General features: G+C 40.3%; 3 protein-coding genes across 3 annotated transcripts; 2 read left to right on the top strand and 1 right to left on the bottom strand.

Moving 5' to 3' along the window:
- The first annotated feature begins 6,574 nt into the window (after nt 1–6,574).
- crip1 (cysteine-rich protein 1) lies at nt 6,575–12,166 on the top strand. The gene is made up of 5 exons (XM_034144482.1): nt 6,575–6,766; nt 10,635–10,729; nt 11,405–11,462; nt 11,738–11,782; nt 11,918–12,166. The coding sequence occupies exons 1-4, from the start codon at nt 6,727–6,729 to the stop codon at nt 11,776–11,778; spliced, it is 234 nt and encodes a 77-aa protein (XP_034000373.1). The 5' UTR covers nt 6,575–6,726; the 3' UTR covers nt 11,779–11,782; nt 11,918–12,166.
- An 8,569-nt stretch (nt 12,167–20,735) lies between these two features.
- mideasb (mitotic deacetylase associated SANT domain protein b) lies at nt 20,736–55,681 on the bottom strand. Its single transcript, XM_034144486.1, is given in 20 exon segments — nt 20,736–24,009; nt 25,272–25,480; nt 28,030–28,149; nt 29,159–29,302; nt 29,956–30,044; nt 31,423–31,498; nt 34,845–34,948; nt 36,200–36,342; nt 42,982–43,019; nt 43,021–43,049; nt 43,608–43,647; nt 43,650–43,700; nt 43,702–43,767; nt 43,769–43,897; nt 43,899–43,952; nt 46,288–46,319; nt 46,322–46,562; nt 48,554–49,361; nt 49,363–50,321; nt 55,297–55,681. Coding segments are annotated over 19 exon segments (3,303 nt in total). The 5' UTR covers nt 50,073–50,321; nt 55,297–55,681; the 3' UTR covers nt 20,736–23,789.
- Nucleotides 55,682–56,127: 446 nt separating this feature from the next.
- On the top strand, nt 56,128–59,108 carry ptgr2 (prostaglandin reductase 2). The gene is made up of 8 exons (XM_034144461.1): nt 56,128–56,393; nt 56,500–56,618; nt 56,870–57,061; nt 57,240–57,410; nt 57,753–57,962; nt 58,212–58,421; nt 58,534–58,573; nt 58,666–59,108. The coding sequence occupies exons 1-8, from the start codon at nt 56,357–56,359 to the stop codon at nt 58,728–58,730; spliced, it is 1,044 nt and encodes a 347-aa protein (XP_034000352.1). The 5' UTR covers nt 56,128–56,356; the 3' UTR covers nt 58,731–59,108.
- Nucleotides 59,109–62,376: the final 3,268 nt, after the last annotated feature.

Below are 62,376 nucleotides of genomic sequence, written 5' to 3'. Positions count from 1 at the left end.
CTTTAAAAAGAGCTGAGACCAGGATTCACTCACTGTTACAACACACATGCACTCATCTTGTCCAATAAGTATCATGCAAGAGGGCAAAAGAGATCAGTCTGCACACCGTACAGAAGCAGTCAGCTGGTAAACATGTTCAAACGAGCTTCGTAAAACTCAGCAGAGGACGAGGCACACGATGAAAGAGAAAGAACCCCTCCAAAATAAGGTGAGGCATGACAAATGTCACCACAAACTCTCAGTGAGTGATGATGATGCTGCTCAGGGCATTTCAGGAACATATACACTGTTGTTGTACGGACATGATTGATATTACGCATGAAATACTACATGCTTTCCAAAAATTATACTGGGGACAAAAACTCCCTAAGACGATTTTTAAAGGATAATTTCAGGGTTGAAAACAACACATAAAGTCATTATTCTGGTAAGGATCATCAAGTCTTTCGGGAAGAGAGTTGTCCTGCTCTTATTATAAACGTATCATTACAACTCTCACAGACAACGGTTGCCTTCAGCACAGGACCAATCAAGTCTTCTACCTCTGATGTGGGGATAACGGCACCAGAAACCACAACAAAGTGCAGATGCTCCCGAGTTTCCCAGTCTGATTTAAATCACAGGAAACAAACAAGGAGCGTGAGGTAATGGGAGCATCAAAGTGGAGCGGAGATAAGAGGGCAGACAGTGACCTCGGAAAAACCTGGAGTGTGTCTGAGAGAGAGACGCTGTGAGAATCTGTGAGAGCATTCAAGTTTCCATTAATCACATACTCTGTAGTCTGTGAACAGGTTTGATATGTTATAGGACCTTCTAGTGACATGTATTGGAATTGAGCAGTAACTATAACTTCTTGCATTGCATTTTTGTGCAATTCTTTAGGTATTTTATATGAGTTCATATTAAATCAATACAAATTATTGTAAATAAAAGTAGAATTTAGATTCAATGTCTGGTAGTGAAATTGTTTCGTCTCCAGTTTATTTGTCATGCTTCTAATCAGTTAAAAACATGCAGCGCCAGAAAGGACAATATAAGAAATACAATACTTAAAGGGGACCTATCATGCAAAATGCACTTTTGTACGTCTTTTATACATGAATATGTGTCCCCGGTGTTCCAGGGAACTCACCAAGTGTCAGAAAACACAACCCTCTCTATTTTCCTCCATACCCAAATCTCTAAAAAAGGGGCTGCAACGGATCTGATAAAAACTGATCCAGATTTGAACACTGTCCTGACGTCAGGACAGTGGCGCTACGGCTATTGGGCCAACTCCACCAATCAGGAGGAGACAGCCACGGCCATTGCCGTTCGAAAGCGCTGGAGACGCTGTAGTACATATGCCAGGCCTGTAGATGGTGCTGTTCTCACAGAATCTGCCCTTGCAAAAACAGAGCTAGAAATTGTCAAATTGAGCAAAATGAGGCATGGCTAAAATGCATGATCTGTTTGGTATTTAAAAAAAAAAAAGTATAAATATGCCTTATATAGGTATGGTCCTACACTATATTATTCAAATATAGCATGATAAGTCCACTTTAAGGAAGGGAGAAAATAAGGTGGGGTTTTAAGAAGCAAAAACAAAATGCTAAAATGCTCCTTATGGCTTCACTGCAGAGTTAGGTGATAACTTTTTTCTACGGGTTTGTCACTACGAGCAACACCTTCTTGCATAAAAAATCCTCATGTGAGCCATTTGCTGTTTTGGCAGTATGAGCATTTGCTGCAGATGTTGTGGCAGGTAATTCATATTCCTCTTTGTGTGTACATGCTAACGGATCTGAATGTGCAGTATTTGCATGCATGTGCAGCACACTGAAATGTGAAACTAAACACATCTACAAAAAATGTCTGTTTGTGAAATAATCGTTTGCTTATAAGGTGTGTGAAACTGAACCACTTCCCTCTATGAGTAGGCACTCTGACAGGATGTGCTTCACTGAATGGACACGGTGTCCTCCTGCATCCGGCCTCATCTCTCTCCACTTAATCTGCTGGCCGACAACCCGTCATTGAATGTTTATCTTCACTGTATAATCATGTTTTCTTATTTATTTATATAACAGGAACAATGCACATTATTAACATTGCTGTAATTGTGCGTGATTAACCTAAGAGGCTATTTGTCAGCTGTTATCCCTGGACATGTGTTTCAAAGTCATCCTAAGAACAGATTACAATGTTTAAAAATACAAAAGTGTTCTTGTGTGGTGTCATTGCAGAGACCCTGATCCATCACGGGGTATTATCACAGCACTGCTCACATAGTCAAATACAAATCCCAGAAAATATTGGTGCAACTAAAACAAGCAGAGCAGCTGCTATTTAAGGATCCATGACAAGAAATGTAGTTTATTTGCTGCTCTGCAATTAATATCAGTCTTTACTTTTCCGTTAACTTTGAAAATTAGAGGACTCTCTAATTTCCTGATTGATGCTCATGCAATTTAAACGTCAAGTGAAATGTTTTTCTCTCTATTCTCGCATGATGAAGTACTTTCACGGTATGTGGTTGCAGCAGGATATGATGTCATGCTACAGAATTTATGGCTCCTTAAAATAAAACATACTCTATCTGGCAGTAGCTCACAGTAGCTGCTCTTACAGTAGCTCTTCTGTGTTTGAGGAATTTGAGCCACAGAGCAATTCTCTTGGTCAAGCGTTTTTGGATCATATGAACTCACAGGTCAAAGGTCACCGCACAGTCTGCACATGTGTTTGAATGATGTAAATGGAGCATTAAAAATGGTGTGACTATATCCTCATAGAGGAAAAATATGACATCATATTTCAGGCCCAATATATGGTGCCAGATCTATCGAGCAGTTAAATATAAGTCGTAAAATATTTAAAGCTTTTTAACTTCTTTACAAGATTTCAGTTTGCTGTTCTGTGGATTGATCCTGATGGCTGATCAGCCGAAATGCATTGAAAAGCACTGCAGGACAAAAGAAAGCTAAAAGCATTTCACTCAAAAAGAAGCAGCTCGGACTAGGGCAAGATGTTTGACATACTGATGTAAGGCGTAAAGTAAAAAGAAAAAGAAAAAAAATTGTTTGAAAGCCAACCTCCACCCACTCTGCCTGGAATAAATCCAGTCAGACTGAATTCTTTGTGTTTTTATCTGCCAAATATATGTCAAATGTAATCATCCCGAGTCTCAAAAACTCGGAATCAGCCCACAAAATGAACTACTATTATGTAAGATTTTAAGTCCAAATCGAATTCTAAAAAAATAATATTTATAAATGTAAATATAAATAAAATACTGTAGAAATAACCAAGTTGTTCTCTCTGTTTCGGGTGCCAAACCATCATAATCAGCTCTACATGTGCACTGATTTAAACTGGTGCTCTAAGTGGCCTGCACGGCTCAACAAGTGTTCAGCAGCCTGCTAGACTACATGTCGCTCCTGTAGGACAGTTGATGTCTTCATGTGGTAGCAGTGTGTGTGTTCACTGTACTTGATTAGTGATGTAGAACATGAAACCTCTGTCTTAATCTTGTCTAATGTATGGGAGGCGGCTGATCGCTGAGAGACATAATTACAAGGCAGTAACAGAAACATCAGGGGCCGACCTCACTGCCTGGACCAGAGCCCAGGACCCAGGAGCTGTGTGCAGCGCTGAGGCAGACCCTCAGCTACCTGGGTGGCTGGGAGGGATTATCTCTCTGATTAATCTGCAGAGGGCAGAGCTTCCCCAATTTAATGGAAACCATCCCATGGAGAAAATGACAAGGCGGCCCTGGTGTCTTATCCATAATAAAGACTCTCCGCAAAACATGCAGGTGTGAACCACATTTGAGAAAGATTTGAAGATATAACTATGCTGAATCTTTATTTAATTATTTATAAGTTTCCCATGATGTTTCAGCCCAAAACCAAGCAGCTGATTTACCATCCAGAAAGTCGCTTCTACTACCAGTGTGGCCAAAACAAGTTAGTGTGATTTTGCCTCTATGGACATTTTATCTTGATTAATTTGATCAGTTAACCAAAGAATACCCAACTAAGCCCAAAACTTGAATAGCCTACCAAAGGTTTTTGTTACAGTCTGAAAAGAGCAGGTTTTTGTTTTGCTGCCATCGTGATTCAATTTAAGAGGGAGGATTTGTTATCTTTGAGGAGTCACTCAACTGAGAAAACAGACAGAAACATGCCCCACTCTACAGGTGCGTCTGGATCTGCAGCAGGCGTAGCCACTACACTATAAGGGAGCATAGCAACATAACACACACACACACACGACACGGCCAGATTCATGTAATAAAGTAAGGAGAACTCTTCCCTCTTGATCAGGCCAAAGGTCGCCCTGAAGTTGGGTGTGTGATCTGCTTGTGTTGTAATGATTACACCCAGGACTCAATGTTTCAGCTCAAAGTCAAAACAGATTCCAAGCATGAGAGACGGCTAACATCATCATAATCATCCTCATCATCACGGTGCAATCACAAGCCAACCTGCTATAGCCTACTGTGTTACCAAAACACAACAGGCCAGCAGCAATGTGGCTGCTTATCTGTGGAGAATATGATGAAATATGAAACTAAACTACTGTACAACTAAATAAATTGATCAGGCTACAAAATAGATTGTGTTAAATGTCCATGTGCACTCTAGTTAACAGCAGCATGCACTAATGTCCAAACCAACAATAGCCTTAATTCAATTTCTATAGAGAGATGTTTACAGCCTGTGCATAATCAATTATAAATAGCTGACTTCCTCTTACTCAGACAGATACTCGAAGTTTCCATTCATAAATACAAACCCGGTGTAGCTTGAGGAAGACCTAAATTAAATAAATCAGCCACTGTAATGCTAGCATAAAACATCCCCAGGCAGATAACAGAGAGAGTAACTCAATATAAACGCCACAGCAGCTGCTTAAACACACATATTGGCAAAAAAAAGAGCTGTTGTTTGTATACACAATGCACTGTTGCTAGGTAACGCAGTTGTTTTTGTGTTGATGCACCCACCTCTTCAAACGTCATCCTGTGAGTCTCTGCATAACGTTAAGCCTCCTCCTCCTTTAGCTCCAGATTGAACTTTTTCTGCTCGGTTAAAGCCTTTAGAAAAGTCCCCTCGGCCTCACTATTCCAAGTGTCTGTTCTTTCTCAGAAAGTATTTTACTGAATGAATCCAAGCAGTCTCAGATTATTGTCACTAACAGTGGGAAGGCCTCACTGAAGGTAGAAGGTCCACCATGAGCATGTTAGCATTTAGCATGTTAGCTAGATCCAGAAGGGTTAGGGTTAGGTGCGTTTGATTTGGGTCACTTATCTGCTAGCTGGGTGGTGCAGTGACACTTCCCTTCTGATTTTAACACATTGTTTGAATAATTTGTCATGTGATAGTTGTATAATTATTGTTCATTAATTAGCCTACTTTATGCCATATAAACATTTAGCTAACAATTTTAAATGCTAATTTATTAGGCCTACTTGTGTATTATTTAATTTATTTAACTAGTTAGCATGCACTACCTTATTGCAACATGTGTTAAGCTTGGACAGCTGGATGCTAGTGGAGCCTCGCAGCGGCGAAACCGTGCCGCGCCACACTAATTGCGCCGCATAAGCGCATAGGTGCACCGCATTTTCGGCTCAGTTGAGGCACCCTCCGCAAAATGAGGCCCCCTCCGCAAGGTGAGGCCCCATGCAATCTGCATGATCGGCCTGTAGGGAGGGACGGGCCCTGTTTACACATTAACCTTACTATAAATACATTCTACAGACTTACAGCCACAGAAAAAGAGGGCTTGCTCAGCTGACAAAAGGTGTGTTTTTGCTTGAGTCACTGCCAGCAAGGGTGATTCACCTTGACTTGCATTATTTATCAGGTGGGTTATCTTGCCATTCAGTATAGTGAATAGATTGGTGGAGTGGAGTCACATATCAAGTAGATTATAAGACAGAGCAGCGTGGAGGTCCATTTACTCACACAGGGTAAATAATTAAGGATCAGAAAGTGTCAGCTACCCAACTTTGATAGGATTTGGTGTGGGGCATGTTGTTCTGTAATATATGTTGTTCTTATGTTCTGTAATCAGTGTTTGGGCATTCAGATGGGAGCACTCATATTTATATTATTCAAGAGATTAATAAAATGAACATTTCAATTTATGAGATGAGAGCTACAAACTCTTAATGTATTGGGATCCCATGATCTGGTACTTTGCTTATTCATACATTTTATTATGTAATTTATTACTTTTCACGATTGTTTACCTCCTTGGATTTTACTGTAATGGTCATTTCATCCAACTCTATTCATTTTGTGACTCTCAAAAACACCACAAAAAGCAAGTTTATAATATTGGAATAAAATAATATAAAAATGCACTCTAATAGAAAGAAAAAAACTCAAATAGTGTTTATTTATCGTACATTGCTTACTTTTAATAAAAGGTAGATAATATGACAAACTGCTATAAAAGAGGATATGTTTAATTAGTTTAAATCTTTAATTTCAGTGCTTCATTGTGATGTTTTCTGCACGTACACTCACTCACACTCAACTCAAGCCTCTCCCACTGTTAGAAAAAAGAGAAAAGTGTCAGTTGAACTATTTCCTCGGTGCTATAAAAAGAGGACGCTGCGCACATCTGCACTTCAGCGAGGCGTGGTCAGAGCGACAGACAGGTGCGACAGACAATACAGCTGCAGGATATCACCAGCACTTTCTACACCTACCCCGTACACACAGCTGCAACAAGATGCCTAAGTGTCCAAAGTGCGAGAAGGAAGTTTACTTCGGTAAGATTTGCTCTCTTTGTTTTTATTTTTTTTCTCCAATTAGTTTTTCTTTCACATGCAGAGAATATCGTGTTTCCTGATTTTTGAAATGTTAGCGTCTTTTTGTGCTCAAATGAGGAAACAGGAAACTGAATTGAACTAACACGCTGACTGCAAGCAGAAACATGTGTTTTACGAGTCAAATATTAAATAACCTTTGAAAACTTTGGGAAATAAAAGAGTACTGGTTGTACTCGATGCAATTAACATTAAGGCAGTATTTGAAATTGTAGTAGGTTCAAGTGTAGCTAATCCTAAATGCTTTATGTATTTTGGATGCAAAATCATACTTTGTATGTAACTATCATTGTGAAATAAATGTATTTAAATTAGTGTCCTTTTGAAATTGTGTGTATTTATATAGAACAATGCAGAAATGTGAATGATTTTAGTAAAATACCTCAACATTTTGCATCTACCCAAGTAGCCTATAGCTTAGATGTACTTTCTACCACTTAAAACACAAGGGCCCTTATACACAATTTTTTTTTAAATCTAAGCACTTTTTCCTCATAATACTTTCCTGATATTACTTTTGTACTTTTACCAAAGTACATTTTTGAATGCAGGACATGGTGGTAGGTGGAGCATATTATAACTGCTTTATGCACTTTAAAGGAATTATCAATAATGCATTATATTTTATAAACTGTTTGTTGTGGATTGTTTCGGATGTAAAACTTAAACCTATAGTTTAAAATCTACAATATTTTATTCGGAAAACGAAAATACTCAAGTACAACTGTACTTAGTTACTCTTACTACTGCAGTTTTATCACTATTTCTAACTCTTTAGCAGTCAGTCTACCCTCTTAGCTGTTTATTTATATATTTACATGTTTTCAGTTTTGCAGATTAATTCCACATTACCTGAAAAGGTCACTGCACTCTGTAAGCTTTCTTGTTATCAAGTTTCTTTGGAGTTGAGATGAATAATGACTGAATGCAGCAGAGGAAGCAGGTTCTTTCTGTCCTGCAATGCGTCTCCATCCTTGTAGGTAATTCTCCTGAGGATACCATCAAAGCCCGGAGCAATTACTGCATCCGGGGAGGAAAGGAACAGCTCCATTTTATTTGTGTCCTAATCCATTTAGCACATTGTCTGCAGCTCAGTAGTGCAGCAACAAAGTAAATCTTCTCTTGGGAGACGCAGAGCCAATACAGAATACAAGGCCAAGTCTTTGGACTGTCAGTCAGATGAATTGACCGTGCGACCAGGGAGCTTTGCGTCCCATTTTTCCTTTTCATGGATAAACTTTCTCCATCTGGCCAAAACAAGCAAACCAATTTGTCTCGCTCCAGCACAAGCCCACCAAAGAAATATGCTCTTTTCTAAAATATACCTCAGAGGAATAGTAGCCTGAAACAGAGCATTGTATTCTTTGTGGAAACATCATTATCCTGAACTGCCAGCATCAATTTCCCCTCCAAACCTCCTCAATAAAAGTTCTCCATGCCTCACTCCTTCACCGTGATCACCCCCATCACACCTCACCGCTGCACTCCCCCGTCCACTCCGTCTCGTTTGCAGCTCATCTATCTTAATGTTTCTAAGCTCTCAGATGGAAACAATCAGGCTACCACTGCCTCCCTGAATGATGAGGGGGGAACTTGGTGCAGTTCCAGATACAAAGAGAGCACAAGACAAAAATACTTAAAATCTATTTTGTACACCTCTTTTCGTTTTCGAGTGCTAGACTTTAAATAAGTGCTGTAGAGAAACTAACATGTAGGCTAGGTTGTGTTTGGTGCATAGAGGAAGGCATCAATGAATGAAATGTCTTTAAAACAGGCCATGCTCTCTAAAACTATAGTTTGTGACAATATTGGAAACATGCTTCACTCCCTTTTAACATCATGCTGTCCGCTAAACTAAACCATACAAAAATGTAATACAATAAGTTAATTTGTGAGCTGTAAACCTGCTTGGCGGCCGAGCTTTTTCACGTCCATATGCAAAACGAAGCTATCTGAGCTACCTCTACGTTTTGAAACAAGCTTTGCCTGCTTGTGTTTAGTTTCCATTTGCTTGTTTTCCGAAGCTCTGTCATCCGTTTTGTGGCTTCCTATTGGATGTATGCTTATAATTTGGCACCTACGTTTTTATCAACGTTAATGTACTAACTGGCAGAAAAGTGAGAAAGAAAATTATCCTTTTTCCCAAAATGTCAAATTTGTCAAAGGCTACAGCCAGCAGAGTACAAGTTGATTCAAATCCAGTCAATTTTCCCACAGAAAACGTCTGATTTAAAAAAAAAAAAGAAGCACAGCTAGCCTGGTTAGTCCTTGCTAGTCTGTCCTACCGTAACGATATCCATACCAGCACATATAAAGCTCACGATTAAACACAAAACTCCTGGATATCACAGCGTAAATGTGTTCGGAAAGAGCTACGTTTCAAATCGTTAGGCTTAGCTAAGCTAACCAGCTCTTTATAGTCATTGCACAAAAATACAAAACATTGCAAAACTGATCAAGCACATCAAGAAATTGGCCACAATAGGCTCAAACGTATTCCCATAAATGGCAAACTATTTTGTAAATGGACTTCATGCTGTAGAGAGTGTATTTAAGGTCATTCATTCAACCCTAAATGCTTCATACTGCATTCTCAGCATCCTTGACAAACTGTTATACAACCTCTCCATTAATCTTTTGTTGGGATTGAATAGGGTTAATAGTTTAAACAGTCTCCCTCACAGTGTGTTTTTCCATTCAGATGTGAGTGTTTGTGTATACTGGACTGACTCCATAATGCCCCAGTCAGTTTGAGTTGATGCAGAGAGCAGATCAGATTATCTACATGTCTCTCACGGCCCATTTATTCCCATATCGCTTGGTAAAATAAATGGCACAAAAAATAATGCTTTATCAGATCCATATACAATCAGGAGTAACACAACATTGCATGGGCCATGTGATCACAACTGAGGATGGACTCTGAGCCCAGCGTTAACTGGGAGACTTCCTCTCCATTACTCATTCGACAGACATGTTTACTCAGTCCACTAATTTGTTATTTGAGATTGTACACAGTAATTATTTCAGGTCAAACAAGCTCCACCATATTGTGCTGAAATGTTGTTATGCCACTGGCCTGAGAGGCTGACCTCACCCTGCAGCACTTTCCCTGCTTCCGTTGCCTTGTTTTGGATAATCTCAGGCCATATTTAGAAAGGAAGTGTGTCATATCCAAATTATGTGGGAAGGTCAGTTATTTGCATTCATCACCTGACCTTCCTGAACTCTTATACTTATGAAGTCTTATCATAAAATCTGCAAATGTCAATCTTGTTTTGTGCTCCTCAGTTACGACATGTTTGGTAGAAACGACTTCACATCATGATAACACTTCTGTAATTTGCAGCATATCCTGTGCCTGCCCTCCCTGGCCTCTTGCATTCACAGCGTGTAGCTTTTTTTGGTTTTTGCATAAGATTCTTTGGCCAGATATTCACGTGTGACAGTCTTAAAAGTCGTCTCTTGCCAATGTTTCTCCAATAAAGTCCTGAAACTCAATACCAATGGATCGGATTTCCCTCCCACTTTTACAGTCCTCCTCATGGGTGTTTGTGCAGATCAGCCCTGCAGATAAAGAGAGTCTTTATCAGAGTTTATGAGGAAGGAGTTGCACAGATTCCTTTAGGGACACTCAGTTCTCTTTGACCCTCAAGCACCACACCCACATAATGTATCTACAAACACATAATCTTGTTGGTCTCAAACTGATATTGTGACCCTGTGACTCATCTCTTTACCACAAGGTCTCTTTGTGGACAAAGTTCAAGGCCATGATGATTAATTCTGTCTTTTTATGTGTGTTTTGCAGCCGAGAAGGTAACATCCCTGGGCAAGGACTGGCACAGGCCCTGTCTGAAATGTGAGAAGTGCAGCAAGACGCTGACGCCAGGCTCACACGCATCGGTGAGACACCTGGAAAACAAACAATGCATTCAAGCTTATCCTGTAATCTTTGTTAATGTACACAGGTTTTGGGGTTTGATAGCGCTTCATGAAATCACTATTGAATCTCCATTCTGAAGTCGATATGACAGAATTTAAGTTAATAAATAAAATCCTAGTTTTTCTAGTAGTAGCTAATGATGACCTTAATGATTTGGTCTTATTGTATTCAAACTACTGTCACAATAGATGTGTTAGACTATGTTATGCAGGTTAATATTTTACTTTTTACACTTAAACGTACTATATCGCTCTGCTAGCTATAGGACTAACAAGCTAAGTGCAGTTAAACTTGATGGACCTGCTGGCGCCAAACATATTTGATTGGATAAATGTATATATACATACCTACAGACTACAAGATGATTCATTACAAATCTTTACAGGAAGAGAGAAAAGGGGGATTTTGATATGAAACACTATTTCGAAATATATTTGGCACATAACAAAAGATAAATGAACAATTACCATAAAATATAGACCATAGAAATAGAAATAATCACATGTTTGTTTGTTTTTTTCTTTGAGGTTTTATCAAATAATAGACACTTTTTGATCATATTTGATATCATACAGATACTTCAATTTGTGAATGTTTCCAATACACTAGTGCTAATACATGTATTCCTCTTACAGCATGAAGGCAAGCCATACTGTCATAACCCCTGCTACAGTGCGTTGTTTGGACCTAAAGGTAAGCATCAGTCACCTTTGCTCAGGTGTAACGCCCTGTGTGAGGATTATTTTCTGTATCTCACAGTATCATGGCTGTAAACCATCCTATCAAAGCACACTATGTCACCTGATGGGGTCCCACCCTCAATAAACCAGTCCTTACGTAATTAGTGCAAATCGTTAAACTCTTATCTGTTGTTAAAGAATATGTTCTCTTCAGATTTTCAAAATAAAAGTCTGAAATGCCTGTTTCTGTTAGTTCACTGACTCCTTCCCTCCTCTTATTTTTTGCAGGATTTGGACGTGGTGGGGCTGAGAGCCACACATTTAAATAAACAGGTAATGTGCATTTGATTATATTTGTTCACCTTGTACATCCTATTTGCTAAGTCAAACACAGCCCTTTTGAATTTAAGCAAATCCATTGTAGTACTTTGCCCAGCCTCATGTGTGTTTGCATTGCTTCATCATCAGGTTCAACGTTGCCTGGAAGCTTGATTGAAGAGGCCAGCAGTGCTCACTCGTCCAATAAAAACCAGCAAACAAACTGTGTTCTCATTCAGAAGAAAGATTTAGTTTGCCTGTTTTTATTTTATGTTTTTAAACTCTGGTTTCTAAAAATGATTGTGTATTCCCATGATGTAGTAATGAAGTGGTTATCCTCAAACCCTTTCCTGTTCTTAAAGTGGACATTTTGATTAAACTCTTGTGTTTCTTTCTTGATTTAATTGTATTTATTCTTTGTCGAACACCCATAAATTAGACAATTTTTCTTGTCAATGACAACGTTCATGTCAGTTGCATTTAGTGTCATATTGTTCATTATGTGTAATTTAATCTGCATTCCCTTTTTATTTCAACCCATGACTTTTGCAGTCTTTCTGCTGCTCCTCACATAAATGTCAACCGGTGACATTTGCTGCATGATTTTGGGCTTCAATAAAGCACAACATTCCCAAAATATAACTAGATGTATTAGAAGTACAACAGTTTAAAGATAAAGTCAAACACAAGACAAGTCGGGGTTGATGAAACAACCAGGACAATTTAATTTATTCAAGAATGTACAAAAACCTATGACAAAAACACAGCAATCCATATGTGCCGAACCTCAAAAACAAAAACCTTATCAATAAACCTGAATACAACACATTCAGGTGTAGCTCATGTCAAATTATATTAAATAACATTTTAATGCACACATATTAAAATGTTATATTATGTATGAAATAACTTCTTTAGCAAATGCTTACTTTTAAAATAAAATCATGCTCATGCTGGTGCATTGTGGGTAGCCGGAGCAGCGGAGTCTTTGCAGATCCACCAGATGCTTCCTTCTTGGTTTCTTGCCAAACTTTTTCTCTGCACGCCCGCCCTCGATGTCCATGGATCACGTAGCAGCCTCCACCCTCCACCATGCCTCTCTGCCATCCCAGCCTGTTGCTATGACAACAGACACAAACAGGACCCAACAGACGGCCCGTGTGTCTGTCCGTCCGTCTGGCGGTCATCATGTTTTCCCTTCTCTGCAACAAAGACGCTCAGTGTCGCAGGAAAATCACAACTAAGTCCATACACACTGAGGAAACTGATGGAAATGTGCAGAAGGATGTTTGGCAATGAAGCAATTGTCTGCATTTCATCTAAATTGACTGTGAAATTAAACACAAATGCAGCTTGTTTAGCCTTTGCATTGTGTATATATTTGAGTTGGCATGCATTTAATATAATATGGCCTCTGTTTTTGACATTTACTTGTTATAATTGGTCTATTTAATTTAAACTTTATTGACTTAAAAACAGAGGCAATAAATTCAATCAAAGTGAAGGAACAGAAATGCTAATAAGACTCATACAAGCCAACACTTTTGCAATTTAAAAGTTAATGAAAATTAGAATAAATAAACACATTTATGTAGAAATCTGGAAACAATAGGGGCTTTTATTGTATATAAAAGTAGGTCATATAGCATTTTTTTGCTGAGCATCATGGAGTTTGCATGCATATTTTCTTCAACTGTAGCTAGCTGCAGTAGTAGCTACTGTAATTTGGCCAACGTTTAGCTTGATTAGCTAAACTCTGAGTTGGTTGAAACCAAAATGTGTCTGTAGCTGCTTTATTAATGTCTTAAGGTGTTACATTTCAATGTAAGAACCTTCATAAACACATCCAGACTATGTATTCTACTTAATGGTGGTGACACATGATTGTGCTAAAAGACGGAAGCTAACGCTAAAAGGTCACAGGCCAAACGTTAATATCCTCTCTGTCCTGCTCAATAAAGCTGTCTCTGTAGCTAACATTATGAAGACTTGCTTTCCTTGGAAGAACTGCCCAGTTACTGCCAAGCTACAGTAGATAAACACACTGTTTAATTCACTAATTTCACTCTTTGTGTTGGTTTTGTAAAGGCTTAATCATCTTAATTTTAATGTCTAGCAGAAGACATAAAACAATTGGCCTTATTTCTACACGCAAGTCCTTATGTCCTTACAAAGCTTACAAAATCAGGTTTAGGAAAGGCTAATTGTGTGGTGGATTGTGCTTAGATTCCTCTTCTGATAATAGTTTTTGCTTGTGCAAATACCTCCTATTTGCACAGGAAATACCAACATATCGTTTATCATGATGACGCATCCAGATGATGGCGAGAAACCTGCAGCATTAATTAAGTTCACAGTTGGATGTTCAAGACGTTAATAGGTCACAGCACATACTTTGTTCATGATGTTGGGACATAATGAGGATCATTTCCTGACATGATTGTAAAGAAAGCTGTGTGCAGGCAGGGAGAACATTTAAAAAACACTTATGGTGACTTACATTGCACTTAAAATGAAGTGTTACAGGTTTTATTTTTACTGTCTTGCAGGAGGACTGAGAGAGCGAAAAAACCTGCTGTGTCAGCGTGAATCAGAGGCCCCTCAGTCATGAAACTGTAAAATTAGACTCATAAACCTATTAAGGACTGGAAAATAAGTGTTGAAGTGTCTCAAGGCTATTCCAACTCATGCAGACCTGGGTGGCCTGGCCTTCATTCCCAAAATCAGGCTTGAGAAAAAGATGGATTGAAAGAGTCTTCTGGACAGTTAGGTTTTGGGTTTGTAATAATTGTTTTGAAAGTAAAACTACAAGAAAGTACAAATAAGAAGATACAGTTCATAAAATTACTTATTTTTGTTGTGGTTAACAAATAAATAAAGATAACATGAGCCTACAAACCAATAAAATAATTATCTATTTGTACAGTCCTGCGACAGCCACAGTAGGCTACTTGAATTTGGTCATAGCATTTGATTTATTTAAGTCTGTAAGGACAAAAATGCTTAAAAAAAGGAAATGGCTACCCTTGCTTGAATCTTGTTTCTATTATTGGTTATAAATGAATTTCTGACATAAAATAGTGCGATAGTGCAAGTTATACAACGGTTCAAGTAAAATGCTGCAATAAATACACTTTAAACATGTAAAAAAAACTCAAAACTGTACCCTGGAACAAAATGCTGCTTATTGTAATATAGTATATTAACATGTTGACTGTAAACAGATGAATGTGCTCCAAACAGAAGCAAACTGTGGATCGTCTGAGAGATTTAACAACATTTCTGGCCTTCCTGCTTTTCTAAGAGACAATAAGTGAGACTGAAGAAAACTTCGTATCCTTGAGGCTAACAGTCAGGACTTTAAACTGTATCACATGTGTGAAATCGTGAAAGTCTTAAAATCACGCCCGCCAGTTTTAATGTGGACACACACATGTCTGTGCCAAAAGGCTATTATTATTTAACATCTGTCTTTCTAGATTCAACCTTCTGAAGTAGACCACTTAAAGTAATAATGTTCATTTGTGAAAATTGTCTTTACATTAGCAGTCTGTGCATGGTCCGCTCTAAGAGTTTCCACTCAGAAAAAACCTGTTAATGTGATTTCGTAGCGGTAAAAATAAAGGTGTGAACAGGAAATCCACCATGTACTTTTCCCTCACTTAACCGTCCTATTGTCTTCGTTTTCCCCCCCTTACTTTGGTGTTCGCGGTCAAATTTGACCGGTCCTGTTTTAACTGCTATAATTACATTAACACAAAAACCATTAATCATCACCAAATTTCATTTAACACCCTTTCAAACTGCACATGTTGTATCAGACTACTGGTATACATGAAAAACTGCAGTAAATATACAAAGAATAGACACTGAACATGTATTGCGTGTGCCAGGTGTGATCTATGTGGGAGGATGGGCACATAAGAGCGGGAAATGTGTCAAATTGTTCTGTGTGTGTGTGTGTGTGTGTGAGTGTGTGTGTGTGATTCACATGGGGGGATTGGGCACATAAGGGGGGGAACACATCTAGAGTGTGTGTGTGTGTGTGTGTGTGTGTGTGTGTGTGTGTGTGTGTGTGTGTGTGTGTGTATGTGTGTTTTATCTGATCCGGACGGTTACTAATTCCTTTTCTTTATGGCGGTCAGTTTTGACCGGGAACACCATGGGTGTTACAAAGTTGACTAAATCATCTAAAATTCAATGAAAGTGGTGATCAGCAATTGTATATGTTCAAATGTCTACTGTGAAGGATATCATAAAGCCTTAATGCAATCTAATGTAAAACAAAAAAGTTATGATTGATGAAAGTAGTAAATCGGTCAGATTTGACCCGAAGACAACAGGAGGGGAAGACTATAATTAAAAATCTCTAAAATGTATTATAACTGTTACTGAACATTTTCAGATTTTTCATAGGCAGTTTGAATGATTTTTTTTGCTTTGATAGCAGTAATAAGGCTGAGGTTTATAATTTTCTACAAGGTTGTTAATATGCTAAATCAAAATGCATGATTGCCTACATGAATTGAAAACGGCAATGACGACTAAAATCAAATGTAGATTAAAAAGGTCACAAGATTCATGAAATTGGAGAAAAAAAAGTTACAATCCTAAATATTCCTATACAAAGTTGTAGCCTTTGGTTCCTTTACATTTTTTCAATGGGAAATTCACTTTAGTTAAACGTCTTAAGATATATTAAACCTGGATTAAGACAATGTTTGGTTTAAAGTGGACAAGGCCAAGGAACTGCACTGTTACAAAGAGAAATACGTTCATTTGTTTTCTTTCTAAGAGTTTAATGTGAAGATTGCTGACAATTTCGTTAGAGTGATATTAGGACGCACTTTTCAAATTAATCACAGATAGCATATTTCATTTTCAAAACATGTTCAGTTGAAATTGGAAAGACCCGACTGCTACAACACACACCACCACCCTCCTCTCCTCATCATCAGTAACACCACTTTGAATAAATTACAGTGTGTGAAATTTAGAAAAGTGTCTTTGGACAACCTCCCGTCTTCATCCCTGTGAAGGATCCCAAGTGTGCCGTTGGAGTCTGGCTGAACGTATCAATCCAGAGGCTCCAGCAGAGTCTCGTTTGTGGCAGATTACCAGCGAGGCATTGAGGAGGTTACTGAGCTGAATCTGGTCCTCATTTATGTAATTGAATATGCATGGCTTTCTCAGATACTCCCTCTGCTCCTCAAACGCTGGTCCATCCACCCCTGATCTCACCATCGAATGAAATAAGGAAGAGGAGTCTTTCAGATCTCTTGGCATTACCCTGGACAATAACTTCAGCTTCAATCATGGACATTTGTAAGCGTTGTCAACAGACACTGACAGCCAACCATAAACTAAATCACCTGTCTGTCAACCCCCATCTTCTTCTTCTCCTGTAGCATAGCAATTTCACTGTTCCTTTTATATCGTGCCATCTGCTTTTATGCCGTCCATATGCTTGCAGTCACCAGTAAGAATATTAACTTGAATATAACTCATCGAGCCAGAAAACCCTCTGGTATAAAATAGCTAGGATCACGTGAGATCAAGGACGCTTCCTCTTAATACATTGTTTTCTTTTCATGTGTGTTTGTTTGCGAGGTTTGGTGTGTTTGGGGGGCCAGACAGGGACCACAGCACTTGGTTAAAAGTCGACCAAATGTCATTATGTTCATGAACATCGTCCCCCTTACCCACCTCATCCCTGGCAGAGATTCTGTCTTTTGTTTTTCCTAGATACTTGTTTGATACAGATTAGGTATGGGATACCTACGATATGTGCAGAAAGGCCCGTTTAGCAAAATATCTGTACCTACTGCCATACCTAAAGCTCACTCATACTATCAGTGACCTCTGCTATCTATGGTAAATTGACATAAAAATGCTTTGAGCAACACAGATCAGTGTAAAACGTGCATTCATATCTTGATGGATAGAACTGAACCACTGACTATCCAATTGGTGTACAAGCACTCAACTAAATCTTAAAATCCTTCCTTCGATCCCTTTCCAACACATCTTTGCGCAACCTCTTTTGTTTTCGTCTTCCCACCTCTCCTCCTCAATTACTCACTATCCTCCCTCCATCCTCCCTCCATCCTCCCTCCATCCTCCCTCCCATCTTGTTTCCTATTACCAGGCTGCAGTTGATTAGTGCTGCTGGATGTTTCTGTTTCCACTGCAGCCCCCCGTCTCAGCACATGTGTATAAATAAGCCCTCTGGCGTTGTAATTGCTAAATAGGATCCAGTGTGTTTGTGTGCAGAAGAAAAAATTGAGCTGCTGCCATGAGCATCTCTATGGCAGCCAGCTCTCCTTAAACACACACAGAGAGGGGAGCCATCAGCGGCTGCAAGCCCAGGAGAAAGCCTCAACGCTGGGGAAGATAATGAGGTGGCCAGGCTTCTGAGTCTGGATCTGGATCGCTGAAAATCCTCTTGGTGCATCAATCATGGTTTAGCCAATGGGGTCAAAGTCCAGTAAACTCTGTACTCGTGCAATTAGACTTTCAGCAGCTTCAAAAACAAGGGTCTTCCGATTTGAGTGCAATTTAACAACATTAGTTCAGCTTTTGTGAACGTTTCGCACTCTCATCTACCTGTGTCCAGAAAATTGTTAAAATGGTAAACCTGTTGTTATCCCATATTTATGGAGGTAGGATTCTTAATGTTATTCGTGAGAGCAGATTGACAATCCATGTGTAAATGTATAATCTCTAAATTAAAATATCACTAATATAAGCACACACTGTGAGCAATAAAATGCAATGCGTTCTTTGTAGGGTCCATGTTGCTTTTACGTGATGACTCAAGGCTCATGAACACAACATGTCGGAAAAAAGACTTCTATATTTGGGGGGGAAAAAACGTTTTTGCGTCAGGGAAATTGTGTTTTATAGACTGAGCCCCTCTGTGGTAGATAACACCTCCTGGATTTAGCAGGATTTTGTCCTCATTATCACACCTCCTGATGGACTCTGATGTCCAGGCTTTTAAAGTATGATAACGATGTGGAGCATCATTACGAGCTGATGAGTGTTTTGTGTAAAACAGTCATTAAAAAAACTCCACATTAACTTCGTCTCTCTACCTCCTACTCTCTCTTGTTCTCAAAGCACCTGGCTACCATTTTCAGGGTTTTCTCTCACATGCTGTCTGAGCCTCCAGGGACTTGCAGACAGTTTAATTGTACGATGGCAGTGAAAAATAACCTGTGGTCTTCTTCGTGTGTCCGTGTGATAGATGGTCTGCAATACCAGTCCATATATAAGTGATCATTAAGCAGGAGGAATTTCTCAGAAGTGTTTTTCCAAATGCAAAAGATGCAATTCTTCAAAACTCAAACGACATTGAGAGATGGATGCCAACGAGTTCTCGTGAACATTTTGTGATTCAGTGTTTTCACCTGAAATCCTCTAGGACTTCGCTCTGATCTCTAACTTTCTCCAGCTGTCCCATTGTCAGATGAAGTTGTGTTTTTGTACTCAGGATCCCTCTTCTCTCTTCCTTAACTCCCATCCCACCTATTTGTCTTCCTCCTCCACCTCCTCCACCATTTGGAACAAACAAAAGATTCTGTCAGGATACATCTGAGCTGCAATGCTGTTCGTCTTTGCTTTTCCCAGAATGCCCCGCTGCTGGTGGGAGTTGGCAGTCCCCCTCATAATTGTATCTCCATTGTCAGATCTACACTACATTATAACCCGACCGATATATGATATGATTTACTCATTAATCTTGTGATAACGCCGACAATATAATATGGCAAAACAACCTAATGTTCAGTGCTGTGATCTGTATGTAATACAATCACTTTTCCAAGTATGAATTCATATTTACAGAACTGTGTTCAATGATGCAGGATAATAATGAACAGTTTCAAATGTCAGATCTCATTTTTGTCAATAATAGCAAATGTTTAAAGGTGGGGTAGGTCATTTTGGAGAAACCAGCTCGAGTGCGCTAGAATTTGAAAATACACAACCGGAAAAAATCTGCCACCTCCCCCAACACACACGAACATGACCAATGAGGGCACGAGATAAGCTTGTGCACAGATGGAAGGCTGACAGGCAGGTAGGCCATCCAGTTATTTTAGCCGGGCCGGCTCAGATGATTGGTCGTGCTTTTTACAGTACTACGGCTTCCACAGATGACATTTAATTTATTTATTGTCAAAGCATTTAATATATTCATTGCTATCGGGATGTTAAGAGCATTCCATGCAATATAACAAAAAGTGTTTCTGAAATAAATTACATACCCCACCTTTAATATATCTAGGCTTTTCTCCACCTCACTTCCATATTTTGAGTAAAGCCAACATGACAGGGGGATTTAAACTTAAAATATTATGTAGAACAGTGTTAATGATCTTTATACTGGGCCCGATATGCTGTAGATACAACAGACATAAAAGGATGACAAAGAAATCTAGCTGGCTAACACTGCAACACTAACAGAAATGTTCCTTAATGTGTTTAAATCTAATAAATAAAGGAAATGAAATGTAACAAAACAGATGCATAACCTTTGAAAGAGTAGACCGTGTATAGTACACAACTGCCACCAGCCTAGCTTTAGCTGTAACATTACATTAGGCATCAGAAGCACGGTGACAAAGAGTCTCTGTATGTTTTCAGATTTTATAGACCTCTGAGACAGTTGTGTGATTTTGTGCTACATAAATACATTTGACTTGCCACCTTTAACCAATGAAACCACTAAATGTCCACCAAAAGGTGAAGTTTGCACTAAACAAACACAGCTTTTGCTTTGAAAGTCACAACAGCGTCCCCCTCTGCTCTTTGCTGGTACTTCAGTCCTTTAACTGCTGAGACTCTGCTGCCCTCTTGTGCCGTTTATCTGAATTGCACCATTAACACCAACATCCTTTTTTAGTAAAGGCCCTCATCACTGTTAGATAATGGAAAGAAATAAAAAAAGACACATTCAAAAGTCTTAGTGAATATTTTAAAACTTTAATATACAGTGCTTTGTAAATCATTACTAAAAACACAGGTGGTAAAAATCAAATCGAAACAAATAAGTTACACTGTAGTAAAAAGCACTTGAGATTCCTTTCCGTTTTTCATCATTAGTGTGAACCCCATATATGAAAATAGCATAGAAAGTATGCAAACATAGAATTTCATTCATATATATTTTTCTAATCTTTAGCTAAATAAACCTTTTTTTCCTCTTAAAATTCCCTTAACTAAGTGGATGAAATTAGGACATTTTTACAGCTGTGTGTTTTGTGTCGACGGCCTCGAATTTCATCCATAATTCTGCAGCTTAAAAACGTTTTCACAACAACTTCCCCCTCACGAGGAACCTCAAGAAAAGCCCGAAAGAAAAAGGAAATATAAATTAACATACCAAACATGTGAACAGTCTTGCAAACCTTTTTTTTCATAGAGCGGCGTACAGTTTAACATTTGAACCTCTCACACACACACACACACACACACACACACACACACACACACACACACACACACACACACACTTAACAGTACATCCAAACACACACACACAGTCTGTGCATAGACCCAGGTCTGAGTTGTGGAGTTAATGATAACCAGAGCTTTTTCTCGCCACAACTTCCCCACTGTGGTTTGTCCTTTAAAGGAAAATAACCCTTTAACCCATTTGTTGCGACGGCAACAGAAGCTGGCTCCGGGCCGAAGAGCTTAACGTTGAGATATGTAGAGATAGACGGATCAAAACACGCCGTTTCCACAGACCAATTTAGTGCCTGCCATCAGCGACAAGGTAAACAGAAAGTCAACCATAGATACACACGTTAGGGATAGACATGGAAATATTGTGTCGATAAACAGCCAGGATTTCGTTTTTTTTTTGTGAATTTGTCAGCCACTATCTTCATTTAAACGTCATATTTGCAATATATATATATATATATATATATATATATATATATATATATAATAACTCAACATTTCCAAATGCTTGTGTAAGCTGTGTCATGCTGCCCTTAGGTCAACTGCTGACCCACATAGTCATGGTTTCATCAGAGCGTGTTAGTGTCACAACCATCTTAACACAGTGTGAGACACAGGAGAGAACACAGTCTCCAAAATCCAGCAAAACAGGTTTCAATTTAAAAGGCACCAAATATCAGCAAATAAGTATTTTTAGTCTGAAAATATAACTTTCATAACAACATGCTAAATCCCTTCTTAAAACCTGCAACATTCTAGTTACGTTTGGTTAGCAGAAAATAATGCTTCTGCCTTGCCTAATGCAGGTTTGTTGATGACAGTTTACTGACATATTCACAGTTTGTGGGAAGTAGAGAACCGACTGCTGCTGATATCTGGTTTTAAAAAGATAGTAAAAATGTCTTAAGCATTCAAAACCTCCTGTAAAGTGAAGTTATGTTAACAGTAAACAATGAGTCTGTTCTTTTTTATTATTTATAAAAAATACTTAAAAATATGCGTAATAGCTATAATTTAGCTGAAATGTGTAAGAAGGGAGCAGATACTGATATCTGGTTCTAGAAAGCAAAGCAAATGTCTTTTGTTGACATTAAAAATATGAGTTAAGTTGTTTTACAGTAAACAATACTTCCTCTCTGTATACCTGTTCGTTGATGACAATATGTTCTCTGCTTTTAAGAGGCAGATATCGACTCCCACTAAATTATCTGCTATCAAAACCTCTTGTTTAAACCGTCAAAATATGACTTAAGTTTGGTTAAAGTGAAGACTGCCTTTGTACGAGGAAGTCATTTCCTCTAGCTAAGTAGTAAGAAACTCATAAATACTGATTTTGTTTCCAACATGTCTTGAATTTGTCCGTGTTGTTTGTTGTCTTCCCCACTCGTCGTGTGTACCTATAGAGACCTGCGGTTTACAGAGAGAGTCAGTCCTCCTATCAGTTACAGTGCTGACAGCCAGGCGTCCACAGAAAGCATGAGGTGGGGAGGGGGAGGGTTTTGACGCTCAGGGGGTCAACTTGTTCTATTGCACATACGTTTCTGCCTTTTCTTCATTTCTGGCTTCCAAAAAAAAAAAAATCTCACAGTTATAAACAGGCAGCGAATAGCATTATTTTTGTTTGTTTTTTGTTTAAATAAAAAAAGAAAGGAAAAATAAGGTATAGACAAGTACGGAAAAGCGTTCACTTAAATTGCAGCCAAAAACCAGGATGATATAATAATATTAATAATCAACAAGAATATTCACAAAAACAACAACAATAAGCATATATAGCAACACAGGCAGAAAAAGTAACGTTTACCTGTGTAGATATTTATATATAAAAAAAAAAAAAAGTGTAAAATTGATTGTCATTTCAGGGTAAAAAGCATCAAAACATCCAAGGCATTAACAGTGAGGAACACACTGGGAACTATAAAAAGAGACGTGGGCTGAGGGTACAAAGAACTGAAGCCCAAATGAAGGACGCTCACAGACACATTTGGTGCACATCATGCGTCTGAGAAAGCTTTGGCAGCCTTTAGTGCAGAGGAGCAGCCAAACAAAGGCAACAGTTTGCAGTTTGCACATGCCATCCGTCCGTCTGTCCAACAGCAGGACCCTCCGTTCACCCCCCCAGCTGTCAGACTTAAAAAAAAACTTCATCCAGATGGGATGCAGCCTAAGCAAGCGCGTACTGCGGCTCATCGAGAAAGAAAATAAAAAAAGTTCCTTGTCCGTCGAACGAGACTCGAAGTGCTGAGGAAAGGCCTGGCGAGGCGGCATGGCTTTGATTTGAACGAGCCCTGTGACCAAGAGAGGTAACTCTTGAAAAGCTTTTCAAGCAGAGTAAAGGGGGGGGGGGGGGGCGTTTTGGAAAGTTCATACACACTCATTGTCACACAAACACACACTCACATGGGAGTAAATCTGTCCCTGAATGTGCCAAGCAACGGAAGTCTTCTTGTCCCACGACATTTACACAGGAGGTGTTTCTCCTTTTTAAATCCTGCTCCCGTCCCAGAGAGTAAAGCCACGCTTCAGTCAGTGTGTGTGTCCTTTTCTCTTACTTCCAGTCCTTATCGTCCTTGTCCTCCCCGCCCGACGACTCGTCGTTGGTGCTGTCCCCCCCCTGCCGCGCCCCGTTCTGCCGGGCGGCGAACGCAGCGGCCGCCTCGCTCGCCGCCCGCTCCTCGGCCTCTTTCTGTCGCAGCGCCGCCGCCTTCTTCTCCTGCTCGGCGTGGCTCTTCATGTGGGCGCTGCGGCTCTTCACCTTGAAGAAAACCCTACAGGAAGACAGGGAAGAGATTATTGCCGAAGCCCTTCTTACGTATTGTGCAACATTGCTGGTCATCGAGCTGGAAAAGTCGTGGCTCTTTGTCTTCTCCCCCCCCAAAAGGAGCTTCACTCTTGAGTTATAAAGTGACAACATCTCTGCTCTGTTCTTCCACAGGCATGAGAGATTTTAAAGCTTGGACATTTATAATTAATCAATGATCACTGTGAGCGAGCAAGACGTGTTTCCCCACATTTATAACTGCCAAATCCCCTTTTCAAAACACTTTTCATCAGTTTAATGATTTCTTAGATGGAGAATAATAGTGCCTATTTGAACATTTCTAACGATGCACCAGCATAACATGACAAGGTATTAAGTTGGAACGCTCAAATCCTTTTTTAATTAGCTTAATGAATTGTATTCATGCAGTTAACTTGGCATGGATGACTTTGATTCTCATTATTATATTAAAGTCAGTTTGCTCTGCACCAAAAGAGGATTCTTTAAAAGTCCGTTTATTTAGCTTTGTTTATTTTCTCTTGACGCGTGTCTCTCTTTCAGCTTCATCTTGGACAATCATTTTGTATATAATTATTTTTGGTATCGTCGACAGTGGGATTTTGATATCACCCAACCCTAAGAGTTATTTCCCCTCGTGGTCTTTCTACATAACGAAAGGGTTCACAAAGTTCAGTGTGAGGAATGGAAATGAAGACTGAGTAATCAGTACCGCAGCATGTGACACAGCAGTGGGTCTGCAGGGGCATGACATGTGCAGCGATGGATTACAATGGCTGTAAAATGGCTAATAAGCTTTATTGGATTTCCAGTAAACAAACATTATCAGACCCTGAATGGATGGCTTATCCATAATGAGCGCACATAGGGCAGTGTGAGTATTTAAAGGGTGAGAGGAGCTCTTGGCCAGTCAGTGGGCAGAGTTTCATGGAAGAAAGGCGCGATGTGCCAGATCTGCTCTGTGTTTCTGTTGCTAGGACACAGGTTGCAATAACAGGAGCAATGTTGCCAGAGGACAGGCTGGTATTTAATCAAAGCAAGACAGGAGGTCTTGATTCTTTCACTGTGAGACTTCAACCTCTGTTTACCAATACATATTCCAAGTGGGCGAAAGCAGCAGAAATGTAGTATTTAAAATATATAGCGAGTTCAGTCTAAAGGACACTTATGTAACTGCTGCTGTTGGCTTTGCATAAGTAAACAAGAGCCATGCAAACAGCAGTGACTGATGGGATATTTCTGATCACTCACCTGCCACATTTCTTGCAGGGGAACTCTCCCTCCGGGCCAGCTGAGGCTTTGTTGGCTGCGGGGGGGCTGGTTTTACGTGCGTTGGTGTCGTAGCGGGTTTTGGAGGCTGGGGGGGGCGGCGGCTGAGGGGGGGGGACGATCCCGACCCGGGACAGCGGTTGCTCCCTCCCCACGTCCTCCGAGGCCTTCATGATGAGGACGGTGCCAGGCTGCACACAGAAAAGGAGTGAGAGGTCAGAGGAGGGGTAGCGATCATGAGAAAAACACTACAGGCAAACACTTTGATTTACATGGAAAGGTACATTGTTGAGGGCCAATTTTGCTTCCGTAACATGTCTTCTTTCAAAGTAGTGAATGAAAACATCCAGAATAAACATTTAGGTGTTTGTTTTACAGACTCTTTCTATTTGTGTCTGTAGATGTTTACTAAATTCACCTGAAGTTAGCAAAAGATAATGCATTTTTACATAACATTTTAGTAAACGTAGATGTAAAACACGTTCATATTCAATGAATTCGACGATTATCCATTTGTTATTTATTTGTATATTTTTAGTGTTTACATCTTGAGTAGCTTTCAAAATGCAAAACTCCAGGAGCGATGACATTACGGAACTTTCCAGTTAGATTCCTCAATATATTCTGAATGTTTTTAATGAGGGGTCTGTTTTTTATTTATGGTTCAAAGCCTCATTTGCAATATTATTGCTTGAAAAATGGAAATAAATTGTATTATTATTATAATAATAAATGGATGTTATCATTATCCAAGGTTTAGATTTCTGCTCCAGAAAACGTTGCAAATTAGAAATTATTTTTGCAAGTTACGGCCTCATTTGCACATTGAAACATACAACTTAAAAAATCTTTAAATACAAAAAAGGACATCTTATTGCAAGTTAACAACTTTCAAATGTGTTACTTATTCAGCTTAATGATACATTGTCTGTCATCAGAAACTTTGTATGCAAACTACTCTAATGCAAATAACATGAATAAAAGGATTCCTGTTGAGTCATTGTTTGCTGACGGACATAATGGGGTTACACAATACAGAAACAACAGCAGCCAAGCTAGTGCTCTAAAACATCCAGCAGGGGGCGCCACTTCCAGCACGCAGCCACCCGGACAGGCCAGGAAGAGTTCAAAAGGACAAATGTGTCAAAGTCTTAAGCGAAAAAAACTGAGGCTTCCTTCCTCTCTTGTACAGACTACTGTTTATTCATGCATAACTGAGAATAGGTAGGTGTGAGTGTGTCTGTATGTGGAAACAAACAAATAATCATAAAGAACAAGACAGTTGATCAAAGTACTTTCAAGGCTTTGAGGTAATTACATGTTTTGCATAATTAAGAGACAACATACAGTATGGTAATGAGAGTATAACTAGCGCGGTATTTATTAAGTTGACACACACAACAATGTGAGTAATCCCTCTGGAGTGCTGACCTACTTCTGTGGTTTATCAGGGTATATGCAGGAATCCTGAAGTCAAATGTAATACCTTTTTTAAGACCCTTTCCATACATTTTAATCACCACTTCGAGTTTTAACCGGTTACATTGGCGACACACTTTACCTCACATTGACTATATACAGTATTGATTGTCCTTCCTCCTTATCTTCCAACCATTTGGACGCAGACTTGCATTTCCTCATAATGATGTTGTTTAACAACCGGCGTAAACAGACCTTTGCGCGCTATCAAGCAGTGAGCGTGTGATGTCCTGTTCAGATGACGTCAAATCCACCTACTCATAACATCAGATATTTATTTTAAAACGGTGTCTACTGGCTCCTACAGAGTGTTGCATTATGGGTTGTTTGTCATGTAGGAACTTGGCTAGCAAGTCAGTCCCCATAAATGTTCACGCTAAGGTTTAATGTGTTTACTTCAATCTTTGCTACAGAAACAGACGATCAAAACTTTTTTTGTATATATTATTTAAGAGTTTGAAGATGCTAAAAGTGACAGAAATCCTTACAGTTGCTTTCAAGAACCTTACAGGAGAGTTTGTGTGCGTATGTAACTTGAAGCTTTAGCTGACAAACACACAGTATTTCATGTTATACGAGAGAAAAGGCTTCAAGTGTGAGGACCATGTTGTTCTCACACTCTCACTTTCCCAACATGACTGGTATGAAGGCGTTTATGTGTGTCATCTCAAATATGGGTCAATACACAAACATGGAGACAAGTACATCTCATTACTGTATTAATAATATATAGAAACAAACTTAAAGTCACTTCCTTAGCTGTCAATACAAGAACACAGTTTGCAAAGCTTTTAAAAGAGTAAAGCTCAAGCAATTTCACCTTAAAAAAAGAAATTCCTGACACCTGAAGCCTTCATGCATAAATTATTACTATAAATGCAGTTGCAAAACAATTAAGTTTAAATAATTTGTTTTTACCCACAGCATATTGATCCTTGTTTATTTGACCACACGGGATAGTTTCAGTTCAAAGTTTAAAATATTTTTGGAGTAGATGAAAGTCCAGATTATGTTGAAAAGATTTTCCAAGGACTATGTTCAAGTCAAGCCTCGTCCTAACCTTGAAAGCATATCCATTGAATTAATCTTCAAAACGATGTCGGACAAAATCAACAAAGAAATACAAAATGGAAGTTTTGAGTTACAAAATGAAATCATATCCTAGTTACTTTCCCTTCAAAGTAAAAGACTCATGTTCACCGATGACCTTATTCACGTAGTTCCCTTCCCATGCAGAACACATCATTCATTTCACACTCACATTGTCAGCAGGCTGCAGTGTGTGTGGTGCCCTGATGGGGCCGACATCCTGTTTCCTGTCAGCTGACCCTTCCCACTTCCTGCTGTCCTCCTCCCTCTGTGGCTCCAACCTCTGAGAGCCCTATTGGTCAAGAGAAACACAGTCAGTAAGACAAGGAGACATTTACAGCCTGATGCTGGTTTACAAAGCTCTGCAGTGGAGCTTTATTATGCAACAACTGTCAAACTGCTTCTCTTTAAATTGTACTTCTACGTTACTGGATACCAAAACAACCACCAAATCTGTACCTTGCAATGTTTCCGTGGATAAAATACATCTGTATTAAAGCTGAGGACAGTATGGTCACATAGCTGCATAGTTTATTTTAGATGTGACTGGTGATTGAAAATACTCTGAGCTGGTTTATTTCTGAATCGACACTCTGCAGTTTCACATCTAAAGAAAACGTTGCCGTTTTCCTGTTTAATCAGATTACCCTGCAGTCAATCTGTTTATTTCTGACCAGAGTGGTGCATTAGTCCGTGCTTACTTTAGACAATTCCCCTGAAACACTTTTTGCATGCTTCTAAGCTGTTTTGCTTTCAGTCAAATAATAAAAAAATCTATATTTTGAGTGCTGTAGTTCTTTCTGCAGCACAGATGCGTGCATGAATCGCTGCAAAACGACTACAATTTACCCCAAAAAACTACAAGGAAGCATAACTGTTCCAGTGACACAATGACAACACAGAGACACAAACCACGTGGTCGTAAAACTACTACAAAAGACCCAAATTGACTCCGAAGAGGCAGTAAAAGTGACTACCAAAAACCCCCACTGTGACCGACTAGAGACAAAAAACCACAGAGGGATGCTAACGACTACAAAGCATCACAACACAACAACAACAACAACAAGCGAAACAGCTATAAGGTCTGTGTGTCATGTTGCTATTTAGATGAGCTGGTGGAACATTTTTTGCATGTTTGTGATTGTCTGTGAACGTCTCATAATCCACCCATGCTAACAGACGGTTTGTTTTGCTTAATGCCAGGGTCTTGGTCCCCTAAATGATGTATTGACTTATAGATACATCAGCAACAACAACAACCCTGTGACTGCAGTACAGATATTGAACATGTCACTGACCTTGTGGTCCGTCTCCTCCTCGGTGGTCTTGCTCTCCAGAGGCTCCAGCTCTCCGTAGATCAGCATCCCGCCGCGGCCGATCTTCACGTGCTTCTTGTAGGTGTAGTAAAACTCCACACACTGCACCACTGACTTAGTGATGACCTGTAAACCACACACACATTCCCTCCTTTTTAAAATGGAATTTCAACTTCCCGGTTTGTAAGAAAATGGCACTGTGACAGCACTGTGCACACTAGGTCTTTTTGCTAGGGCATTTTAAAAGTACTTAGTCCTTAGCTGTTCTGGATAGAGCATTTTTATGTATTGTCTGTGTTTATTTTGTACATTTTGCATTGTTTTCTCTGCTCTGTGTATTTAACCCTGAAGAAAAGATGTCCATCTGTACGTAATATAATAAAAAATTATTTGTTCTTAAGAAGTTTCATTGCAGACAGGATGAAAAAAAATGACATAATCATGATTAATTCATAAATACAATTTTCTAATCCTTTAATCTTGTGGTTTTGCCAATTAACATTGAAAGTCTACGTGTCCTCCCTGTTGATCACTGTAGGACAAGAAAATGTAACAGTATTCCAGTCTTGTGGAAAAACACTGATCAACTGTGACACGGCAAATATTCAAACAAGCAGGAAACATTGTTCCATAGTGACTGCATTTCCTCTCCCTGCCCACCCATTGTCAGGGAAAATATTATGCACGCTGTTATCAGCCCACAGCTATGCTACTGTGTGGCCTGGACGAGAAGGGAGAGTTTTATTTCTTCCCCTCTTGTGTTTAAAACCACATCCTACCTGTTTCTGCACCATGAAGAAGTCCTTCTTGTATGCAGCGATGCCTTTGTTGAACTGGCGTCTCTCAGCGGCAGTCCAGCTGTCTGATCCTGCAGAGAGACATTTAGAAAGAGACAGGGATGCAGACGTTTAAAAACACTCAGCAAGGAAGGATGGATAGATAGATAGATAGATAGATAGATAGATAGATAGATAGATAGATAGATAGATAGATAGATAGATAGATAGATAGATAGATAGATAGATGGATGGATAGATGTTTGCGTTGCAGCATAATAAAACACAAGGCAATGTACATAAGAGAAACTAAGACACAGAAATAAACAGTCCAATATATAAGTCTCTCCTTCCAGACAATAATCAGAATGTGTGCCAAGTCTGACAAGTTCAATACCACCCCCCACCCTTAAACACACACGCAAGCACACACACACGGAGTCAAATCTCTTGGTAAACAATGGCTTCCCTGTCTTCTGCTTGGGATTAACCACATGCTGTAAAGCCCCTCCTCCCCTCATCCCGTTGACCCTGACAATCCTCCACAGTCCATCCCCCACCCCCACACCCCGCCCCCCGCCCCCCACACACAGCCACCACAGCCCAAACACTCTCACTGCTGCAGCTGCTTTGAGGCAAGGCCTTAGAACGACTCAGTTTTAGTTGGTTCAAAGAAATAGGAGAAGATTCTCTTTGTTGACACCCCCATGATGACAAACCAAAACACACATTTTTCACTGAAATCAGCATTTTCAAGTTACCACACATGCTTACATTTACTTGCTGGGGTTTGTCAGATAGCACAAAAATGGAAACAGCAACTCCTTAAAACTGAGAAGCTGGAATTTGTTTGAATACTTGGAATATCAAAAACAATCAAGTGTTTCATCCCTAATTATATCACGAGAGGATTTGAATTGAATCTCCCAAAAATGTGTGACACATGTACACCCATCCTAGTAATAGGGTTCAAGGTTCTTTATTTGGCATACGAACATAGCTACAGAGCAGTTGTGTCGATGAAAATCTTGTGTCACAGGCTTCTCCAACAGTGCAACACAATAATACAGATAGACAGACAAATATAGTGCAAGTAAATACAAAAAGAAAAATAGTTGAAATAGTGCAATAAGAGTCTATATGCAAGCTATTGGAATGATATATTAGATAAATAGATAAATAATGACTAAGTAGCAGATGAATGTTATGGATGTTGTTTCAACAGTTCAGGTGTTTAACAGTCTTATTGCCTGTGGGATGAAACTGTCTCGGAATCTGGTGGTTTCTGTCCGGATGCTATTAGGAGCAGTGAGTAGATATTACATGTATACAGGGACAAGATTTCAGGGACTTGCACCAGTGCCAACAGACTGAGCTACAGCCAAAACCAGCAATGTACTATTGCAGCTTGAAATATAGAAGTTTAAACTCTATATGGATACACAGAACAATATGTTGTATAAGACGTACCTGAGTAGTGGTAGCGGGCCAGATAATGAGACTTGGGGAAAACTGGATTCCTCAGCATCAGGAGCGACAGAGCAGCCTGAGAAACAAACAAACAAACACTTTACAAATGCTTGACAGTAAACACACATTAGCTGCACAACAGTGAGCCTTTAGGTCACTGCTGCCAAGTGAGCTGGCTCTATTAGGCACTCAAATTGTGCTTTATAAACCTGTAAAAAAACACACCGAGACAAACAGAGAACCAGCGGGAGAGCGAGATAACCACTCTTACATGTTTCTCTATGAATCAGGTGAGTGCATTATGTCATAATATTCTCTCTGGTGTTGGAAACAAAACTCGTGCTCTTTGAGAAGTCTTGACTATGCATGAATGCTGAAGACGGCAGTTGGAGCCGGACTGCTGCAGAGAGTGGGCGCTTTGACACCCCCCCCCCCGCGCGTAGTTTCCTTGACAACATTGGACCAGTGCTGGTCGCTAGGGGCCTGAAATCTCCTCCAGTACGACCACGAAGCACTGACAGCTCTAAAGTATTGATTCAGGATCACCGGTAAAGTTACTGTGTGGACAAAGTCATGCACTTGTAAAAATGTGTTTTCCATGTGAAGTGAGTATTTCTCTCTGGTTCAGCATCAAATAATTCATTTTTTGGATCCACTGTAAGTTATTGTCATTGAATAAGTCTTCTATAGACAATGAAAAAGGTCTATGGACTAATTCATATTTTTAATAGATATTTATTTTGGCCTTTATTTTAGGAAATGGGGGTAAGGGGTTTCTGACATGCATCCAAAAAGGTCCCAATTACATTTAGACACCGAGCATACGATTGGTTACTCAAGTAAATAACTGGCTTGCCAATGATGAACTATTTGATCATCTATTAAAATAATTGAGTCACCCCCATTATTATTATTATTATTATCATTATTCGATTCAAGCTGGTCAAATAAATGTTCCTTTTTTTAAATGACAATAGCATTGCTCTAATTCTCTGTAATAATATACATGACTGTTGGATATTCAATAGGAGAGGCGTGAGCAGGAAATATCCACTTCATATTTTGTCTCATGGCGTTTAACATTGACCGCTGTTTGGCCTCATTCCCACAAACAGAGCGGAGCACGGTGTTGGTTTTATATTGTTGGATGTATTCTGTGGCGCAGCAGATATATTATCCTACGGTGTTTTATTTGAGCAGGGCAGCGTGCTTTAAATAGCCGATTCCTGCAGAGGTCAAGGATGGACGGAGCAGATCTGCACTGCGGGCTGCTCATGCCCCGATGTGATCAGAGGTCTGACAAGCGGGGCAAGAGGTGAGAGACACAGGAAGCATCACTGCTGCAGTAAAGGTGGAGCGCCCGACTGACCAATCAGAAACCTCGGTGACACTATGAGTCAGGGCAAGCTGGTGAAAATCCAGGAGGACTTTTTTCACCCTTCCTCAGACATATTTCGGACTGTTTGTTTGTCTGGTTTGGCTTTAAAGTACAACAAAGAAATATGTGCATGCGATCAAATACAATAAAATAACTCCATCTCAAAAAGATTAAAACATTTCACCTCATCTTGTGGAGTGCTTTCTGTTTTTGTAAATATCTCAGGAGAGAACGAGGAGGAACTTGGCTACAACACTGTGAAATCCAAAGTCATCTAACAATTTATTGTTGTTGAATTAATGCAGGCCCCGACTAAAGAACAGCTTTTTACACCAGGCTGTCAGGAGGCTGAACTCTCTCCCCTCTCTCTCCCCCCTGCCCCCACTGGACTATAACTCCCCACGCACACTCAGACACTCAGATCCAGCACCAGACATTTTTTTTTTTTACGCTGCTATGGACAATCTTGCAATAAATGCACATTCTATTGACAATCTTGCACTAATGTACATTCCCAAAGACATTGATATTGAAGTGACTGTTATTTTGTATATATTCATTGTTGTGTTTTGTTTATCTTAATGTGGGCATAGGGGTGCTGGAGGGGGAGAGAGAGAGAGAGAGATAGAGAGAGAGAGAGATAGAGAGAGAGAGAGATAGAGAGAGATAGATAGAGAGATAGAGAGAGAGAGAGAGATATATAGAGATATATATATATATATATATAATATATATATATATACATACATATATATACATATTTTATACATATTTTTATACATATCTGTATATTGTATAATTGTATTTTTGTATTCGGGATTGTTGGAAAGGTCATTTCGATCTCTCCGGCTGTACACACAAACTGAAAGATTGACTTTGAGGTTATTTTTTTGATTAACAATTTTAGCTTTTGGTAATAAAATATGAAAGACAAAAGAAAGAAAAATCAATCACGGTATCCTAAAGAATGGAGAGACTTCTTCCAAGGTCTTGTTTTGTCTGACAGTCCCAAAGATATTTAGTTTATTATTACACATAGGACCAAAAGCAGATTTGAGAAGCTGGAACTAGTTTATTGCAGCTTTGTAAGGGTCAAATTAATGTACTTTCAAGGTACCTAAACCCAAATATTTGGTAAGCTTTTTATCATAATGAAAAAAGCTTTGAGAATGTGGATATATTTGTAAAACTATGAATGGAATTGCAAAAAGGTTCTAGCCTTGATATGGTAATGGTTAAAAGTAAGCAGTCAAACATAGATGCATCCTTTCTGCTCTTCACAATGCCATCTCACCACACACCTCTGGCTAAATAACCAAACAGTTTCACTTTCTCAGTCACCTCAGGCCACCACAGCAGTCTGCAGATCAGTCACTTCCGTTCAGAAATCATTGACAGTTTAGAAAGCAGCTCGGTGGAAAATGTGGTGCAGGAAGTCAAAGGACACATGTACTGCAACACAATCAGTACTGTAAACTCTGTGTTTACATGCATCTGATTAGTAATGATCCAAAATCATTTATGACTTACAGAAACCCACTATTGTCTATGACTACAAAAATCCATTGAATCTTGTTCTTTCAATCCTTCCCTAAAAACCCTTGACAAGTAGTCTTATTCTGAAACAGTAAATATGAATGACTTTTTTTAAAAGACCTTTCAGATTCAGATTTAATTGAACATGACAAAAGAAAAAGAAGAATATTGCCGATGCCTGATTGGTGCACCAAAGTATGTGACATTTACCTGCTCACCTAAACCAGTGAGGAGATTAAACCAAAATATCCAAATATAGATATTTCTCTCAAGGACAAAGCCAAATGACTAAAACTGTTCTGCAGAAATGACTGTTGAAGCAAAATCCAATCACATAGAGAGAAAACACAATTTAAAAGCCCTTGAGTTCACGTGTTACACAATCTATAAGGGTAAACAGGTTGGTGTGCATGACATGTATGTTAGAACCAGACCGACCAGTGATGTTTCCATTAATCACAGAGGCCCCTTCCCTGTCAGTCAGTATGGATTGTTCTGTTGTGCTCACCATTATGTCCCCTTTGCACTCGTACAGACAATGGTGGGCTAGCTCCTGGTTGGTGCCTCCTCCACACAGAACACTGGTGCAGGCCAGGTGCATGAGGTCTTGCACTGTGAACACAGAGAGAGAGAGAGAGAGAGACTGTGAGCAAGAGAGTTGTTATTATTTTGCACGCTGTGGTGAGAGAAAAAACTTGCTGTGGGAGGATAATTGTTATAAACATTATTGTGAGCGTGGTTTTATTGTGTTTCTCTGCTGTTAATCATGCAGGCTCAGCAGTTCTGTTGTGTCAAAAACAAAACCAACCCACAGTGGCAATTACGTCTTTTTTTCAAATCATATTTAATTGCAGCATTTACCAGGAAGGTTTAAATTGCATGCATGTCTTAAAAACCTAAAAGGTAGGGTAGGTAAGAATGGAGAAACCAACTCGAGTGCGCTAGAATTTGAAAGTACGCAGCCGAAAAACAATCTGTCCCTTCCTTCAGACTTCCTTACAGAGCCCCTCCTCCAACACACACGAACTCGCACATGACCAATGAGGGCACGAGATAAGTTTGTGCACAGATGGAAGGCTGACAGGCAGGTTGGCCATCCAGTTATTTTAGCCGGGCCGGCTCAGATGATTGGTCGTGCTTTTTACAGCGCCACGGCTTCCACAGATGACATTTTTTATGTATTTATTGTCAAAGCATTTAATTTATTCATTGCTATCGGGATGTTAAGAGCATTCCATGGAATATAACAAAAAGTGTTTCTGAAGTGAATTACCTACCCCACCTTTAAGTATCTTAATGAAAATTTGAAAAAACTAAGAAATAATTTGCAGCTTTTTTTAAATGTAATGATGAATTATTGAAAGCACAGAAAGTTACTTCTGTATTTCACATTAAGGAAATGACTCAAGTTTTAAGAAAGTCTTTTCCTGATTATTTCACATACAGAAAAGGTCGTAAATAAATGAACTGTTGGAACAGATCATCAGCTTCTCGGTAAATAATGTCGAAAAAAAATCTAACAAGTAACAAGATCCTCCTAAAGCTATCTACCAATATTAATCGTTTTTTTTTTTTTTTTTATTCAAGGATTTTATTGTCATTTGTACATAGCTGCAGTGTAGTTATGACAATGAACATCTTAGGTCACAGGCTCCTCCAACAGTGCAACACAATAAAACAGATAATAGTGCAAGTGAATAAAATAAAATAGAATATAATAGAAATAGTGCTGAATAGTCTATATACAAGTAATTGGAATATTGATATATATGAGTTGCGAACAGATGAATGTTCTTTCAAAAGTTCAGGTGTTTAACAGTCTTATGGCCTGTGGGATGAAACTGTCCCTTAGTCATTTCCTACCTCTCTGCGTGAAGTCAGGCTTTTCCTCCAGCTCAGTCAGCGGAGTCCAGAGTTGATCCGCTCGATGGTGATCCCGCTCCACCGCCGACCGCTGCCTCAGCTCCGGCACCTCGGCCTGGTACCGCGACCCAATATTTATCCGTCTGGGAACAGAACATCAGTGTGAGCGACAAGGGCTTAAATGGGATCTTTGGCAAGTGTATTTATATATAGCACCTTTCAACACAAGGCAATTCAAAGTGCTTTACAAAAATGAAAGTCATTAAGAAACATATTATAACAGGACATTGAAAAACACTAATTTAAAAGCGATACACACATTTGAAATGTTTAGCTCCGACTCTCAATCATTGCTAACTTTTTAGCAGAAATGGTTTTCTTCGACCACACTTTCTTTCTACTTTCTTTTTTTAACTGATCCTTTAGTTATTTCAAGTGTTTCATGCTAAACGAACCCCCCTTTGCACAATTCATCAAGTGCCTTCCTTTGTTGTGAAGTGGTATTTGTTCACAGTTAAATATCACATAACAATACCAGATTTCTTTTAAGAATGAAGCTCTGGTTGTATTTCTAAGCTCACATTTTGAATTCTTGGCTTTTCTATCTGCTCTGATCTTTAAATAGTCACAGCAGGATTGTTGAGGCTGTGAGCACCGAAACCCTTGCACTGATTTGAATTCCAGCTTGTTACACCGCTCCCCTTTTGCCCTCTCAGCATAATGCATAATATGCAAATCCCTTTCAAATTGTGTGTGCTCTTCTTGATTCACTGATCTGAAAGTCCATGGATCCTGAACCTGGTGTGGGACAAAGGTCATCCTCAAATAGGGAGAAAGACTCATCATCCCACAGATGCATGCATTCTCTATAGGCTTCCACTGAAACCTGATACCTCAATGCTACAGTTGTGAAAATCCTGCTGTGTTGCACTAACACACAATCCTGTTCTAGCATGCCCCCTCCCTCCCCTGCTTTTCCAGTAGGCCTGCAGTATTTCCAGCTGAGAGTGTGTGGTGTGGTTGGTGTGTGTGTGTGTGTGTGTGTGTATTCTGGCAGCCTCCCCCAGGGAAGGTGGGCTGCTAAAGGTTGAACTGAGATGGCTCTCCTGTGTTTTTTGGATTACAGCGGGCCCAGCTGAAGGCATGATTTATGGGCCGCCTCGCTGGCTCGCCCCTGACTAACTGCTGAGCAGCTGGCACCAGTCGGGGGACAGCTTGCACAATGAACCCCCATAAACTGCTCCTCACTGTTGATGCAACTCTAGAGTGAGTCCAGAAAAGATTCCCCGACTGATATATAAAGGGTTAAACTAAAATGTAGCCCCAGTGTCCTTAAAGCCCCCCCCTGTTTTTATTGCTCTAATTTCCACAAACGTCCAAGCTATCCGTGTCTGTGTTTACATTTAAGGAGTAACCCGGCTGATATACTGAAGGTTCAAGTGGTTCACATGCACTGTTAATACCCTGTAAGTTATTATCTTTACAACTTTTAAAACCACATTTTATAAACTATCTCTGTTTTATTATAATTATTGACATTCACCTCTCTGTATTGTAGTTTTTATTGTAATTCTCAGATTGCCTACCTACCCGGGTATGAGGAAGTCACAGGAGACAATGAAGTGTCATTTGAACTCTTTGATAATGGCCTAACTGTTAACTCTATTTACACAGAGCTTCATTAAGTCACAGCTAACACAAACAGAATATCCTACTGCCGCTGCTTCACATTAAAAGTGTCCCAAATGTGAATCACATGGTGGCTTTTATTGTGAAGCAGCCGCAGGAAACGCAGTATATTTGTTATCGAGATGAACACAAACCAAATTCAGTTTGTGTCTGCAAACACATATGCATTTTGGACCTTTGACAGTAATTGTTCATTTCCTACTCGGGAAGGTACCAGATTGACTTGGTGTAGCTGTAGGACATGATTACATGGGCATTAGCTAAACCCTTATCTTTTACGCATCATTAACACTGGTACTGCTGACATCCGACAAATTAGTTAAAATGTCAGCTTAATGTTATTAAGTTTTAACTTAGTTTATCTGGTTGTTGTGTATATGCTTTTATTTATCTTTCATATTGCTCAATTCTTAACAATTTTGCATTTATTTATTTTAAATGATTATTCTATGGTAAAAAAGGGGAACATCTATAATCTTGATTCATTAAAATAACAATGTGATATATAACTTAAATATAACCAGAACTATTATCTCTGTGCATGTAAGTTTAGTGTGTCATTAGTTTAAAAAGGCTTTTTAAAGTCCTCACTGACACTAAGAAAGTGGATCACATCACACCTGTTCTGAAGTCTTTACACTGGCTTCCTGTGTGTCTACTTGTATGTATTTATTTTATAGAAGGACCATGCATACACATACATTAATCTCAGCAAAGAGAAGAGATGCAATATGCCAGATTATAGCTAATAGCTCATTTCCATCTGTGGTCCTCAGGCAGGTTCATAACAATCAATAAACAAATAATAACATTGCATGATCTCTATCATCCAAACAATTTAAAAACCTGATTTAAGTACAGCTCAATAAATTAATACATACATAGTACACTTGAAATACACTTACATGATCTCGGTCAAAGAATTGATTTCAAAATATTGCTCCTGGTTTATAAAGCGACCGGCCTAATAAAGGTGGTGGCGTTGCCATTTATGTTAAGAATAAGTTCAGTGTAACCACATTAGTTTCCAAATCTATCAGTAAGCAATTCAAATTTTAGCCTTAAATATAGAAGTGGCAAAGGGGCAACAGGTCATGGTGGTGGGCTGTTACAGACCCCCCTCAGCTGTCAAGGACTCCTTGTCTTCACTAGCAAATCTTTATTGCAACTTGACTACAAGGAAATAGTGCTACTTGGAGATTTTAACTGGGACTGGTTAACTACAGTGTCAGAGGATTTTAAAAACCTTTGTATCTCTCTGAATGTTACTCAGATTGTTGACAGTCCTACTCGCCCGAACATTAAGTCCCCTAATAAATCCTCCCTAATTGATCTCATTCTAACTAATGTTCCCTCTAAATACTCATCTGTGGGAGTATTTGCGAATGATGTGAGTGACCACTGTGTTGTAGCCACAATTAGGGACACTAAGGTCCAAAAGGTTAAACCTCGTATTCTCATTAAGAGAGACATAAAACATTTTGTGGAGCAGGTTTTGTTTATGATCTGTTTGGGTTTGATTGGGGAAAAATCGATCTGTGTGCTGATGTTGAAACTGCATGGTCTTATTTTTATCTTGGTTTTATGGAGATCATTGATAGACATGCACCCCTGCGTACATTTAGAGTAAAGGGACGAGTCAATCCTTGGTTTTCTGCTGAACGGTCTAGTCTCCTACATGAGAGAAACAAGGCCTGGGCAAAGGCTAGGAAATCAGGCTCAGAGGTAGAATGGCTGCGTTTTAGGCAGCTAAGGAATAGCTTCACTTCACATGTCGAAAGTGCTAAGTCGAAGTATTATCTGTCAGTTCAGAAAACCTAAATAATCCTAGGAAATTTTTGGAAAGCCATAAAATCTATATCCACCGGTGAGATCCGAAATGAGCTACCTCCGTGCCTTACCACAGCATCTGGCTCGATATCGGACAGGGCCACATGTTAAATTGTTTTAATGAGCATTTTGTGTCCTGCGGTTCTCTGTTTGATTCTGTGACTAACTCTGCTTCTGTGAACACCACAGTCGGTGACTCTGAACAATGTGGTCTGGAAAACCCTTTCAGTTTTACACCTTTTACTGTTAATGTTGTTCATGAAGCATTATCTAAGTTAGATCCTAAGAAACCGGCCGGCCCCGGACAACGTAGAACCTTTCTTTTTAAAGATAGCTGCAGATTTTATTGCTCCACCTCTCACTTCTCTTTTTAACCTCTCCCTCAGCACAAATGCAATTCCTAAAGTATGGAAGTCAGCTTATGTCTTGCATTTGCTAAAAGGAGGGGAAGCAACTATTTTAAATAACTATAGGCCAATCTCTAAATTGTCAGTTCTGGCGAAGGTTCTTGAACGCCTAGTGACGTGAACAAGTAAAGGAGTTTTTATGTAAAAATGATATCCTGTCTAAACATCAGTCAGGCTTCAGAAAGAAACATAGCACCATCACTGCGACAATGAAAGTGGTGAATGACATTAGGAGTATTTTAGATAATAAGCAGAGTGTGCAGCTCTATTTATTGATCTTTCTAAAGCGTTTGATACCGTCGATCATTGCATCTTAAAGCAGAGGCTTACTCAGTATTGGCTTATCCAGCCATGCAGTGGGTGGTTGTTGTGAACTACCTCCTGAAAGGTGTTCACTTTGATGGGCTGTCTTCTGAGTGGTTTGAACATTTGCTAATGGTGTTTCCTCAAGGTTCTGTTTTAGGTCCACTTTTATTCTCCATATATATCAACAGTTTAGGTGAAAATGTGGATTGAAGCTACTTTACATTTTTATGCGGATGATACCGTGATGTACTGTGCAGGTCCCTCCATTTAAGGAGGCGGGTTGGTTAAATTACAGGCTGTTTTTAACATTATTCAGACTCAGCTCGCTGAACTAAAGCTTCTTTTAAATGTGATAAAACCAACGGTAATGCTTTTTTCAAAAGCTAAAAAGACACCAGAGCCTGTTTTAGATATTGTTACTGTGCAAGGACAAGTACTAGAAGTGGTTGCCTGTTATAAATACCTTGGCATCTGGCTTGATGATTGTCTTACTTTTAAACTTCATGTCAATAACCTGCTTAAAAGGCTGAGGTGTTAGACTAGGTTTCTTTTTCAGAAACAAGTCCTGTTTCTCACTTGAGGCCAGGAAGAGGCTAGTCACTGTGACCTTTTTACCTTGTGCTGGACTATTGGTGACTTGTTGTATATGAATGCACCTGCCCCGTTGCCTGAACACGTTAAGATGCCGCCTATCACAGCGCACTGAGATGCTGTCACCAAATTGTACAGCACTTACACATCACTGTACCCTGTACGCCAAGGCAGGTTTTGCCATCACTACTGTACGGAGGCTCAGTCATTGGTACACGTTTATTTATAAAGCTTTGTGGTGTTAACCTCCCGTATCTTATATCTGCTCTCTGATAACACAGAGAGTTGCAAGCAGCTATTGTCTGAGATCGCATGATGTAGTATGTTAGATGTGCCAAGAGCAAGGACTGTCTTAGGTAAGACAGCTTTTATGTGCGCAGCTCCACTTGCTTGGAACAATCTTCAGCAAGAATTGAAAAGCAATCTCATTCCTCTGCATGTTTTTAAAGCTAGGCTAAAATGAAAGCTCGTTGATACTATGGTACTTGTAAATGTCTATAACTATGTAAATGTATCCTGTAAATATAATGTATGATGTCCTTTATTGTTTTATGTTTCATGTGGGAACCTATATGCTGCAGGTCTCCCTTGAAAAAGAGATCTATGATCTCAATGGGACCATCTGGTTAAATAAAGGTTTGAAATTAAATGAAATGAATATCTTAAACTGCACTGTAACTTTTATTATCTTTGCTTTTTAATGCCATTTTTCTTAATGTCTTTCATTTTTGTAAAGCACTTTGAATTGCCTTTTGTGTTGAGTCCCCCCAAAGGTAGTTAAAGTCACTATTGGGGTTAAAGTCCCCTCGTAGGTGGTTAAAGTCCCCTACGTGTGCCGTTTTGGTTTTAAGACCCTGGTTCGCGGAGGACACCAAAAAAGTCCTAGAAAAGACAACTTAAACTTAAAGGTAGGGTAGGTAAGTTTGAGAAACCGGCTCGAGATACACTTGTTATATTACATGGAATGCTCTTAACATCCCGATAGCAATAAATATCTTAAGTGCTTTGACAAAATATCCATAAAAAAAAATTCATCTGTGGAAGCCCGTAGTACCTGTAAAAAGTACGACCAATCATTTGAGCCGGCCCGGCTAAAATAACTGGATGGCCCTACCTGCCTGTCAGCCTTCCATCTGTGCACAAACTTATCTCGTGCCCTCATTGGTCATGTGCGTGTTCGTGTGTGTTGGAGGAGGGGATCTGTAAGGAAGTGGCAGATTTTCTCGGTTGTGTTATTTCAATTCTAGCGATCTCGAGCCGGTTTCTCAAACTTACCTACCTACCTTTAACTAATGTGCATTTAAAGAAAAGAGGAATAGTTTTGGCGAAAACTAAAAAGGTACCATGGAGTCACATTATAATTTTCCAAAGGGGGGTTCGTTCAGATGTGTGCATCTCTCACTCTGCACTGTAACTGTGATTCATGTATCATTGCTTTAAATTTGTGTTTTTAGATATAATTTCATAAATATGTTTCTTAAATGCTATTAATGTCTTTAATTTTTGGTAAAGCACTTTGAATTGCCTTGTGTTTGAAATGTGCTATATAAATAAACTTGGCCTTGCCTTGCCCTTTATCTGACTGTTATTACCGGACGTTACTTTTTATTGAGACATTAGACTGCATTGTTAGATAAGAAGGCGAAGGCTGGCGCTAATGCTAGCAGTGGATGACAGGGCAAAAGATTCCAGTGGTATCAGCGGGTGGGGAGGAGGAACGCCTTAAAAGATGGGTTCAGCATTTCAAGAAATCTATGTTCGCTTTCAAGACATTCATTATTCATCCCAGTGTTGTGATTTCATTAATTGATTGCAGAGCTTCTACTCCAGCTATGGTAATGCATGCTCTGCCCATCAAATGATCTGGAAATGAGAAAACAACATCCCCCCCCCCATAAGCCCAAAACCTTTCTACAATGGAAGAAGATAATGTGTGGAAGTTGAGAGGGAAATACTCACGGCTCTATGCTGACTGGAGTGGCCTCTCCGATAGCCGAACAGAACGGGTGGTGTGATGTCACAGCTGTCTGTTAGAGAGGCAACACAACATGCACTCAGTGATATGGAAGTAGATGTACAGAACCATAGCTAAAAAGACAAGAATATCAAATACAGAAATCCGTCAGGCATCATTTTAATATTTATAAAGTGACTTTCCTAAATCACTTAAAAAAAATCTGATATCAGTGGAAATGTTTGCCAGATGCAACTCTAAAATGAGTCCAAAAAAGATTCCCCGACTGATATTTAAAGGGTTAAACTAAATGTATCCTCACGTGTAATACCCTGCAAGTTATTATCTTAACTTTCAAACCACATTTTATAACTATTTGTTTTACATATTTACATTCACCTCTCTGTATTGTGGTTTTTTATTGAAATGTTCAGATTGCCTACCTTCCCGAGTATAAGTGAGTCACAAGAGACAATGCAGCTGGTAATGAAGTGTCATTTGAACTCCTTGATAATGTCCACATGCACTGTTAATACCCTGCAAGTTATTATCTTAACTTTCAAAAGATGCCCACAGTTAAGATGCCCCGTGGATAATTCAGACAGGTATTTTCTTTATTTGTTTTACTCACTGGAGCGCAACAGGCTGCGTGTTGCAGACTTTGGGGGTGATAGGAGGCGGCAAGGCCCTGGGCGCTGGCTGCAGCCGACGACAGGACGGTGGAAGAAGTAGAGGCCGGAGCCCTCTCGGACAGGGCTGAGGATCGGCGGGGGGGTGTAGGGGGGGATGGAGAACGGGGTTTTCAGCGAGGCGGACAGGGGAGCGCAGGTGGCTCTGGTAGGGTGTGATGCTGGAGTACATGGGAGGGGCGATGAATAAACCAGGTTTAGGCGGCGGGATGAAAAGAGGCTCAGGCCGGGGGACGCCGTTTAGACTTTTTGCCGTCGTCGTCCCGCTCTCCTTCACTTCTTCCATTCTGGAGAGGAAACAATTATAGTTTCAGTTAGATTCATCGCAGTGCACTTTATTTTTTTTTTTACATGCAATGCTACTATAGACAGGGGTGCACATAACTTTCTCAATGAAGGTACTCAGATGTACTCGGTACTTCTGGCCCCACGCAAAGTTATGTGATGGAGCCTGAAGCCCTCTGTGTCGCGAACGCCGACGGGGGGGTGGGGGGGTGTGCTTAGTGGAGTACTTCGGGACCACAGAGCGTGAATATTGTGATCAGCTGATTTTGCGCAGTTCTCCAGTGTTTGCGCGTTGGCACAATTCCGTTGTACAGACCAACGTTAACAGCAGCCCGTCTGTGCACACGGAGACCGACTCTCTCGTCCAGTGATCTAATGGCGCATTTCCATTGCAGCGCGTAGCTCGCTTTAAGCGTGCCATGTCGTGCCGTCCCCTTTTTTGGTTGTGCTTCCACTAGGCCTCGTTCCGGCGCGGGGCCACTTTTTCCCCTCTTTTCTGGCCCTAGAAAATTGTGGTTCTATCGGGGCCAACAACAGGGCTGAGTCGGGCTGAGTATGCTAAACTAGAGAGAGGAGCGCTGGCAAGAGGGCTAGAACTACAACAAGATGGACATATTTGACCGTGATTTAATTGTAATACACGTTTCAAAATGATGCCGAAGTAACAACATACTGATACCGGTTAGTAAAAACCATGAATTAATGCTTTGTCAAGTCTGCAGACAGACGGCAGGCGAAAAACCTTTAAAATTCGTGTTTTTCTAGATGGAGATTGGCTAAGCTAACGCAGTATATGCCCCGACCGTCCACACTCACAACAACGGCCTATACAGACATAAATACAGCAGCGACTGTATTCACCATGACACAGGCAGTCTGTGGTGTGTACTTGTTTAACTTTTGTCGAGTTTCTGAACATATATAAGGAGCTGTGAGCTCTGAGTGCTCACAGCTAACGGCTGTGTTGTGTTTCTGGATTTCTCATTGAAGATGACGTCACGGCTCCGCCTACACTGCGTTACTATAGTAACTACCCCAGTTCCTAAACTGTAATGGAAGCGCAGCATGAAGTGAGTCGGCCCTGTTAAGGCCCAACGTGGCCAAGCCGTACCGAGCCGTACCGAGTGTGGCCGAGGCCGACCGTGTAGTGGAAATGCGCCATAAGCGCCTTCTGGAAAAGCTTCACAAGTACTCGGTACGCAAAGGCGCTTAGCGACACAAGTGACGGTACACATTTCAGATTTTTGCCGTGCATGCGTACCTGCGTATCAGTTATGTGCACCGCTGTCTATAGAGGTGTCTTCATATGTCATGTTTTAGGACCTTATCACACACAATTAAAGCTTCAAACTAAATAGTCAAATAGAATAAATTGAGTTTTTAATAACTCAATTTTCTTCAATTAATCAAACCCGTCAGTTTTGTCAATGTAAATACATTTTGGTAAGAGCTGTGTGTGTGTTTGAGAGAAAGTGTGACAGAGTGAGGTGGACTATTGTACAGAGCTTCTGTAAGTTAATAATAACTTACTAGTTTGTGTCCCGCCTGTACACGTGATGTTATCTATAAGCTTAGCTGTACACGCCCAACCTAAATTCTATAAAATTGTATAATACTACTCATATTAATGTAATGTAATCTGTATCTGCAACTATGCAGGAAAGCCAGGTTTAAACAGAATGGATGGACATGCAACATTTAATGTTAAAAATGCAATTGTTCTATTATGAATGAAACTTTGGAGCTTTGTGACAGTCCTAAAACACACACATAAAAACCTCAATGAAAGATAAGCATGCGCGTACAGTTGTCTATTTACCAAGAGAAAGAACAACCCCTACCCTCCACTGTATGGTACATAATGTACAGTATGGCATTGCTAAACCCTGATAATCTGCCTGATCTGGGGCAGGGCATCTAGTTCACTAAATCCCCCCCAAATGAACCAGGGAAAGGGAGAAAAGTGCAGAGGACCCCAATGGGGGCAGGGGAGACATGGAGCATGATGGGGGGGAAGGGAGTGTGTGTGTTGGCGGGAGATGTGCTCAAATGCGACGACTTCATATCTGGAGTTTAGGTGTACTGATAACAGACTGAGGAATACAGTGGAACACACACTACTACCCCACTATTCTTAGTAAATTAATCTGACCATTCAATAAATGTATGCAAGTGTGTATGTAAAAGTATAAAAAAATTGTTATGCATGCTTCTTAGGTAACATTAAACTGCTCTTTCTGCTGTAACAATGTACATTACCCCTCTGTGGGACTAATGAAGGGATTCTGATTCTGATAAATAGAAAAAATAAGCATCTGGGAATTAATATGAACCCACCTGCTCTGAGCTCTCTGACAACGAGTTCCTGGGGAGCGTCTCCGGGTGACGATGACCGAGGGCTTGTGGTCGGAGCGCCCAAAGTCCTGGGGGTTTAAAGGTCTCAGGGGCCAGGTGGAGGCCAGCGCTGAATCATCTCTGTCCGGAGGAGAGGAGGGGTCCTGCCTTCGCACGGGAACGGACACGGGGATGACGAGGGGAAGGAGGCTGTCGTCTCGAGGCCGCTTGGTGTTCATACCCCCTGTCTGAGTGGGACTCCACGAACGGTGGGATTCCTGAAAAAGAGGGTGGAGGAAGGTGTTACAAGGGATCTAGTAGTAAATTGATTTCTCCTCGATATAAAACATCAACAGGATATGAAAATGCATTGCTTGCTCATTGCAAATAGTAGACACTAAACTAAAGGCTTATGGTTCAATAAATACAATTTTTTTTGATGAGTAAAAACTGAACACCTTTGAATGTTGACTGTTGGCTTGACAATAAAGCTTTTTAAGTTGTTAAGTTGGCCTTAAGGGAATTGAAATGGGCCGAATGATTCATCCAGATGTAAGCGCCAAATAAGCCGAATTGATAATAATAATTAAAAAAATAATAACAGAAAAATATAAATGAGGTCGTTTGGAATTGCAGCACCTCACATGGGGAGGGCTCATCAAGCAGGGCTGCTATTAAAGTTACATAAAAGGCTGATTTGAAGACAACATCTTAGACTGTTACTCCTGTTGTAAAACTCCAGTTGCTCACATAAAGAGTTGAAGGTGACACATCTTCAAATCATCACCTTGTGTAGCAGATACAGTGCACTACTCAACAAGTGCAAGTCGACACAACTTCTAGCAACTCAAGTTATAGCTTAGCTTTCCATCTTAGCACAACCCAGCACATTAGATATCAAACCAAATTGTACCTCGGTGACTGGATGGCTGTTAACAAACCCAGGCAGACTGCTAAATTATAATCAATACAGTAAAAGAGAAACCCTGCTCTTTTCCTCACACAAACTGAAGAGAAAATTGTGCCACTAATGAAGTGTTCACTTTTATACAAGCCTGTTATATAATGTTTAAGTGAAAGCCTTACCAAACAGGCATTATGTACCTTGACACAGGTCTGCTAGGTGCAGCACTTAGATACACCTCAAAAAGAACCGTCCCCAAAAGCATTCTCCACATTTTCTCTATGAGAACCCATAATGAGTGGGCATGAGCAGCCTGTGAGCTTTAGAGCAACTTCAAAGCCGGTTTTTCCCACCACATCATTGAAGACAGATGCATTCTGTCACTGCACTCTGCATCTTGATGAGCAGGGAGGCATGCAGCACTGTGGCTACGCTGGATCTGTTCTCATTATTGCTGGTGGAAAACTCCAGCCGCTACACCAGAGCGGTGGAGAGATATTCTGCTGAGCACTGCAGGCAGGGCACCCCTGCACCCCTCCCTGTGTCGAGGGGGGAGGGCAGTGGAGGCCAGGCTGGAGTTTCTCTCCTTTGATGGGATGGGGGGGGAGGTGTGCAGGCATGTAACCAAACACACTGTCTGTAGGATCAGCTACCCGTGAGGCGAATCCAGGGCACAGCCGTGCTGAACTACAGACATACTGGCTCAGTGCTGTTTGGCAACGGAACTTGTTACACAATAAAAGACATTCAGCACATAAACATAGACCAGAGTGACTCGACATGGAGCAGCCTGAGGTTTTCATCAGATTTGTTCATTGATTCATCCAGTGAGAGCTGAAAAGCACATATTTACCTTGCGACAATATTCACAATGCAAAGTCTTGTTTTAGAGACAGATGTTCCCCACAAGTTAGAGCTGAGCAGCCCAGTTCTGTACTTTAAACTTTGTTGGGCGTTGATTACATTCAGCATCTCTTCCAGCAACACGTTAATCACAAACCACACAAGTTTTGGCACAGTTTTCCTGGCAGTAGAGTTAGGCCTTTTGTGCCAGTTCCCGCTTTTGCTCTGGGAGCTAAAGTCCCCCTGCAATTATACCCTGCTCTAACACAAAAAAAATACATCATTAGTCATAGTGATATTCACAATTAAAGCTTACAGCTTGAAGCGATGGGTTTATATATTAACTGATATGCAATCATCTGGATTCAGAACACCAAGTCCTTTTCTGTAAAAGGTTATTTTGCTGTAGAGGAAACAGCTGAGAAACACTGACATGAGTGGGCAAAAGAACAAGAACAAAAAAAAAAAAAAAATTCAATGTTGGAACATGTTGACAGTCTCAAAAGTGAACTGAGCCCTTACCTTTGCAATATGGGATGGTAGAGACTCCATTTCCGAGGCCTTCTGAGCAAGAGTCTCCAGGTTGACCTCCTGGGACACCCTGCGTTTCCTCCGTGTGCTCTGGATGACGCCCGTCGGGGCTGCCTGGATGTCACAGGCCCCGTTCTGGGAGCCCTGCGGCCCTCCAGGAACAGCCTGATCCGAAGAAACGGAGAGAAAAGGGTTGTCGGACGGCGCCCCGCCTTCCTTGGAGAGCCGTCGCGATCTACGAAGCTGCGTTTGGGATTGGTTCTGGGGTTGCGTTGGGGGTTCAGGGTGAAGAATGGGCGGCAGCAGATCCGAAGGCTCCAGGGGTTCTGGGGTGATGTCCTGGATAATTGGCTCCTGGATCTTTGAGGGATCTGGGGCCGAGGACTCCTGGGAGTGTACCACCAAATGCTGTGGCTGCGGGTGTGCATTTTGTGCAGCGGGATAATAGTCAAGCACATGAGGGTTTTGTTGTTGCAACTGCTGATGTTGCAGTTGCTGCTGAATTTGGAGCTGCTGCTGCTGTTGTATCTTTTGTTGCTGCTGCTCGTGCTGCATTTGTTGCTGCTGCTGAAGCTGCTGTACGTGCTGTTGGTGCTGAATTATTTGTTGCTGCTGCATCTGTTGATGGTGCTGCTGCTGAATTTGCTGCTGGAGTATGTGATGCTGTTGTTGCTGCCGTATTTGCTCTTGCTTCTGCAACTGCTGCAACTGGGGAGGGGGCTTTGCTTGTGTTGGGTAGTTGGGTGGGTTAGGTAGCGTTGTCCTGTTGCCCTGAAAGGCCTGGTAGTACGCCGGCAGGGTGCTTGGGCTGCCCAAAGGCCAACTGAAAGGGCTGCAAGACTGAGCTTCCTCCGGGGTGAGACGTGCTGTGCTGCTGGGGCTTCAGCGCGCCGGGTTTCAACGTCTCCTGAAAGGCCTCGGACTGCTGCTGCTCCCAATCCAGGCCCTGAGCCTTAACAGCATCCCTGTATGCTTCGCCTGCAGGGTTAGGACCCGGAGGCTGCTTTTCTGCAGCTCTGTTAGGGGGCTGTTGATGCGGCTGTAAGCCAGAAGGCTCATGCATTGATTTTACAAATGCATTTTGGGTCCTTGAGTCTGTTACGTTTACGCCCCCTATGTAATTTGCAAAGTTTTGTCCCCAGTTTGTCATGGTATTCCAGGAGGCGGCTCTCTGCTGCTGGGACAGAGACGGCTGCTGCTGAGCGGGCTCCTGGTGGGCCCACTTCATAGGCACAGTCTGCTGATAATGACCCCTGCTCTGGTCCCCTTTGTCTGGGCTGAAGATAACAGAGTTAAGGTACATGTGAGGGGCCTCTGGATTTGAAGTCACAGTACTTGCAGCCTCACTCTGTCCGGGGTCTGAGGCAGGGCCACCTGGGACATAGTAGGACCCTTCAGGGTGCTGAGACGTTTCCTTCATTGCTATGCTCTGATCGCGGAAAAATGTGATGCGTTTGCCCGTTCTCTTGGCGCTGGGTTTCTGCTGGGTGGGTACACTCATGACGGGCATGAAGAAATCTGATAAATATTCCCAACCAAACCAGCTAATAATGTTCCACTGGATCACTTGTTAATAAATCCAAAAACCAGTTAAATAAAGTGTTCAAACTACATTGACATCTGAGTGAGCAGTAGAAAGGTCAACCAGGATAATCTTCTCCTCCCCTCTGGACTTCTTTGTGACCCTGTCAGAGGTCGCTGGCCTGGGGTGAGCAGATCTGAAGAAGTCCGTGTATTTTTCTCATTCATGGGCAACACCCTGTATAGAGAAAGGAGACAGAGGTCAAGCATTGAGCCATCAAACTAAAGAGGTCCCGCAGGGGGGGGGCCCATTACCATCCCCGCCTCAGCCATGTAAAAACCTGCTGTTTGCTTTTTCAACAATAGACCTCCACTGAAAGGTAACGAGTATGACAATAGGGGAGGGGAAGGCCTTAATGTCATTATTCACTAAGCTCACATGACAGGGATAAGGTCCTGCTTACAGGCGAACATATGGACCGGCCCTGCATATACTACTGCAAGGTAGTTGGTAAAAGACACCGTAATCAATAGTTGCTGGAAATGTCATTATTACAAAATATGACTGCACCAATTTTGATGATGGGATAGGAGGAAATACAAGCAAGTCCCTCAGGGCTCAATCTGACCTGAACAGAAGCTCTCTTTCCCGCCAAACTACAAACAACAGCTGGTTTAACATGATATAAACTCTTTTTACAATTGTATGAATCATTTGAGTTGAAGAAAGGAGAACCCGTGCCCTTTGAACCGCAGCTGCAGACTAAAAAAAGGAACGGCAACTGAAAGTGAGCAAAGCATGACTCATGATGAAACGATCCCTGAGAGGCAAAAAAGTCAAAATGGCCTTGCAGGCTTCGATAGCTCGCTTCTTGACAATTTCCATGGTAACACGTGGTGATTATCAAAAATATTATCTGATGGCAAGGTTTGGGAGCAGATTTTTGACATTGCATGCTGCCAAATTTCAAGAAGCACACAGATCCCGAACATTTAAATCCGTGCTCCATCTGTAACGTGTGTGCAGAAATCACCCAGACAGAAACCATTAAGGCTGTTTCATCACTAAGAGAATTATCATAATCTGCAGGACTCATGTTACAAAAACAATATGTCAAGATGGTTACATAAATGAATACTGGAATATTTTACAACATGGACATCTCTGACAACCTAGGAAGTGACTGATAATCGTCACCCTTTCCTCTGGTGGCATAGTAAAGCACACGCTTCTTAAAATAGACATCTGCAGCTGTTCAGATCCTGCACTGGCTCAGGGGTAGCTCTGACTGTGGAAGCTGGATGACCATGCTACCAAACAGTGTGTGCGTTTGTCTAATTCTGTGTGTGCACCAGCAAGGCCATGTGATGTTACAAATGCCTATGGCCATGTTGTCAAATCCTATAAAACATCCTTTCAGTAAAAGGGTGCACATAAATCAATCCTAGTCCCCTTGCAGAAAGAGCACAAACACAACTGCTGCCTACTGAGCGACCATGCTGTGAGCACTCTGTGCACTGAACTAGACTCCATCCGAGGTGAAGGGATCATGGTGACGCATCACATCATGCAACCTTACCCAAGCCCAGGGTTTAGCCCAATACACAAAAGTAACACTTTAAATTGGCTTAAAATACATGTGGAGCACCATTAGCCGCCCTAATCCAACGCCGTTTCCTCATGTACACCAGCTCGTGCATGCTGTAGGCCTGCAGCGTGCACGAGACGACACATAAGGAAAATATAGGGAGAAAAACATGCGCCAGGACTCTTCCTGCTGCCCCCTCCCTGAACATTACTTTCTGTGTCCAGCCAGCTCAGCGCTATTTACGAGAATCCCTTTGTTGCAGAAAACGGATAATCCAGTCACCAATGCCACAAACAGAGCCAGCCCTGCAGCCTGCATGATAAAAGCGTGGCTGCACGGCACACAAACAAACACAGTGGGTCATTTCAACTTGTCAACAAGGTTAAGACGTCACATGTCTCTCTGTCTGTGAGTGTGCAATCGATCATCTTCGACATGAAAACACATCCTATATGAGCCCGTTTGGAGGCTGGATCAACAGCCTTCAGCGAGGTAAACAAAACTTTGTCTGTTGCAACAATAACATGCAGTGTGGAGCACGTCAACAACAACAACGCCACAGTCATCGACGCCGCGGCTCCAGCAGCAGCACCCTGTCTGTGCCGATACTTACTGTGTTGGTCATGAGAGCTGCTCCTCGCCCGCAGGATCGCACAGTGGCAGCTCTGTGCGGCCAGCAGCGGGCCCGCACAATACAGCCCTGCGATGATGATGATGATGACTGCATACATCCCCAAGGTTGACTCATGCTATGCTGCTGACCTCACTCACTGGTACTTTTTCCCTCAACAACCCCCCCCCCCCTCGCTTTAAAGTCAAGAGGGGAAAAAAAGGGGGTCGATGCGTAAACAGAGTCCTTCCCGGATGGAAGCGCAGCGCTAATGTGCAGAAACGCGGGCGCAGTGCCACCGCTGTCTGTTGCACATTATTGCACTAAGATTGCACAAAAAAAACTCACGCTGGTAATGCGGCCCTTTTGCTGTGCATCGACTCCCTCCGTGTCTCTACTTGTCTTGTGATGCCCCCCCCCCCCTCCGTCGCCACCAGCAGCTCCAGCTCCATGGCCACACCTACTTCCATGCCCATACAAGGCTTTCCTCTGACAAGCAAGGCGCTGTAATTTACCGAGCAAGATCCCTCTCAGCCCATGCGGGAAATTCCAACACATATGGGAGGACTGCGGGGATGAAGGGGAAGGGAAAGGACGCACCTGGCTAACATTCACTTTTCAGCCAGTTACAAACTTATTTTTAATGACTAAGTTTCCCTGGAAATGCATGACACAGCAAACAGATGCAGCAAGGCCCCATGAAGTGGTTGGGAGACTCTTCATTTTCTGTTTTTTTGTTGTTGGAGCTGCTGGGGATATTTTCAGAGTGAAATCAGTTTTCGTTAATTATTCAGTATTCAATTAAAAGCTATAATAAAAACTGGGACATGAAGGGAGCCAGTTCGAAAGCGTTACATAAGGAATGACTAACATAAATACTAAACTTGGGCAGCAACAAATAATTATTTTTTAATTATTTAGTCATCTGTTGTTATTTTCTCAATTCAATATTTGTTCTCTAAAATGGGAGTAAATAATGAAAATGTTTGAAGGGGGCAATCTTCAAATATTTTTCTTAGTGTTAAACAGTCCTTAACCTTTGCTTATGTGAGTTAATAACTATCCTATACCAAATGAATACTTTACCACGCCCTAATGTTGCAAGGTGATCTGTGGACTACAAAGTGATGTAATGTCAAACAAATAAAATGAAAGCCTGCATTAAAAGTGACCCTGATCACCATGGGGCCATTTGAAGTTGTTCTGAAAAATATTAATGATGAATTCATTAGTGAGAAATGTTTTAAACTAACATTCATCATTAATTATAGTGCTAACACAATATGAAAGTTGTTCAAGAAAAATGTATATGGAGATCATCACTAGACAGGTTCTTTCAAAGCACAGGAGTAAATAATAAGGTTAAGATGGTTCAATTCCTTTTAGTTGTTTGAGTGTCCGGGTCTTTGTATTGTGCATGCTGGCTTGCTGCCACACCTCAATAGATTACTGGGACACTTGAGAAGAACCAAACCCATGTTACTGTTATTAGAGACACTTGCACTTTTCTACTATGACAAAGCAAATTGCAAAAAAACGTATAATGGGAAGATGTTGGAAATGTTGTGATATAATGGCACTGGACATGAGCAGGCATGATCCAGCCAGACTCTGCCGGGCTGCAGTCTCTCCCTATTCACTCTGACCCTTAAAATAACGTGCAAAGCCTGAACACATTCACAGATGCCTGTTGACAAGAAGTCGAGTCAGGCTGACATGTCTGTCGCCAGGGACACTGTCACTGCACTGTGCTGAGAGTGTGCAACACAACCTTTTCACATGGCTTCAACCATATGGTTTGTTGAAGCTGATTCCAGTAGTGTGGAAAAGATGATGGATTGTTAAGTCAACAGTCGAAAATTGAATCAGCATGTCATCAGATAATCTATTAATAGTTATTTTCAAGCAAGAAAGAAACATATTTTATATTTAAAGTTCCTTGAAAGGGAAGACTTGCTTCTACTTCCTGTTATATTTCATTATACAGAGAAAAATCTTTGGGTTTTTGAATGTTGATCAAACAAAACAAGCAAATTGTATAAAATGGTGAGGGACATAAAGTGAACAACAGGGGGAAGTATTTTTAGACGTTCCATTTTATAAGGATTTAAAGTTCCCTATTATTATTTGTTAGCCAAAAGGCCAACATGTACTGACTTTTAGAACTGACATTCAAATTAAACAAATCATTGTATAATATAGTGATCATGTTGATCACATATGTTTTGTAGAAATGTGCAAGAAGTACTCAGATCTTGTACTTTAAGTAAAAGTAGAAGTACCAGAGTGTAGAAGTACTCTGTTACAAGTAAAAGTACAACATTATTAGCATGAAAATATACTTAAAGTACCAAAAGTAAAAGTACTCATTATGCAGATTGGTCCATTTCAGAATAATATATGCATTAAAGTGTTATCAAAGCTGGTCAAATTGCAACTAGTTTAATTACTTTGCTTTGCTGCAGGTTAGCTCGTGAATTTACTCCAGGTTTAACAAAAGTACTTTTAAGTGTTGTTTATATTTCACATTATTAGTCCAAATCTGCAAAATAGTTAAAAATATTAAATAAATGTAGTGAAATACAATAACACAATTTACTTCTAAATTGTAGTGGGTAGTAGAAGTACAAAGTAGAAAACAAATTGAAATACTCAAATAAAGTACAATAGTCCCTCAAGAAGTACAGTACTTGAGTAAATATACTTAGTTACTTTAAACCAGTGTACTTGTTTTGTAGGAACGTTTTTTTTAATGCACAGCAAAGACCAGGAAGATAGCCACAGGTAGTAATGTTGCACTGTAAACTGCACACTGGAGAGTCTTTCTTCTGGGTCTTTCTGTGATTGTGACATGTGTTTATGTGAGGGAGAGAGGGTGAAGTGAAGCTAGCTTCTGTCCAGACTAGCTAGCTGTCCACAAACAACACGTTAGGTCCAGCGTAGAGGACCATCATAAACAAAACACATAGCACAGCGTTGGCATGCACAAGCGAAAAGCCTTATACAGTACTTACATTAAACTCTGTCCCTCCATGGCACATACGCCTTCATGTCCTTGTGTTCACGGTGTCCTGCTGCAGGGTAAGCTCCTGTAACAGCAACGATCCTTACTCATATAAGATCACACCCACGTAACGGTACTCTTTTCTCAGATTCCTCCACGAAGCGTCACTTCCCAGTTTGAGACACTTTTAGCTAGCAGCAACAGATACTGTGTGCAACCCATCTATGGGACTTCACAAGTTACCCACTTTACGAGTTTTAATGAGAAGCAGATCGATTGCATTGGCAACATCGATTTTAAATGTGTGTTAATACCCTGCTAAATATAGTTTAATACTTGCAGCGTTGATGAGCTGGATTAATAGCTGTTTAAGGCCGCGTACCGTTTCTGATTTGCAGTAACTGCCTTTGCCTTTAACGGCTAAACTAGGAAAAGACTACATATGAACGACAAGATGGTTCCCACCCGCTATACATGGGGCAAATAATCTCGCACTTTCGTATAAATACTTCATATAAGCATTAACATTTATTAAAAAGTGCAATATAATATACTTTTGTATTTAACATATTGAAATAATATATTGTATTATACAATGTTTATTAATATATTAAATGTAACGGCTGCCAGCAACAATGTTTTTCAAGACATACATCCTGGGTGTGTGAAACAAGGTTATCACTAGTTTACATTTTTTATTAAATATAGTTGTTTTTTAATAGACACGTAATCAATATAATATGTCAATTCACTGCTAGGTAAAAATAAAATCGGTTTAACTTCCGATTGGGAGACGGAAGTTGGTTACAGGGAACCATCTTGCTTTCTATTGATTCGGTCTGTTGACTTTCTGCTAACCTCCTACAGACAGAGCAGAAGGAATGTTAACACAGTGTTTGTAACAGGTTTTACAAGAAGTTGGACACTTTTCGTGTTGCTATTTTATATAACAACCAGACATTTCTTAACACACTTCTTATCAAACTTGACGGTTGTTGCCAGGTCGGGTTTTTAATTCAGGTACCAGGGCCACTTAGCATAGACATCAAGGCTAGCGTTACTTTCCAAGGATGCCGGTGCAGAGAGTCGTTCTCAACTCACGACCAGGTAGGACACTTTTCCTAAGAGATGACCTGTTTTGTGTGTGTCCTGTGCTGCAACATTACTGCACACGTGTGGCTAGCGATTACTCAAACTACTTATTATGCACAAGGTAACAACGGAGTGCCAGTTCCTGCACATTTCCGCCTAGAGGAGACCACTTTGGCACCTGACCTGGAAGATGGGGAGGTCCTTGTCCGGACGCTTTGCCTCTCAGTCGACCCTTACATGGTATATTGAATCAGTATCAGAATGGACATCAATCATCAAAGTTATTGTATCTGCATGTATAATGCATATTGAGATTACACACTGTCTGGTATAAAGAAATGGTGTAAAGCAGATGAGTTTTATGTAAAATTACAAAGACTGAAGGATAATTTGTCCATCTGGGATATCTATTGAAAGTCTAAGACAAGAGGCAAGGATTAAACCACTTGTAAAGCTTCTCCATCACTCCTACCAATCTCTGTTCTTTTCAGCGGTGCAGAATGAATGAAGACACCGGTGTTGGTTATGTGACTCCATGGCAGCTGTCTGAGTGTGTAGATGGTGGAGGTGTCGGTGTGGTCGAGTCCAGTCGCTGCAGTGCTTGCAGTGAGGGAGATGTGGTCACTTCATTCAACTGGCCTTGGCAGACCAAAGCTGTCATGAAAGGAAGTGCCTTACAAAAGGTATGTCATATTATTGTGTGTCCCTGGGATAAAGACCATAGTTCATATTTTCTAATGCAAAAGGAGAATTTGTTTAATATGCATGCATGCTTCTAAAGTAACCAGCATGTGACATGAAATCATCTCGAATACTGACATCAAGGACAACAAAAAAGATATTACCTTCCGTCTCTTGCAGGTTGATCCACAGGTGGTCGATGGACACTTGTCGTACTTTTTGGGTGCAGTTGGGATAACAGGTCTCACTGCACTGTTAGGCGTAAGGGAGAAGGGCAATGTGACCAAAGGGGCCAATCAGACCATGGTGGTGAGTGGCGCCGCCGGGGCCTGTGGCTCCGTAGCTGGACAGGTAAATACAGCAATTTCAGATTTAGGTCCAAATAAAATGTAATGTTTATACAGCTGTAGTTACATGAGATACTTACAACTTGTAAAATTATTCTTAAAATTGTAGGGCTTATACCTGAGTTTTTTGCAGTAATTCCTAGTATTTTCTATTTTGTAATGGTTTGTGATGAAACAAATATAAAGGCAAAATGGTGAGAACTATAACTTTATAATTTTAGAAACAAATCTCAGGTTAGCCGATCCAATCTAGAAAAAACACATTGCCAAAATAAACAAGATTGGATTACAAAGGAAGAAAGTGAAGTCCTGATTCTATTATTTCTAACTGCTTCTATTTTTCCAGATCGGCAGGCTGGATGGCTGTGTGAGAGCGGTTGGGATTTGTGGCTCTGAAGAGAAGTGCAGAGCTTTAGTGGATGACTGCGGCTTTTCTGCAGCCATCAACTACCGCAAAGAGGACATACCTGCAAAGCTCCAGGAGCTCTGCCCCGATGGGATAGATGTTTACTTTGACAACGTGGGAGGTGGCATCAGTGATACTGTAATTGCACAGGTACTGCTTGATTTGTGTTTGTGCAGAGCGTATCGTACTTTAATTTGTGGTTTATTTGGCTTGAAAATATGTGAATTATGAGATATTATTTGTTTGATCTTTGCCTAACTGTTCTACCAACAATTGCAAAATTAGATTTTTGGCTACTATGTGTTCAGAAGTGTTTTGCCCTTATCTTTAACAATGAGTGTTTTGTGTCTTTTTAACTCATTCTCACACATTGATCTCTGACACTCTTCTAACCTCCAGATGAACAACAACAGCCATGTGATCCTGTGTGGGCAGATCTCACAGTATAACAAAGATGTGCCATATCCTCCGCCTCTGAGCGAGGAGATACAGGAAACCCTGCGAAGGAAGAATATCACCCGGGAACGATTTACAGTGCTTAACTACATGAACAAAGCAGACGCTGCCCTCTGTGAACTCAGCCAGCTAGTTAAATCAAGACACATCAATGTAAGGAGGAATGATTGATGAGAGTGTGTGGGTGTCTTTGTTATTTTGCAAAATCAATGCCAATCCCCCGTCGTTCTCTTGACATCATTGTAATTGTGCTTTCACTCTGCAGGTGCTGGAAACTGTGGTGGAAGGCATTGAAAAGATGGGAGGTATGTAGATTTAAATGATTGCATTTTCCTTTAATTTATGACTTTCGTTTGTTTATTCACCAGAAGTTAAACATTTTTTAATTTTCTTGCAGATGCATTTTGCTCCATGATGAAAGGGGGGAACATTGGAAAGCAAATTATAAAGATATCAGAGTGAAGGAAATTGCTTCTCTCACCAGAAGGATGCCTTGGGAAATTAACATGTTGCATTTCAATGACTTCCAATAACACTAACTTAATGATCTCTAGTGAGATATTTAATTGATGAGCAGTTGCCATTAGTTGGCAATTATGCATCATAAACATAAATCACACAATGTTTTATTACATTGGTTTCCTGACAGAAATAAATGTAAAGAGTGCTTCGAAGTCTTGAACTTACTGATTTATTCTTTGGTGCCAATTTTAATATGTGTAAAATATGTATGTGTACCACATATTGCCGTGCTGCCTGATAATATTACCCTACTTCTCAATCTCAACACTTGTGGTTTTAAAATCATCCGGTGTGGAAAATAAAAGTGCCATGATAAGACATCTGTTCTCGTATGTAGCGCTATAACTGACTAATGGCAGTGAAGGTTTATCAGACATGAGAAACACAAAATACTGTTAGTAAAATAATCAAAATGTGGTGTTTAAAGAAACATAAAGCTTTTAAATGTTTTCCTTTAACCTCCAAAACTGATCTGATTGTAGGTTAAAATAACTAATAGTAGCTAGCTAGCTTAAAGGTGGGGTAGTATAATTCACTTGAGAAACACTTTTTGTTATATTCCATGGAATGCTCTTAACATCCCGATAGCAATGAATATATTAAATGCTTTGACAATAAATACATAAAAAATGTCATCTGTGGAAGCCGTAGCGCTGTAAAAAGCACGACCAATCATCTGAGCCGGCCCGGCTAAAATAACTGGATGGCCTACCTGCCTGTCAGCCTTCCATCTGTGCACAAACTTATCTCGTGCCCTCATTGGTCAGTGTGCATTCGTGTGTGTTGGAGGAGGGGTTCTGTAAGGAAGTCTGAAGGAAGGGGCAGATTTTTTTCGGCTGCGTACTTTCAAATTCTAGCGCACTCGAGCTGGTTTCTCCATTCTTACCTACCCTACCTTTAACTGAACACTGCTAGCTTACTGTTAAATTACCAGTCTTCCTGGGAGCTAATGTTATGTAGCCCAATCTAACTTTCTCCTAAATATTCCATGAGCCAGTAAATGTTTTCTTTGTCATCCATATGCACTGAATATGGCTTTAGCATCAATGTATAATTGCTTCAACAGTAGCAAAAGGCTGCTAGCTAACACTACTCAGTAGCCTAGCTTGTTTATACCATTATTGTAATTTTAAGTAACATCTCTTATCTTGATGATTAACATCAATGAAACACGACTTCTGACTTTGTGTAAATGTGATTTGTGGCCCCTTTTAATGTTTTAACTAAATTAAAGAGGTTTGATAAGCCTTAAATAGCAAGGCTGTGCTAAAGATAATGAAGAGCCTATAGAGCAGGGGTGTAAACTCAAATACACAGTGGGCCAAATTTAAAAATCGGTCTAGTCGAGGGCCGGACTGGTTCAATGTTTATTGCAAAACTTATTGAAATTAACTTATTGCACATATTAAACCTGGAACTAACAAAGCTTAAATGATTGCCTATAAAAACAACATTAAACATGAAATAATCAGTTGCATTCATTTCTTATGGTTCTATCTGTAGCTTTTCCTCAGTCATTTCTTATCATTACATTTTTCCACAGGCCAACAACAGCTTCAACAAAACAATTTCCCTCAAAGAAAAAACCAAACATGCCCTGTTGTCGCAAGAAAGAAAGTGCAGAAGGAAACATCCATGTAAACTCAGTGTGCTGCTCTGTGATGCTAGTTCAAGCCAGATACTTGGCATCTCATCTTGGGTGCAAGTTCATCAATGTTTGGGGTCAGGCTCTGAGCTGAGGAAATTCTCAGGATTGAGTGAAGGTGTGCGTGCAATATACCGGCGGGCCAGATCTAATAGTAATTAAAAATTATCCTGCGGGCCGAAATTAAATCCACCAAGGGCCTGATTTGACACATGTGCTCTAGAGTGAGTGAGCTACAAAGACGACAGAAGTGATCCTGCAGCATTAGGAAATGGATCATAAATATGACATGCGCTTGATGGTTTACAGTAGTTTTACAAAGAGATGTAGCCAGCGGAAAAAGCTAGTGCTTGGTAATTTTATTTTCCACCCATGTTTTCAGTTAAGCTACATACCAATGGAAATCTTGGTATCCTATAAACACGAGAAAATTGCATGTGTTGAGGAAAATGGAAAGTGTTGGATATGGATAAACGATTAAATGTGTACCAAGCTGAATTAGGAAAAAAAAGAGAGTAATAACAGGGAACTGATTTAAGTTAAAAGGATAAATATGAAGCATTTATTTAACTTTTACAATCCTTTCTAATTATTTAACAACAGTATTATTTATTGACATGGTTACTTTTTGACTCATCTTCAACTTTCTTTTTTGTCATTGTTGGGCTTCATATTGTTGTTGTTCTGTGACAATGACAAGAGAACAAACACAAAATATATGATTTACTGTAATGAACATTTTATTCCACAGCACTATAAACCATTAATAAAATAACATTGTGATTGGCTCTTACCTTAGTAAGTCTTCATTCATATACTTCAGTGTTTGAACATAGGAAGGGATGCAAAAGAAGTGATCGCTGGTACATTACTTATAGTATATGCCCTCTCAGAGACTTAGTGGTAGTAATGGTTTTTTTTTTGTTGTGAAAATTCAAATCAGTGCACAGGACAGAACAATCACAACCAGATTCAGAGTATAACTTTTCTGCAACAGAAAACAAAACAGTTCCATGCATTAGTTGGTGTGGAAGTCAAATGCAACACACTACTCCCTCCTTGTGGACAGATATATATATATATATCTTGTGAGAGGTACTGCGCAGCATTAGGGAAATTAACTATGCCAATAACAAAAGTCATCAATTTTTAATATCCTTCTCTATGCTGGAATTATACATTTGGTAGTGCTCCCATAACACTTGTCTGAGCAGAGAAGGGAACAGGTTTTCAAACAATTTCCTTCAAGAGTGCACATAATTTACTCTCTTAGTGTCAAGCAGCTGTTCTAATAATAAACTTGTCTTATCACACGACTGAGCAATTATTCCGCACTCATGCTGGGTATGGTTTAGAAAAAACAGGACTGTGTTGGAACATTACTTCTATTAAAAGACTTGATAAATGTGGTCTTTACCCTATTTGTCTTTTATATATAGATCAGTTAGCTCTGTGGATTTCAGGCAACTGCTACTACAGACGGATTGAGTGCAGTTTCAGAACAATACAGACAAACATCGTTTTCACAAAAAGCTCTCAAATGAACTTCAATTAATGCAAGGAATACCCATTTCCAGTGCAGATATATAACATGAAGGGGGAAAAAGAGAAATCACTCAATACAATCAGAAAGAATAAATAATTAAAACAGTATAGTACTGGTTCTTCTCATTTCATCACATCTATTACACATTCATTTTGTTTGGAAGCCACCACACATCTCGGCTGTTGAAAATATTTTTTAGTTCAATGAGCTACTATGTAGTATAAAAACATTGTCCTGAAATACTACTGGGACCAGCCTTTTGTTCAAGTGCTCACATTCCTGAGAAACAAACAGCTGCTTTCTGTAGTCACATTTGAAGGAGCACGAAGAGTCAGGCCGGCATGTTGTTGCGTTTTGGTGAAAAACGGCATGTACGTTTTTTAACTATCCACTGC

Source organism: Trematomus bernacchii, unplaced genomic scaffold (genome assembly GCF_902827165.1).
Source record: "Trematomus bernacchii unplaced genomic scaffold, fTreBer1.1, whole genome shotgun sequence".
Taxonomy (NCBI): Eukaryota; Metazoa; Chordata; class Actinopteri; order Perciformes; family Nototheniidae; genus Trematomus; species Trematomus bernacchii.
The sequence above is the reverse complement of the archived record's forward strand: the minus strand, read 5'-3'. Positions and strand labels throughout refer to the sequence as shown.

Bases quoted from the DNA above. Each gene is read 5' to 3' on its own strand.
- ptgr2 (XM_034144461.1), top strand. From the start codon at position 56,357: ATGCCGGTGCAGAGAGTCGTTCTCAACTCACGACCAG. The intron at 57,411-57,752 runs GTAAATACAGCA...CTATTTTTCCAG, and splicing joins GTGGCTCCGTAGCTGGACAG to ATCGGCAGGCTGGATGGCTG. The intron at 57,963-58,211 runs GTACTGCTTGAT...TCTAACCTCCAG, and splicing joins GTGATACTGTAATTGCACAG to ATGAACAACAACAGCCATGT.
- crip1 (XM_034144482.1), top strand. From the start codon at position 6,727: ATGCCTAAGTGTCCAAAGTGCGAGAAGGAAGTTTACTTCG. The intron at 6,767-10,634 runs GTAAGATTTGCT...TGTGTTTTGCAG, and splicing joins CGAGAAGGAAGTTTACTTCG to CCGAGAAGGTAACATCCCTG. The intron at 10,730-11,404 runs GTGAGACACCTG...TTCCTCTTACAG, and splicing joins CGCCAGGCTCACACGCATCG to CATGAAGGCAAGCCATACTG.